Source organism: Oncorhynchus mykiss, chromosome 17 (genome assembly GCF_013265735.2).
Source record: "Oncorhynchus mykiss isolate Arlee chromosome 17, USDA_OmykA_1.1, whole genome shotgun sequence".
NCBI classification, from domain to species: Eukaryota; Metazoa; Chordata; class Actinopteri; order Salmoniformes; family Salmonidae; genus Oncorhynchus; species Oncorhynchus mykiss.
In genome coordinates, this window is record NC_048581.1 from 84,708,665 (window position 1) to 84,780,262 (window position 71,598).

General features: G+C 44.4%; 4 protein-coding genes across 9 annotated transcripts in view; 2 read left to right on the top strand and 2 right to left on the bottom strand.

Annotated features, from left to right (window-relative positions):
- The window catches only part of LOC110493281 (coiled-coil domain-containing protein 42-like), a 22,613-nt gene extending 17,880 nt beyond the window's left edge, over positions 1 to 4,733 (bottom strand). The window contains exons 1-4 of the mRNA XM_036948440.1: positions 4,654 to 4,733; positions 4,408 to 4,513; positions 3,811 to 4,011; positions 271 to 492 (exon numbers count right to left, since the gene is read on the bottom strand). Of these exons, the coding sequence (XP_036804335.1) occupies positions 271 to 492; positions 3,811 to 4,011; positions 4,408 to 4,513; positions 4,654 to 4,733 (609 nt within the window). The remainder of the gene's footprint in view (positions 1 to 270; positions 493 to 3,810; positions 4,012 to 4,407; positions 4,514 to 4,653) is intronic.
- Positions 4,734 to 6,914: 2,181 nt separating this feature from the next.
- On the top strand, positions 6,915 to 10,004 carry LOC110494759 (beta-1,3-galactosyltransferase 6). Of its 2 annotated transcripts, XM_036950822.1 has the most exons (4): positions 6,915 to 7,272; positions 7,370 to 7,428; positions 7,651 to 8,200; positions 8,555 to 10,004. In XM_036950822.1, the coding sequence occupies exons 3-4, from the start codon at positions 7,661 to 7,663 to the stop codon at positions 9,032 to 9,034; spliced, it is 1,020 nt and encodes a 339-aa protein (XP_036806717.1). In that variant the 5' UTR covers positions 6,915 to 7,272; positions 7,370 to 7,428; positions 7,651 to 7,660; the 3' UTR covers positions 9,035 to 10,004. The 2 variants fall into 2 exon arrangements, with proteins under 2 accessions (XP_036806717.1, XP_036806716.1); XM_036950821.1 differs by lacking the exon at positions 7,370 to 7,428 and having other exon boundaries at positions 6,917 to 7,272.
- Positions 10,005 to 17,845: 7,841 nt separating this feature from the next.
- LOC110494760 (protein kish-B) lies at positions 17,846 to 22,065 on the bottom strand. Its single transcript, XM_021570090.2, has 3 exons — positions 21,908 to 22,065; positions 20,505 to 20,636; positions 17,846 to 18,714 (listed from the first exon to the last, which is right to left on the bottom strand). The coding sequence occupies exons 1-3, from the start codon at positions 21,915 to 21,917 to the stop codon at positions 18,632 to 18,634; spliced, it is 225 nt and encodes a 74-aa protein (XP_021425765.1). The 5' UTR covers positions 21,918 to 22,065; the 3' UTR covers positions 17,846 to 18,631.
- Positions 22,066 to 23,570: 1,505 nt separating this feature from the next.
- LOC110494762 (mitogen-activated protein kinase 14A) lies at positions 23,571 to 57,276 on the top strand. Of its 5 annotated transcripts, XM_036950813.1 has the most exons (14): positions 23,571 to 23,651; positions 24,409 to 24,545; positions 34,300 to 34,395; positions 36,270 to 36,399; positions 42,780 to 42,838; positions 43,411 to 43,522; positions 43,726 to 43,755; positions 44,729 to 44,776; positions 45,383 to 45,497; positions 45,695 to 45,766; positions 50,557 to 50,636; positions 53,336 to 53,414; positions 53,808 to 53,981; positions 54,077 to 57,276. In XM_036950813.1, the coding sequence occupies exons 1-14, from the start codon at positions 23,592 to 23,594 to the stop codon at positions 54,142 to 54,144; spliced, it is 1,260 nt and encodes a 419-aa protein (XP_036806708.1). In that variant the 5' UTR covers positions 23,571 to 23,591; the 3' UTR covers positions 54,145 to 57,276. The 5 variants fall into 5 exon arrangements, with proteins under 5 accessions (XP_036806708.1, XP_036806710.1, XP_036806712.1 ...); XM_036950815.1 differs by lacking the exon at positions 34,300 to 34,395 and having other exon boundaries at positions 23,572 to 23,651; XM_036950814.1 differs by lacking the exon at positions 23,571 to 23,651 and having other exon boundaries at positions 23,665 to 24,545.
- Positions 57,277 to 71,598: the final 14,322 nt, after the last annotated feature.

The following is a 71,598-nucleotide window of genomic DNA, read 5'->3' on the forward strand; positions in this document are numbered from 1 at the left end:
TGTGTAGTGATGTGTGATGTGTATATTGAGGTGTGTAGTGATGTGTGTAGTGTATATTGATGTGTATATTGAGGTGTGTAGTGATGTGTGTAGTGTATATTGATGTGTAAAGTGATGTGTATAGTGATGTGTGTAGTTTATATTGATGTGTATATAGGGCTCATCTATGAAAGAGACCCAGGTCTCGAAATAAAGGCTGAATACATTTTTGGGGCACACCATGCTGATTGATCTGCACAGCCTCATGTCTGTTCACTGCTGTCCCCTCACCCATAGCATGGTCTCACTGCGTACTCTGTCCAGAATCCTCTGTAGCTTGGCCAGCCTGTTGTTGTAGTGCAGCAGGCGGTCGTCGTTCTGCTCCAGGTACTGGGTCAGCTGGGTCCGGGCCGTCTCACAACACTCCTGGTTCTGCTTGATGCTGGTCAGTAGTTCTTCCCTGGTCTGGACCAGACTGTCCACCCTGGACATCACCTGCCACGCCTCCTGGAACTGAGAGGATTCTAACACAGTTAGAATAATGTTCACAAAATGGTTACTCTAGGTTAGGGGTACTCACTCCACCCATGCCTATTAGACTGAGGGTCAGGTTAGGTCAGGGATGGCCAATCCTCCTCCTGGAGAGCTACTTGGTGTATAGGCTTTTGTTCCAGTCCTGCTCTAAAACCTCTGATTCGACCATTACACATCATGATGAGCAGTTTATTAGTTTAACCTTATGAATAGCATTGGCCACCTCTGACCTGACCTGACCTGACCTCTGACCTGACCTGACTATCTACCACATACTTCTCTCAATGGCTTAATAATGGAAGTTAGTTCCATTAAATATGTTACAAACTCATGGAGAGTCTTAGAAATCTCAGTATCGGTGTCAGTTCCACCAAGCCATCAGACCAGAGAATTAGCTCAAAAACAAGTCTCTCACCGTTGCCGCCTGCTATAGAACACCCTCTGCCCCAGCTGTGCTCTGGACACCATATGTGAACTGATTGCCCCCCATCTATCTTCAGAGCTCGTGCTGCTAGGCGACCTAAACTGGAACATGCTTAACACCCCAGCAATCCTACAATCTAAGCTTGATGCCCTCAATCTCACACAAATTATCAATGAACCTACCAGGTACCTCCCCAAAGCCTTAAACACGGGCACCCTCTTAGATATCATCCTAACCAACTTGCCCTCTAAATAGACCTCTGCTGTCTTCAACCAAGATCTCAGCGATCACTGCCTCATTGCCTGCATCCGTAATGGGTCAGCGGTCAAACAACCTCCACTCATCACTGTCAAACGCTCCCTGAAACACTTCAGCGAGCAGGCCTTTCTAATCGACCTGGCAGGGGTATCCTGGAAGGATATTGATCTCATCCCGTCAGTAGAGGATGCCTGGGTATTTTTTTTAAATGCCTTCCTAACCATCTTAAATAAGCATGCCCCATTCAAGAAATTTAGAACCAGGAACAGATATAGCCCTTGGTTCTCCCCAGACCTGACTGCCCTTAACCAACACAAAAACATCCTATGGCGTTCTGCAGCATCGAACAGCCCCCGTGATATGCAGCTGTTCAGGGAAGCTAGAAACCATTATACACAGGCAGTTAGAAAAGCCAAGGCTAGCTTTTTCAAGCAGAAATTTGCTTCCTGCAACACTAACTCAAAAAAGTTCTGGGACACTGTAAAGTCCATGGAGAATAAGAACACCTCCTCCCAGCTGCCCACTGCACTGAAGATAGGAAACACTGTCACCACTGATAAATCCAACATAATTGAGAATTTCAATAAACATTTTTCTACGGCTGGCCATGCTTTCCACCTGGCTACTCCTACCCCGGTCAACAGCACTGCACCCCCCACAGCAACTCGCCCAAGCCTTCCCCATTTCTCCTTCTCCCAAATCCATTCAGCTGATGTTCTGAAAGAGCTGCAAAATCTGGACCCCTACAAATCAGCCGGGCTAGACAATCTGGACCCTTTCTTTCTAAAAATTATCTGCCGAAATTGTTGCCACCCCTATTACTAGCCTGTTCAACCTCTCTTTCGTGTCGTCTGAGATTCCCAAAGATTGGAAAGCAGCTGCGGTCATCCCCCTCTTCAAAGGGGGGGACACCCTTGACCCAAACTGCTACAGACCTATATCGATCCTACCCTGCCCTTCTAAGGTCTTCGAAAGCCAGGTCAAAAAACAGTTTACCGACCATTTCGAATCTCACCATACCTTCTCTGCTATGCAATCTGGTTTCAGAGCTGGTCATGGGTGCACCTCAGCCACGCTCAAGGTCCTAAACTATATCTTAACTGCCATCGATAAGAAACATTACTGTGCAGCCGTATTCATTGATCTGGCCAAGGCTTTCGATTCTGTCAATCACCACACCCTCATCGGCAGACTCAACAGCTTTGGTTTCTCTAATGATTGCATCGCCTGGTTCACCAGCTACTTCTCTGATAGAGTTCAGTGTGTCAAATCGGAGGGTCTGCTGTCCGGACCTCTGGCAGTCTCTATGGGGGTGCCACAGGGTTCAATTCTTGGACCGACTCTCTTCTCTGTATACATCAATGATGTCGCTCTTGCTGCTGGTGAGTCTCTGATCCACCTTTACGCAGACGACACCATTCTGTATACTTCTGGCCCTTCTTTGGACACTGTGTTAACAACCCTCCAGGCAAGCTTCAATGCCATACAACTCTCCTTCCGTTGCCTCCAATTGCTCTTAAAAACAAGTAAAACTAAATGCATGCTCTTCAACCGATCGCTGCCTGCACCTGCCCGCCTGTCCAACATCACTACTCTGGACAGCTCTGACTTAGAATACGTGGACAACTACAAATACCTAGGTGTCTGGTTAGACTGTAAACTCTCCTTCCAGACCCACATCAAACATCTCCAATCCAAAGTTAAATCTAGAATTGGCTTTCTATTTCGCAACAAAGCATCCTTCACTCATGCTGCCAAACATACCCTTGTAAAACTGACCATCCTACCAATCCTCGACTTCGGCGATGTCATTTACAAAATAGCCTCCAATACCCTACTCAACAAATTGGATGCAGTCTATCACAGTGCAATCCGTTTTGTCACCAAAGCCCCATATACTACCCACCATTGCGACCTGTACGCTCTCGTTGGCTGGCCCTCGCTTCATACTCATCGCCAAACCCACTGGCTCCATGTCATCTACAAGACCCTGCTAGGTAAAGTCCCCCCTTATCTCAGCTCGCTGGTCACCATAGCATCTCCCACCTGTAGCACACGCTCCAGCAGGTATATCTCTCTAGTCACCCCCAAAACCAATTCTTTCTTTGGCCGCCTCTCCTTCCAGTTCTCTGCTGCCAATGACTGGAACGAACTACAAAAATCTCTGAAACTGGAAACACTTGCAGCTCACAGATTACTGCACCTGTACATAGCCCACCTATAATTTAGCCCAAACAGCTACCTCTTTCCCTAATGTTTTTATTTGATTTATTTTCCTCCTTTGCACCCCATTATTTTTATTTCTACTTTGCACATTCTCCCATTGCAAATCTACCATTCCAGTGTTTTACTTGCTATATTGTATTTACTTTGCCACCATGGCCTTTTTTTGCCTTTACCTCCCTTATCTCACCTCATTTGCTCACATTGTATATAGACTTGTTTATACTGTTTTATTGACTGTATGTTTGTTTTACTCCATGTGTAACTCTGTGTCGTTGTATGTGTCGAACTGCTTTGCTTTATCTTGGCCAGGTCGCAATTGTAAATGAGAACTTGTTCTCAACTTGCCTACCTGGTTAAATAAAGGTGAAATAAATAAATAAATAAAATACCTGCTTGCTGGCTTTGACCACTTTATCTAGAAAGCGGGGGTAGATTTCATGTTTCTCTACAAGACCGGCAATCTTTTCTCTCTCTTTAGTGAGAGCCTTGAGCTCCTGTCTCAGGATGAGTAGGTGCGCTGCTTTCTGACGAGCTAGCTCTCTCTCCTTCACTGCTGTCTTCAATGCACGGCCGTTTTTCAATTTATTCTCCTGAAAAAGGCAGGAGGGGATTGCTGAGTGGAATCAGTTTGTGTGATGTGGAACTACTGTCTCTGAGTTCAATGGAAAATATTAACTGATACACAAGCCTAAAATAAGCCAATAAAGTATGTGATTGGTTGAAAGAGTCAGAACATGCAATAGGTTGAGACGTCCTACTACTAAGGTCCTACTATCAGACCTCTCCATTTACCTGGAGAAATGTGTTGAAGTTACTGAGGTATTCCTTTAAGTTAACCTCCCTCTCCTTCAGCTCTTTATCTCTGACACGCTAGGCCATCAGGGTCATGGCAAAGTCCTGATAGACACAGACACAGGAGGAGCGGGCAAAGGGTCAGAAGTCAGTGTGTGCGCATGTGCAAGCGTGTGTGCGTGCGTGTGTATCACCTCTTGAAGGGCTTCCATGGCCTTGTGCATGTCCAGCTCCTCTCTTCTCTTCCTGATGAGGTGAGTGGTGGGAGCCAGGACATCATCAGTGGATCGGGGAGCTTTCCTGATTAACAACAACACAGAAACAACTCAATGTGATTTATTGTGTAAATGTACAGCTTCCTTCAGCATTTATTTTGGTAAGGAGCATATCCCAACGGAAAAACAAATGCTGCAGAAGTTCTATACTACTTGTGCACTTACAGTAGCTCTTTTTGAAGATTGTTCCCAGAGAATGTTTTAAAGTAATGAGTCAGATCCTCTGCTGCCTTTTTATTGTCCATGTCTGACAGTCAGCCTGACAGTCTGGCTGTGTCGGCTACTGGTAGAAACACAAGCCTGACAGTCTGGCTGTGTCGGCTACTGGTAGAAACAAGAGCCTGACAGTCTGGCTGTGTCGGCTACTGGTAGAAACAAGAGCCTGACAGTCTGGCTGTGTCGGCTACTGGTAGAAACAAGAGCCCGACAGTGGACAACACTGTCATGTCACACTACATGTTATATCTAATGGAATGCTTGATCATACCTGGTCAAGAAATATTTAACAATGGTGTCCTAGCAACCAACCAGAGTGGCTCTTCCTTTTACATAGAGATAGAACATAAAATTGGAACAGGTAGAACATAGAATGTGCCATAGAATGGAGGTAGAAATTGTATCTCTATGGTTTCTTACCCACAAAACTAACAAAGAACAAGAACAAACAGTTGGGAGGTTCCACATTCCATTCGACACAATCAGTGTTGGAAAAAGTACCCAATTGTCATACTTGAGTAAAAGTAAAGATACCTTAATAGAAAACGACTCAAGTAAAAGTGAAAGTACTGACTATCCTACCGATCCTCGACTTCGGCGATGTCATCTACAAAATAGCTTCCAACACTCTACTCAGCAAACTGGATGCAGTTTATCACAGTGCCATCCGTTTTGTCACTAAAGCACCTTATACCACCCACCACTGCGACCTGTATGCTCTAGTCGGCTGGCCCTCGCTACATATTCGTCGCCAGACCCACTGGCTCCAGGTCATCTACAAGTCTATGCTAGGTAAAGCTCCGCCTTATCTCAGTTCACTGGTCACGATGGCAACACCCACCCGTAGCACGCGCTCCAGCAGGTGTATCTCACTGATCATCCCTAAAGCCAACAGCTCATTTTGCCGCCTTTCGTTCCAGTTCTCTGCTGCCTGTGACTGGAACGAATTGCAAAAATCGCTGAGCAGCTAACCGATCGCTGCAGCTGTACATAGTCTATCGGTAAATAGCCCACCCAATTTTACCTACCTCATCCCCATACTGTTTTTATTTATTTACTTTTCTGCTCTTTTGCACACCAATATCATTTATCACTCCAGTGTTAATCTGCTAAAATTGTAACTATTCGCCGACCTCCTCATGCCTTTTGCACACAATGTATATAGACTCTCTTTTTTTTCTACTGTGTTATTGACTTGTTAATTGTTTACTCCAAGTGTAACTCTGTGTTGTTGTCTGTTCACACTGCTAAGCTTTATCTTGGCCAGGTCGCAGTTGCAAATGAGAACTTGTTCTCAACTAGCCTACCTGGTTAAATAAAGGTGAAATATATATTTTTTAAATTAAGTCACCCAGTTAAATACTACTTGAGTGAAGGTATTTGGTTCTAAACATACTTAAGTATCGAAAGTAAATGTAAATGCTAAAATATACTGAAGTATCAAAACTAAAAGTACAAGTATAAATCATTTCAAATTCCTTATATTAAGCAAAGCAGATGGACACATTTTCCAGTTCTTTTTTATTTACAAATAGCCAGGGACATGCTCCATCACTCAGACATAATTTACAAATGAAGAATGTGTTTAGTGAGTCTGTTTAGTGAGTCCACCAGATCAGAGGGAGTAGGGATGACCAGGGATGTTCTCTTGATAACTGTGTGAATTGGATCATTTTCCTGTAAAAATGTAACGACTTCTTATGGGTGTCAAGGAAAATCTATGTAGTAAAAAGTAGGAATGTAATTGAAGTAAAAGTAAAAGTTGTCAAAAATATAAATAGTAAAGTTTTGAAAAAAATACTTAAGTAGTACTTTCAAGTATTTTTACTTTAGTACTTTACATCACTGCACACAGTCCATTCCATAGGATTTAGAATCAGTGCTGTAGTTCAGATGTTTAACTCATTCTAATTGTATCCACTGGGAGGCACCAAAGGCGTGTCTTTCCAGCAGTGAAGTGTATGCGTCATCACATGCTGCCTTCAAACCAACTGGGAACTCGGGAAAAAAACAAACTAAGCCTAGGAAAAAAAACTTGTGACGGTGACGTCAGTGATGTCCAGATTGGAGAAGTTGTAGCTCTCGGATGATGCCTGAGTTTCCGATTTGTAATTCCGATTTTTATGAACGTAACAAAAATATTTTCGCAGTTTTTTTTCCGACTTTCCATTTGTGTTAAATAAACTGAAGTCTGAGGTCCAATATTTCCGATTTCCGTGTTGTCTTGAACTCACCGTCTGTCTTGTATATACTGCGTGTCACCAGTTGAGTCAAAAATAACGTCTAGCGGAGGTGTAGATCACTAGCTAGCTGTTCATCTAGCTACACAAAAGGATTGCTCTTTTTGTTTAATGATTTTATTCATTCGCGTAATTTTGTAGCCAGCGAAGTGAGCAGTAAATCAAATCCTCCTTCCTCCATAGCTATTAAGCTAGCTAGCGAGCCTGCTGACGTTTCCCCATTTGTGCTATCTCGGCTAGCTAACTAACTAGCTAGCTACAGACAGAAGCAATGTCCATGTAACTGTCATCGATGCATTAAACATCTAGCGTTGTGTGACACATTCAGGTACTGTAGTCTATATTCTCGCCTTTGTTTTGATGCAATGAGCATATCCGTTGCTTGCATGGAATGAGATTGATCGGGTAATGTTATCGTTAACCAGGTTGCAGGCAAGCTGTGGGTGGTCTGCCTAACACTGATTTGTTTGCCGAGTTCGATTAGGTAACGTTAAGTTAGCTGTCTGTTCAATTGTTGATTAACTTTAGAATGTATTTTTCTCTAGCTACCTCATTTCTCTGGGAGACATTCATTGACTGCTGTCTTTATTGTTAACTGAATGAACAGACATGCATTGTTGCTTACAGATCTCTCTTGTCTCTCTTCCCCCCCCCCCCCCCCATCTCTCCATCCCGTCTCTCTCTCCCCCATCTCTCTCCTTCTCAGTCTCAGCACCATGAGCCTGGTCCGCGTTGTGTGTCGTCACAAGACGGCCCTGGCCATTGGAGGAGTGTGCCTCTTTGCTGTTGTCCTCCTTTTCCTCGCCAAGTGTACCTCGGAGACCCTAAAACAGGGCCAGGCCGACCCTCCAGGCCTAGCCCCCCACGCTGCCCACTCCCAGCCCCGAGCAGAGCACCCTGAGCTCCCCTCACTCCCCAAAGACCTCTCGGCCTTCCTGGTGGTCCTCATCACCACAGGACCCAAGTACACAGAGCGCAGGAGCATCATCCGTAGTACCTGGCTGGCTAAGAAGGATCCGGAGGTTCTAGCTATGTTCGTGGTGGGAACCGAGGGTCTGCCCGCAGAGGATATGCAGAACATCAACACAGAGCAGGGGCGGCACAAAGACCTGCTCTTACTCCCCGCGCTGCGAGACTCGTATGAGAACCTGACCCTGAAGCTGCTGCACATGTACTCCTGGCTAGATCACAACGTAGACTTCAAGTTTGTGTTAAAAGCGGACGATGACACTTTTGCTCGTCTGGACCTGTTGAAGGTATGTGTTTGATATGGCCCAAATGGCACCCTCTTCACTATGTAGTGCACTATTTTTGACAAGGGTCCATAGGGAATAGGGTGCCATTTGGAACATAATGTGTATTGTAAACTGGATGGTTTGAGCCTTCATTGCTGATTGGCTGAAAGCTGTGGTATATCAGACTGTATACCAGGTGTATGACAAAACATGTACTTTTCCTGCTCTAATTACGTGCTTAAAAATGGCGCTTAGCGGTGGTATTTTGGCCATGTGCCACACCCCCTCGGCCCTTATTGCTTAAATATGGAGCTTGTGCTGTAACAAATGTATGTGCAAACACCCAATAACGTATAATCTCTCCTAATCTTATAGGAGGAGCTGAAGACTAAAGAACCCAGCCGGCTGTACTGGGGCTTCTTCTCAGGCCGCGGTCGCGTGAAGACAGCAGGGAAGTGGAGGGAGTCGGCCTGGGAGCTGTGTGACTACTACCTACCCTACGCCCTGGGTGGAGGCTACCTGCTCTCCTGCGACCTCGTACACTACATCCGAATCAACACGGCCTACCTCAAGGTGTGGCAGAGCGAGGACGTGTCACTGGGGGCGTGGCTAGCCCCGGTGGACGTCAAACGGACACACGACCCTCGATTCGACACGGAGTACAAGTCTCGGGGGTGTAGTAATAAGTACATGGTGACTCACAAGCAGAGCCTGGAGGATATGTTGGAGAAACAGCAGATGCTGCAGAGAGACGGGAGGCTGTGTAAGGAAGAGGTTAAACTCCGCCTGAGCTACGTGTACGACTGGAGTGTCCCGCCCTCACAGTGCTGCCAGAGGAAGGATGGAATACCCTGACCTATAACCCCTAACCTTCCTCACTTTGTCCACCCATGTAATTCTCATCAGTGTTTCCCCTACTACGGTTACCCAGGCGGTGTGGTGCTCCCCCTAAGCCTTACTCCGTTCTGTGGTGCCCCCCCCTTCCCCGTAAAATATTGTGCTGCCTTCAGTTGACCTCCATAGAAGATGTCTGTTATGGCAGCCCGCCTATGAAAAGACCTGAGGAAAACACTGATCCCCATTCCCTTTTTATATATGTTTATTTATTTATTTATTCTGGAGCCTTTGCTGACTGTCCTAAAGCACACTGGTACAGGACTGGGAGAGTGGACTGGGTGCAGCCACACAACAGGAGACCGTCATTTATTAATAACAGCACATGTATGTGGGGAGAAAGTGTACTTAAAGGAACCAGTATTCAGCTTTCTGGTTGGACAATGAAAAGACTTCGAGTCATTCCCGAATCTGTTTAAAATGTCCTGGAGACTCTAAGTGGAAGTGGCCCTATTTATGAATGCGATGGAAGTGATTCTCTTGATATGAAAATGGGGTGTATTGCTTCAGAACAATGGTAGAGAATGAGCCAGTCATGGGTTGGTGGTATTTGGCGTTGCATTGAGACCATGTGTAATATTGTAGGCCTCTCTCTCCCCTGCTTACTGAGAGTTCTGTTCAGTTGGGAGATTTACCCTACCTGCTGTCTGTGTTTGGTTGACGTATTTACTAAGTGCAGTGATGGTCAACAGAGCTGTTTGTGTTCAGCTGAGCTACTCTACAGGCAATTTTCCAGCTGATATTCGGTTACTTTTAAACCCCCCAAAAAAAAGACTGCTTCTGTTAATGTCGTTGAAGAAACCAACCGTTGTATTATTGTGACTGACTTTGACCGTGTCCTCATCACCAGTGTTGTTTTAAACCTACTGTCAAACTACTTCAAAATGAATGTTTAAAATATTTGGACCTATTAAAATGTTTTTGAAACATGTATTTTTGTGAAAAATATTTATGACTAAGAAATGGGTATAAACACAAGAAAAATACCTACTGTACACCCCCCCCCCCCAATACCCCCTACAGCAGGGTTCCTCAACCCTAATACCTCCTACAGCAGGGTTCTTCAACCCTAATACTCCTACAGCAGGGTTATTCAACCCTAATACCTCCTACAGCAGGGTTCTTCAACCCTAATACTCCTACAGCAGGGTTCTTCAACCCTAATACCCCCTACAGCAGGGTTATTCAACCCTAATACCCCCTACAGCAGGGTTCTTCAACCCTAATACTCCTACAGCAGGGTTATTCAACCCTAATACCCCCTACAGCAGGGTTCTTCAACCCTAATACTCCTACAGCAGGGTTATTCAACCCTAATACCTCCTACAGCAGGGTTATTCAACCCTAATACCCCCTACAGCAGGGTTCCTCAACCCTAATACTCTCTACAGCAGGGTTCCTCAACCCTAATACCCCAGCAGGGGTTCCTCAACCCTAATAATTCCTACAGCAGGGGTTCCTCAACCCTAATACCTCCTACAGCAGGGGTTCCTCAACCCTAATACCCCCTACAGCAGGGTTCCTCAACCCTAATACTCTCTACAGCAGGGTTCCTCAACCCTAATACCCCAGCAGGGGTTCCTCAACCCTAATACCTCCTACAGCAGGGTTATTCAACCCTAATACCCCCTACAGCAGGGTTCTTCAACCCTAATACTCCTACAGCAGGGTTATTCAACCCTAATACCTCCTACAGCAGGGTTATTCAACCCTAATACCCCCTACAGCAGGGTTCCTCAACCCTAATACCTCCTACAGCAGGGGTTCCTCAACCCTAATACCTCCTACAGCAGGGGTTCCTCAACCCTAATACCTCCTACAGCAGGGGTTCCTCAACCCTAATACCTCCTACAGCAGGGGTTCCTCAACCCTAATACCCCTTACAGCAGGGTTCCTCAACCCTAATACCTCCTACAGCAGGGGTTCCTCAACCCTAATACCTCCTACAGCAGGGGTTCCTCAACCCTAATACCCCCTACAGCAGGGTTCCTCAACCCTAATACTCTCTACAGCAGGGTTCCTCAACCCTAATACCCCAGCAGGGGTTCCTCAACCCTAATACCCCAGCAGGGGTTCCTCAACCCTAATAATTCCTACAGCAGGGTTCCTCAACCCTAATACTCTCTACAGCAGGGTTCCTCAACCCTAATACCCCAGCAGGGGTTCCTCAACCCTAATAATTCCTACAGCAGGGTTCCTCAACCCTAATAATTCCTACAGCAGGGTTCCTCAACCCTAATACCTCCTACAGCAGGGTTCCCCATCCCCACCCACAGTATCATAATAATCCCTACAGCAGGGTTCCTCAACCCTAATACTCTCTACAGCAGGGTTCCTCAACCCTAATACCCCAGCAGGGGTTCCTCAACCCTAATAATTCCTACAGCAGGGGTTCCTCAACCCTAATACCTCCTACAGCAGGGGTTCCTCAACCCTAATACCCCCTACAGCAGGGTTCCTCAACCCTAATACTCTCTACAGCAGGGTTCCTCAACCCTAATACCCCAGCAGGGGTTCCTCAACCCTAATACCTCCTACAGCAGGGTTATTCAACCCTAATACCCCCTACAGCAGGGTTCTTCAACCCTAATACTCCTACAGCAGGGTTATTCAACCCTAATACCTCCTACAGCAGGGTTATTCAACCCTAATACCCCCTACAGCAGGGTTCCTCAACCCTAATACCTCCTACAGCAGGGGTTCCTCAACCCTAATACCTCCTACAGCAGGGGTTCCTCAACCCTAATACCTCCTACAGCAGGGGTTCCTCAACCCTAATACCTCCTACAGCAGGGGTTCCTCAACCCTAATACCCCTTACAGCAGGGTTCCTCAACCCTAATACCTCCTACAGCAGGGGTTCCTCAACCCTAATACCTCCTACAGCAGGGGTTCCTCAACCCTAATACCCCCTACAGCAGGGTTCCTCAACCCTAATACTCTCTACAGCAGGGTTCCTCAACCCTAATACCCCAGCAGGGGTTCCTCAACCCTAATACCCCAGCAGGGGTTCCTCAACCCTAATAATTCCTACAGCAGGGTTCCTCAACCCTAATACTCTCTACAGCAGGGTTCCTCAACCCTAATACCCCAGCAGGGGTTCCTCAACCCTAATAATTCCTACAGCAGGGTTCCTCAACCCTAATAATTCCTACAGCAGGGTTCCTCAACCCTAATACCTCCTACAGCAGGGTTCCCCATCCCCACCCACAGTATCATAATAATCCCTACAGCAGGGTTCCCCAACCCTAATACCCCCTACAGCAGGGTTCCTCAACCCTAATAACTCCTACAGCAGGGTTCCTCAACCCTAATACCCCCTACAGCAGGGTTCCCCATCCCCACCCACAGTATCCTAATACCCCTACAGCAGGGTTCCCCAATCCTCACCCACAGTAGCCTAATACCCCTGCAGCAGGGTTCCCCAATACTCATCCACAGTACCCTAATACCCCTGCAGCAGGGTCCCCCAACAGTAGCCTAATACCCCTGCAGCAGGGTTCCCCAATCCTCACCCACAGTACCCTAATACCCCTGCAGCAGGGTTCCCCAACAGTAGCCTAATAATCCCTAAAGCAACTGTTTGACCTCAAATATGACACATTTGGCAAGCTCCTGTGTTTCCTATGGAGGTGTTGTGATGGGTCAGTAGGTCAGCCTATATGCATACAATGTGTATTCTGTGCTGCCTCTTGTGTAGTTCCTGATCCAAGTCAGAGGGTGGTCTGAGGATCCACTCTGTCTCCCAGTGCTGCTCCCTCTGTCTCTGTTCTAGAACACGCTGCCCTCAGAACAGCCTCAATTCATCAAGGCATGGACTCTACAAGGTGTCAAAAGGGGTTCCCTCAGTCAGGTATGCTGGTCCATGTTGACACCAATGCTTGCCACAGTTTGTGCTAAGTTGCCTGAATGTCCTTTGGGTGATGGCCCATTCTGGATACATACGGGAAACCGTTGAGCGTGAAAAACCCAGCAGAGTTGCGGTTCTTCACACCCGGCTTAGCACCTACTACCATACCCCCTTCAAAGGTATTTCAATCTTTTGTCTTGCCCATTCACCCTCTGAATAGCACACACACAATACATGTCTCAAGACTTAAAAATCCTTCTTTAACCTGTCTCCTCCCCTTCATCTACACTGATTGAAGTGGATTTAACAGGTGACATCAATAAGGGATCACAGCTTTCACCTGGATTCACCTGGTCAGTCTATACCATAGAAAGAGCAGGTGTTCTTAATGTTTTGTACACTCAGTTTTCGTATTGGAAGAAGGTATGGGTCATATTTAACATAATACATTTTTGTTTTACATTACTAGTCATGCTCTTTGGCAAGTTCTCCTGTTATTCCCAATATTAACGGTTTATGATCAAGAATCCAGTTCACCTCTCCTTTGGCTTCTGTAGCATCTGAGGAGCATTATGTAGAGGAGCATTATGTAGAGGAGCATTATGTAGAGGAGCATTATGTAGAGGAGCATTATGTAGAGGAGCATTATGTAGAGGAGCATTATGTAGAGGAGCATTATGTAGAGGAGCATTGTGAAGAGGAGCATTATGTAGAGGAGCATTATGTAGAGGAGCATTGTGAAGAGGAGCATTATGTAGAGGAGCATTATGTAGAGAAGCATTATGTAGAGAAGCATTATGTAGAGAAGCATTATGTAGAGGAGCATTGTGAAGAGGAGCATTATGTAGAGGAGCATTATGTTAGAGAAGCATTATGTAGAGGAGCATTATGTAGAGGAGCATTATGCAGAGGAGCATTATGTAGAGGAGCATTATGTAGAGGAGCATTATGAAGAGGAGCATTATGCAGAGGAGCATTATGTAGAGGAGCATTATGTAGAGGAGCATTATGTAGAGAAGTATTATGTAGAGGAGCATTATGTAGAGGAGCATTATGTAGAGGAGCATTATGTAGAGGAGCATTATGTAGAGGAGCATTATGTAGAGGAGCATTGTGAAGAGGAGCATTATGTAGAGGAGCATTATGTAGAGGAGCATTGTGAAGAGGAGCATTATGTAGAGGAGCATTATGTAGAGAAGCATTATGTAGAGAAGCATTATGTAGAGGAGCATTGTGAAGAGGAGCATTATGTAGAGGAGCATTATGTTAGAGAAGCATTATGTAGAGGAGCATTATGTAGAGGAGCATTGTGAAGAGGAGCATTATGTAGAGGAGCATTATGTAGAGAAGCATTGTGTAGAGGAGCATTGTGAAGAGGAGCATTATGTAGAGGAGCATTATGTAGAGGAGCATTATGTAGAGGAGCATTATGTAGAGGAGCATTATGTAGAGGAGCATTATGTTAGAGAAGCATTATGTAGAGGAGCATTATGTAGAGGAGCATTATGTAGAGGAGCATTATGTAGAGGAGCATTATGCAGAGGAGCATTATGCAGAGGAGCATTATGCAGAGGAGCATTATGCAGAGGAGCATTATGTTAGAGAAGCATTATGTAGAGGAGCATTATGTAGAGGAGCATTATGTAGAGGAGCATTATGCAGAGGAGCATTATGCAGAGGAGCATTATGTAGAGGAGCATTATGTTCACACAACAGTAATGAAGACGCAAGATTTCTCGTTCTACTCTCCTTTGAACCCACACAAAACACACTGTATCATGATCAAACCCCACACATACAGTGCATTCGGAAAGTGTTCAGAACCCTTGACAGTTTGTTACGTTACAGCCTTATTTTAAAATGAATTAAATAGTTTTTTCCCCCCTCATCAATCTACACACTATACTCCATAATGACGAAGCAAAAAAAGTATAGCTTTTTCTTGCGAATATATAAAATAATAAAATGGAAACATCACATTTACATATGTATTCAGACCCTTTATTCAGTACTTTGTTGTAGCACCTTTGACAGCTATTACAGCCTAGAATCTTCTTGGGTAGGACGCTACAAGCTTGACACACCTGGTTCTGGGTACTTCTCCCATTCTCTGCAGATCCTCTAAAGCTCTGTCAAATTGGATGGGGAGCGTCGCTGCACAGCTATTTTCAGGTCTCTCCAGAGATATTTGATCGGGTTCAAGTCTGGAGTCTGGCTGGGCCACTCAAGGACATTCAGAGACTTGTTCCGAAGCCACTCCTGCATTGTCTTGGTTGTGTGCTTAGGGTCGTTATCCTGTTGGAAGGTGAACCTTCGCACCAGTATGAAGTCCTGAGCGCTTTGGAGCAGGTTTTTATCAAGGATCTCTCTGTACTTTGCTCCCTTCATTGTTCCCTTGATCCTTACTAGTCTCCCAGTCCCTGCCGCTGAAAAACATCTCCACAGCATGATGCTGTCACCACCATGCTTTACCGTAGGGATGGTGCCAGGTTTCCTCCAGACATGACGCTTGGCATTCAGGCCAAAAAGTTAAATCTTGGTTTCATCAGATCAGAGACTCTTGTTTCTCATAGTCAGTCTTTAGGTGCCTTTTGGCAAACTCCAAGCGGGCTGTCATGTTCCTTTTACGGAGGAGTGGCTTCCGTCTGGCCACTCTACCATAAAGGCCTGATTGGTGGAGTGCTGCAGAGATGGTTGTCCTTCTGGAAGATTCTCCCATCTCCACAGAGGAACTCTGGAGCTCTGTCAGTGATCATCGGGTTCTTGGTCACTTCCCTGACCAAGGCCCTTCTCCCCCAAATGCTCAGTTTGGCCGGGCGGCCAGCTCTAGGAGGAGTCTTGGTGGTTCCAAATTTCTTCCATTTAAGAATGATTGAGGCCAGTGTGTTCTTTGGGACCTTCAGTGCTGCAGAAATGTTTTGGTACCCTTCCCCAGATATGTGCCTCGACAAAATCCTGTCTCGGAGCTCTACGGACAATTCCTTTGACCTCATGGCTTGGTTTTTGCTCTGACATGCACTGTCAACTGTGGGACCTTATATAGACACGTGTGTGCCTTTCCAAATCATGTCCAATCAATATAATTTACGACAGGTGGACTCCAATCGAGTTGTAGAAACATCTCAAGGATGATCCATGGAAACAGGATGCACCTGAGCTCAATTTCGAGTCTCATAGCAAAGGGTCTGAATACTTATGTAAATAAGGTATGTTATATTTTTTGATAAATTTGCAAACATTTCTAAAAACGTATCACTTGGTCATTATGAGGTGGTATTGTTTGTAGATTGATGAGGAACAATTTTTATTTGATCAATTTTAGAATAAGTTTGTAACGTAACAAAATGTGGAAAAAAGTCAAGGGGTCTGAATACTTTCTGAATGCACCGTACAGTACTACCAAAAAAGAACAGCCTTATCTGTGCGCAGTTTTACAGTCACATTTTAGATAGACTGCTGCTCTGAGAGAAGAAAGCATGTACTGTCTTGATAGATCTTAATTCTGGTACACGTTCTCTTTCAAACAGACATGCACACACTTCAAAGCAAAACCTTGGTATTGTCTTCAGAAGAAGCTCTCTCCTCTGAGAGTGGACTCGGCAGCAGCTTGGAGCAGCAGCTGCAGTGAATGTAGTGACATGTTGAACAGGTGCAGTTTACAGCCCTATGCAGGTCAAATGTGATTACATCTAATCATCCCTCCCTCTCTTTTCAAGGGAAACTGGTGTCGCAACTGCTCAGAGAGAGAGAGAGAGAGAGCGAGGACAAATTAATTCTTATAGGTACAGTATATTGTGAGCCTGGTAAAACATAATATCAGAATGAGAAAAAAGCCACTGACTTGACACTGTCCCTGTACAAATCATTGTTTGGGTCAGCTAATTGGCTTGACACACTGATGGCTGGCTTACGGCCACATATAACTGGTTCGTGCCATGATGGCAGAGTTAAGTTAGTTGTCATAAACCACCGACATCAGCTATCATGACTGATCATCATGCATATCCAGAGGGTCACAGTTATGTATGTTAAAAATACACACATTTATCAGTTATAAATACAGTATTGTGAACATGCATGGTAATACATAATATAAATTACAGCATAGTGGTAATACATAATATCAGAATAACAAAAAAAAGCAACACTGAACCATGCATGAGAACACCAGCTGTTCCAGACAACTGTGTGATCTCGCTCTCCGTAGCCGATGTGAGTAAGACCTTTAAACAGGTTAACATTTACAAGGTCGCGGGGCCAGACAGATTACAAGGACGCATACGCTGACCAGCTGGCCAGCTGGCAAGTGTCTTCACTGATCATTTTCAACCTCAAGTCTGTAATACCTGTAATAAGTTTCAAGCAGACCACCATAGTCCCTGTGCCCAAGAACACCAAGGTAACCTGTCTAAATTATTATCGACCCGTAGCACTCCCATCTGAAGCCATGAAATCTTCCAGCCATCTTCCAACCATCTCTGCAGCACTCCACCAATCAGCCCTTTATGGTAGAGTGGCCTGACGGAAGCCTCCTCAGTAAAAGCCTCCCAGGCCTCCCGAGTGGCGCACCGGTCTAAGTCACTGCATTGCAGTGGTAGAGACATCACTACAGACCCTGGTTCGTTCCCAGGCTGTGTCACAACCGCCTGTGAGTCCCATAGGGCAGCGCACAATTGGCCCAGTGTGGTCCGGGTTAGGGGAAGGTTTGGCCGAGGGGGTAGGCAGTCATTGTAAATAAGAATTTGTTCTTAAATGACTTACCTAGTAAAAAAAATGTTAAATATTGTTAAATCCTTTGAATGTGTCTGTCTGCATATTTCAAGATATGGCATTTGGGGGTTTAGTGAGATACCCGATGGGTTCGGCGATTCTCATCTTGAAAAACACATACTAAAAACTTGGAAATGAATCAATCCACCATCATTAACACAATGGGAACTATCTATGATTTATTATTTCAATATTGAAAGTGCCTGGGCTACAGAGAAACAAAATGGTGCAGTTTCAGGCCATGTGGCAAACAAGGCAGACACTAGGGATGGGTGTGTGAGCATGCGGGTCTGGGCAGGGGAAATGTAGTAGTTGTTTGTGTTTGTCTATAAATTGTTGTGTGTGTATTTGGTGTGGGGAAAAAAATGGAGGGAAATTATGTGTTAGTGCTGAGCTAAAACAAAAATGTGCCCCTTGAGAATAGATTGACAAACCGTGTTCTAATGGGATGTGTACAGTAAACACAGGTTAAACTGGGTGACGGTGGTATCGTGCAGGGATGGATACAACGCCTGCGTCCCTGTTGTCTCTCCTTTCTCCCCAAGAGTGCACTTGAACACTCCCCTTCATAATCTCTGAACAGAAATCACTGGTATATGGAAACTTCCTAGCCCCATGCCAACCCCAATCTAATGCTTTTACATTTGTGGGGTGTAGTGAACGAGTGCTCACTTCAGGAGAAAGGAGATGTTATTGGGATGCAAACAGGTGTAGAAGAGTGCAGAGAGTGACTGGGATCTTTATCACCACCTGGGGGCAGTATTAGCTTGTCCTTCAAACATGTCCTTTACGGTTACTGGGTGAATGAATTGGTGTTCTGGGGGCACACGGTCCTAAGTTTCCATGGGTGGCAACCCAGTGCAGCCCAATCCAGCTCTGCAAAGCACAGCCAAGCCTGCCCTGGATCAGTCCATCTCAGTCCAGTCCAGCCTGACGCTGTCACTTTAAGAAGACGAGGTACAATGCCATCGACAGACAGGTTATAGCCACAGCATGGTGGAGTCTGGTCCCAATCACTGCAGCTGAGAGGCAGAAAGACAGAGAGAGAGAGAAAGAGAGATAAGAAGATAGAGGGGGAGAGAGGAAGAGTGAGATTGAGGAGAGGGATACAGAGTGGAGAGATGGACAGAGAGAAACAGGAAGATGGAGAGAGAACATGGGAGAAAAAAAGACAGACAGTCTCTGCTTCAGACTATGGTGAAGCTGTAGTAGTGAACCTCTCTGCTTCAGACTATGGTGAAGCTGTAGTAGTGAACCTCTCTGCTTCAGACTATGGTGAAGCTGTAGTAGTGAACCTCTCTGCTTCAGACTATGGTGAAGCTGTAGTAGTGAACCTCTCTGCTTCAGACTATGGTGAAGCTGTAGTAGTGAACCTCTCTGCTTCAGACTATGGTGAAGCTGTAGTAGTGAACCTCTCTGCTTCAGACTATGGTGAAGCTGTAGTAGTGAACCTCTCTGCTTCAGACTATGGTGAAGCTGTAGTAGTGAACCTCTCTGCTTCAGACTATGGTGAAGCTGTAGTAGTGAACCTCTCTGCTTCAGACTATGGTGAAGCTGTAGTAGTGAACCTCTCTGCTTCAGACTATGGTGAAGCTGTAGTAGTGAACCTCTCTGCTTCAGACTATGGTGAAGCTGTAGTAGTGGACCTCTCTGCTTCAGACTATGGTGAAGCTGTAGTAGTGGACCTCTGCTTCACTGTGGTGAATCTGTAGTAGTGAACCTCTCTGCTTCAGACTATGGTGAAGCTGTAGTAGTGAACCTCTCTGCTTCAGACTATGGTGAAGCTGTAGTAGTGGACCTCTCTGCTTCACTGTGGTGAAGCTGTAGTAGTGAACCTCTCTGCTTCAGACTATGGTGAAGCTGTAGTAGTGAACCTCTCTGCTTCAGACTATGGTGAAGCTGTAGTAGTGGACCTCTCTGCTTCAGACTATGGTGAAGCTGTAGTAGTGGACCTCTGCTTCACTGTGGTGAATCTGTAGTAGTGAACCTCTCTGCTTCAGACTATGGTGAAGCTGTAGTAGTGAACCTCTCTGCTTCAGACTATGGTGAAGCTGTAGTAGTGAACCTCTCTGCTTCAGACTATGGTGAAGCTGTAGTAGTGAACCTCTCTGCTTCAGACTATGGTGAAGCTGTAGTAGTGAACCTCTCTGCTTCAGACTATGGTGAAGCTGTAGTAGTGAACCTCTCTGCTTCAGACTATGGTGAAGCTGTAGTAGTGAACCTCTCTGCTTCAGACTATGGTGAAGCTGTAGTAGTGAACCTCTCTGCTTCAGACTATGGTGAAGCTGTAGTAGTGGACCTCTCTGCTTCAGACTATGGTGAAGCTGTAGTAGTGGACCTCTGCTTCACTGTGGTGAATCTGTAGTAGTGAACCTCTCTGCTTCAGACTATGGTGAAGCTGTAGTAGTGAACCTCTCTGCTTCAGACTATGGTGAAGCTGTAGTAGTGGACCTCTCTGCTTCACTGTGGTGAAGCTGTAGTAGTGAACCTCTCTGCTTCAGACTATGGTGAAGCTGTAGTAGTGAACCTCTCTGCTTCAGACTATGGTGAAGCTGTAGTAGTGAACCTCTCTGCTTCAGACTATGGTGAAGCTGTAGTAGTGAACCTCTCTGCTTCAGACTATGGTGAAGCTGTAGTAGTGAACCTCTGCTTTAGAATATGGTGAAGCTGTAGTAGTGGACCTCTCTGCTTCACTGTGGTGAAGCTGTAGCATAGCTCTTTGATTGTAGTCAGAAACACATAACCAGTATTTATATTCCATTGTTCTATTACATAGATGAACCATTGACAGATTGATTGATTGATGTCTTACCTTTATAGAACACCCCCCACACTCCCTTCTTCTCAGAAAGTAGCCAACTGTTTAAGCGAGGCACCTTCTTGAGGTACGCACACGTACAGATGTACAGAAGCCCAAACACCACAATCCCATCGAACGAGTACACTGACGGGTGGAGAAGAGAAGATAATAATAATTTGGTTTGAAGATGACATCTGTAGACATGGCTGGTTATTCAATATTCAAAAGATTAACTAGCATTACTTAGGATAGTTGAATATTTCAATGACAACAATAGTTTGACAGATTGCATCTTGATGTAGCTAGCACACAATAACGTTGAGGTCTACAGCAATGGTAAAAAAAAATAAAACATTGCCAATTAAACCTGTTCGACAGGTAGGCTACACTTGATACCTGTGTGGAACCACAGCTAGATACCATTACAAACAATTGTCACTTATGTTAATATAATGTACAAAAGCAGTGTTGCATAGATGGCTGTAGGAGCCAGTAAACTGGCCACCAAACATCACATAGATAGGTAGGTAGCCAGATACTAGCCAGATACAACTAGCCCTGGATCAAATCTCTCAGTTCCATTACACAAGCGTCATTGGACAAACGAGTCTTCTGTAAAGGGTTTTGGTAAGAGCCTAAATGTTCAGTCTGAACATTAACACGCATCGCTTGCGGTAAGGTTTGGGAGCATATGGATCGTATCTATAATATGGGCGAGAAATAATTTTCAAAAAACTAAATATTGACACACAGCTTGATAGGAGTAGGGTTCCCATATGTCCATGTTATAGCGCTTGTTTACGGAGAAGACGTGAGTGGACTATTGTACCTGTGCTAATTCGTTATCTGCTTCTCCGGACACCTTTGTGTCAACGGAAGACAGACACCATAAATGTGTTGGAAATGTAAAATAGTGTTGACTGCAACTGTTAAAACAGTGTACAGTAACCACTTAATTTGTTTTTTGTTGTTGTTGATGATGTATTAACGTAGAGGGTTGTTTCTAGAATCGATTCCCGTTTAGATGGGAGTATTCGGCTGTTTAGGCTTCCAGAGCCAATTCGCCATTTAAACAGAACATGTAAGGTCCCATTAGGCTCCTTCACTCCAATACTGGCCTATAGCTAACGTTAGATAGCCACCAACTGGACGTATCCTTGCCCAGAACTAGTTTTTGGTTCCAAATTGACCATGCACTTTTTATGTTCATAAATTCGTTATCTAATTGATGTTGGCTGGCGACGGTCTGCAGCCACGTCACCAGAAATCTATGCTAGTTACAAAAGTAGCAGAAATTAAATCAGAGCTAACTAACGTCCGTCCAGCCAGACAGCCAATGTCTACTTCTTTCCTTTCAAAACAGTGCATCTCCTGCAAGATTACCTATAAAATGACACACGTCTCATCAAACTGACCATTTGTCATGTTTGCAGTTTGCTGTTATCCAAGACTGTGTCGAATTCTCAGGTATTTTCAATCATCCATGTTGTTAAATGTTGTCCTCCCTTCCCTGTGACAGGCAGCAGCCAGGATGACCAATCAAGCGACGTATCCGGATTCATCAGGACAGAGCAATGGAACTCGGATATTGTTAGGAACAGAGGCCAACTGTGTGTGTAATGTTTTTTATGAAGTATTTCAAAATTTGAATTTGTAATCGATGGTCTCCTCCACATTAAAGGGACAATTCACTCCAAAATCAAAGTTTGTCAAATGGTTTCAGACCTCAAAGGTCGTCTTATGTCCCAGCCAGTTGTGTATCAAATATAAACGAAACCTGCAACAATTTCAATGATTTTACTGAGTTCAATATAAGGAAATCAGTCAATTGAAATAAATTCATTAGATGCTAATGGATTTCACATGACAGGGTAGGGCTAGGGGAGCCATGCCCAGCCAATCAGAATTCATTTTCCCCACAAAAGGGCTTTATTACAGAAATTATAGAGAGGTGAAGAAGCCGGATGTGGAGGTCCAGGGCTTGTGTGTGTAACAGTATAACTTTAGACCGTACCCTCGCTCATACCCGGGACCCTCTGCACACATCAACAACAGCCACCCACGAAGCATCGTTACCCATCGCTCCACAAAAGCCGCGGCCCTTGCAGAGCAAGGGGAACCACTTTTTTATTATTTTATTTTTTTATTTTATTTTTTATTAATTTCAAATCAATACATAAAGCACATGAGGGAACACAAGCATACATAGATTACAAACAATAGACAATCGAGCTAGGGGGTACAATATCACATTACAATTACACAAGGACCTTAAGGGACATGCATATACTTACAATTCTAACAGCTTTTTTGTTAGTAGAGCATTTAACTGTCTTAAAATACAGTTCAATTTCTTTTTGTAGGGTACGAAAATGTGGTTTTCTGTTTGTAAATTTACATTTGTGTATATGAAATTTGGCCAAAAGAATAATGAAATTAATTACATAAAAATGATTCCGCTTATTTCTATTGTATGTAAAGAATCCAAACAGTACATCTCTCCACAATAGTGTAAAATCTTCATAAATAGCAAGGGGAACCACTACTTCAAGGTCTCAGAGCAAGTGACGTCACCGATTGAAACGCTATTTAGCATGCACCACCGCTAACTAAGCTAGCTATTTCACATCCGTTACACGTGGTAACACCTGGTCTGTGGTTGTGAGGCCGGTTGGACGTACTGCCAAATTCTCTAAAATGACATTGGAGGTGGCTTAAGTTAGAGATTTGAACGTTCAATTCGCTGGCAAGAGCTCTGTTGGACATTCCTGCAGTCAGCATGCCAATTGCACGCTCCCTCAAAAACTGTGGCATAATGTTGGGTTTTTCAGGGGCTTTTATTGTCCTCAGCACAAGGTGCATCTGTGTAATGATCATGCTGTTTAATCAGCTTCTTGATATGACACACCTGTCAGGTGTATCGATTTCCTTTTTGGATGTTTATTATCCACCTGGACACTAGGTGGCTGAATGCACATATAATTGTTGTGAACGCCATTATACCAAAGAATAAGAAGGTGGATGATTGTCTTGGCAAAGGAGAACCGCTCACTAACAGGGATGTAAACACAATGGGAGAGAAACCAGCTTTTTGTGCATATGGAACATTTCTGGGATCTTTTATTTCAGCTCGTGAAACATGGGACCAACACTTTACAGGTTGCATTTATATTTTTGTTCAGTATATATAGCAAAAGAAATAGGGTGTAATGAGTGTCTTTGATATAAACGTATAGGATACATAGGCTAATCAGTACTTGTTACCGAATTAAATGAACAGTTAATACCTACTCTTACTGCAAGTAAAAATGAATGCAGAATGCTTGTCCCAGGGCAATTCAAAATATAGGAGGACCATCACGATAGTAAGGAATCATACACTTTGAAGGGTTTGGTCATCATAAGATTTGTGCTTTAATATATATATTGTGGCAACGCGCAAATATCTATCACTCTATTTCACAGGGCTATTTAATTAATGTCAACATATTACGTAGCCTGCAGTAAAAAGAGATTAGGAATCCCCACAGCGGGATTTCCCCAGCTACTAAACTCAAATCGCGCGAGAAGTGAGAATCGGGACGGGAGCGCGCTTCGTCTTTGACGGAGCGAGAATTATGTTCAGTTTAGGTCCTCTTCAACACAAGAAACAGATTGGAATCTGCATAGAGGGAAATCTACTGTAGCTCGCTGACTGAACGTGTTGTTTTAGGAGTCTGCTGTCCTCAAAGAGACTCATATATAGTGCACGGGATAACGTTTGCACCGTTGCACTGCCCGGAATGCGCGAGATCCAATTTATGTATTGGTTGGGTCAACAATAGTTCTCGTTGTATTGAGTTTTTAGTTTTCAGAGAGGCTCTACTGCCACGCGAAGGAGGAAACCGAAGTTACCACTGGCTTGTTTGTCTCGTAGTCTCTGAATTCTGCAGGAATGTCTCACAAGGAGAGACCCACTTTCTACAGACAGGAGCTGAACAAAACGATATGGGAGGTCCCGGAGCGGTATCAATCCCTGTCCCCGGTCGGCTCTGGAGCCTATGGATCAGTCTGGTAAATACCGTGCATTATAACAATATCTCAGAGGACTATAGAGTTGACTGTTGCATAACAAATATCAGAGTTGGCTGAGGTTTAACCTAACGCCCAACCCCATAGTTATAGGGCCTGGGGAAATTCAAAGCTTGCTCAATCTACTGTGATGATCTACCAATAAACGATAGCATCAGTGTAGCAATATGCAAATGCATCAAATCACAAATCGTGCAGGGAATCTACAAAGTTTCAGCCAGTGTAACAATTTATTAGACTAATGTTACTCAAACCAGATTGTTGTCCTACTGCACGCTTCGGGGTGCCTCGGGTTTGTCTCGGATTATCTTTGTTTTTGTGCTGATCAAAACATTTTTGTTTGACGGATGTTTTTCATGGCGCACAACATCCTGTAAACAAACATAGATTGTCATTTGCGAGAAGTTAGCTGCCAGAAGAAAGGCTATTCACTATTGACTCTCAAGTAAACATTAAAGGCACAATCGAAATAGTTTTCGAGGAATTTGTTAAATGGTGCAGATTGTTATTGTTAACACAGCCTACTTATCGGTGAGAACGCAGTGTGCCAATGAGTGCACGCACGTATCGCATGTCGTTGCCAGCAGCACATAAACAACAAAGCTAATGCATCATCTGTCAAGATTGTAGAATCAGAATGTGTAGCCTACATGGTTCTGGCGTCTATCTCCAAAATGTTGGATAACAATAAGTGTGTTTTCAACTGTGACGTCTGTATCTTGCTGGTTCGAATCCCCGAGCCGACTTGATGAAAAATCTTCCGATGTGCGTGCTCTTTGAGCATGGCACTTAACCCTAATTGCTCCTGTAAATTGTTCCATATAAGAGCCTCTGCTAAATGACTAGGGTCATAAAAATGATTAGTGTTCTAAATGGAACAAAATTTTCTGCATGGTTTTTACAAGCTATACATAGGCTATTAGATTTGTCCCACATTATGTTTCTTGATCTTGGCTAATTCATTGTGCTTTGCGCCTGTATGTAAGCTTAACGTGACCGAAACTGAACTTAAGCTTCTAGTTACATCACCCCTGTGCCCAATAGCCCTTTGCCTCCTTTAACATCCATGCATGTTCGTTCTAGTACTCCACTCCAAGCCAGCAGTGTGTGTGACTGACAGTAAGTCACATGGTATTCGGGCAGAGGCTTACATTTGTATACAATCAAGTCACCCTGTTATGCGTGGGAATACTTAAAAAGATTTCCTAAATGAAAATGACTTAGCTGATTTCCTGGTGTTTTTAGTCGTTGATGTCCAATAGTAATACAAAATTTAAGAAACATTTGGCTCAGACTTTGGGGGGGATTCTAGAATGATGTCATAATTACCCATTGTGTCTACAGGGATGAGTCATAGCCTCAAGCTTAGGTAGCCTACACTCCTCAGCACTGATTTAGTTTAGTCATCCTATTCAATGTCCCTTTGACAAGAAGACCTCATTATTATGTACTATTATTACTTAATCCTCGTGCCCTTGGAGAATAGTTATTTTCTCTTCTGGACAGGATAAGTGTGTGTGTGTCACTACTGGGTTGTTTTGTACAGTAGCAGCTACAGATGTCTCATTTTGCTTTCAGTTGGAGAATGATGCTTTGACCGTCTGTCACTGGGTGGTCATTCTATAAAGGACTATGTTAAGGGTGATTTATCATCAGAAAGTGAGAAGCAACTGAACTGATTAGCAAATATATGAGATGTTTAGGGATAGTGGTAAGGGTAGCTGCAAGGCTTAATTTAATGTTAGTTTAGCTAACCTCAGAATGTCTCTCTCAGTATGATAACCACATGTTGATGACCTGCTGCATCTCTGCTCTCCTCGACACAGCATATGTATACTGAGTTAATGAAGTGGTGAGAGAGGCAGTAGTAAACAGTATAATGGGAGAGTAGTGAGGTATTAATAGACTAACTCTACCTCCTCCCAGTTGTCTTGGCTGTTCAAATCACTAAGAACTTAAAAGGATCCACGCGCACAGAAGGTGTGACCGTGCTTCTTCCCCCTCAGGATGTTGAAAAGGTTTGGCTTGGGCCCTCAAATCATCAAAAGGTTATCCAGCTACACCACTGAGAGCATCTTGACTGGCTGCATCACCCCTTGGTATGGCAATAACACCGCCCTCGATCGCATGGCACTACAGTGGGGAGTGAGGACAGCCCAGTATGTCACTGGGGACGAGCTCCCTGCCTCATCCAGGACCTCTGTATCAGGCGGTGTGAAAGGAAGGCCTGGGGAAAATCGTTAGACTCCAGCCACCCAAACCACAGACTGTTCTCTCTGCTGCCGCACGACAAGCGGTACCGGTGACACAGACTGTTCTCTCTGCTGCCGCACGACAAGCGGTACCGGTGACACAGACTGTTCTCTCTGCTTCCGCACGGCAAGCGGTACCGGTGACACAGACTGTTCTCTCTGCTTCCGCACGGCAAGCGGTACCGGTGACACAGACTGTTCTCTCTGCTTCCGCACGGCAAGCGGTACCGGTGACACCAACAGGCTCCTGAACAACTTCTATCCCCAAGCCATAAGGCTACTAAATAGCTAACAAATGACTACAGAGACTGAGTTGACAGTGGTATTTTATTAGTCTCTGTGCACACTCACACGGCCCTACACACTCACACGGCCCTACACACCTCACACGGCCCTACACACCTCACACGGCCCTACACACCTCACACGGCCCTACACACCTCACACGGCCCTACACACCTCACACACACTCTCACTCATACACACTCACACGGCCTTACACACTCACACGGCCTTACACACTCACACGGCCCTACACACACACAAACACTCACTCCATCATTTGCTCACACACATAATATGCACCAACATTTATACTGACTCTATACACCCACACCCACACCCACTCGCATACAATCATCATGGTGTTCTGTTTATCATATCCTGATTCCGAGTCACCTTTCCTCTATACATATTAACCAGTATCCCTGCACATTGTAAATACACTACTGGAACTGACCCTGTATAAAGTATGCTTACATACTTTGTGTTCTTCTTATTTCTTATTTTTAAATCTTGTGTGTTTTATTCTACCTTGTTATATTTAGTAATACGGCAAGCGGTACCAGAGCGCCAAGTCCAGGACCAAAAGGCTCCTTAACAGCTTCTACCCCCAAGCTATAATACTGCTGCTACCACAAGGCTCTGCTACCACAAGGCAAGCGGTACCAGAGTGCCAAGTCCAGGACCAAAAGGCTCCTTAACAGCTTCTTCTTTCATTTGACCCCTTTTTCTCCCCAGTTTCGTGGTATCCAATTGGTAGTTACAGTCTCGTCTCATCGCTGCAACTCCTGTATGGACTCGGGAGAGGTCGAAGGTCGAAACACAATGCTCACTTAACCAACCGCACCAATGTGTCAGAGGAAACACCGTACACCTGGCGACCGTGTCAGCGTGCACTGTGCCCGGCCCACCACAGGAGTCGCTAGCGTCCAATGGGCCAAGGACTCCCTGCCGGCCTAACCCTTCAGTAACCCGCACGGCGCTGGGCCAATTGTGCACCACCCCATGGCTCTTCCGGCTGCGACAGAGCCTGGACTCAAATCCAGAATCTCTAGTGGCACAGCTTGCAGTGCCTCACAGCTTCTACCCCCAAGCCAGAAGACTGCTGAACAATTAATCAAATGGCCACTCAGACTATTTACATAGATCCCCCCCCCAACACACACACACTTATTTTTACACTGCTGCTACTCCCTGTTTATTATCTATACATAGTCACTTTACCCCTTCCTACATGTACAAATTACCTCAACTAACCTGTACCCCCGCACATTGACTCCGTACCCATACCCCCTGTATATAGCCTGACTAACCAGTACCCCTGCACATTGACTCCGTACCCATACCCCTTGTATATAGCCTGACTAACCTGTACCCCTGCACATTGACTCCGTACCCATACCCCCTGTATATAGCCTGACTAACCTGTACCCCTGCACATTGACTCCGTACCCATACCCCCTGTATATAGCCTGACTAACCAGTACCCCTGCACATTGACTCCGTACCCATACCCCCTGTATATAGCCTGACTAACCAGTACCCCTGCACATTGACTCCGTACCCATACCCCCTGTATATAGCCTGACTAACCAGTACCCCCGCACATTGACTCCGTACCCATACCCCTTGTATATAGCCTGACTAACCAGTACCCCCGCACATTGACTCCGTACCCATACCCCCTGTATATAGCCTGACTAACCAGTACCCCCGCACATTGACTCCGTACCCATACCCCCTGTATATAGCCTGACTAACCAGTACCCCCGCACATTGACTCCGTACCCATACCCCTTGTATATAGCCTGACTAACCTGTACCCCTGCACATTGACTCCGTACCCATACCCCCTGTATATAGCCTGACTAACCTGTACCCCCGCACATTGACTCCGTACCCATACCCCCTGTATATAGCCTGACTAACCAGTACCCCCGCACATTGACTCCGTACCCATACCCCCTGTATATAGCCTGACTAACCAGTACCCCCGCACATTGACTCCGTACCCATACCCCTTGTATATAGCCTGACTAACCTGTACCCCTGCACATTGACTCCGTACCCATACCCCCTGTATATAGCCTGACTAACCTGTACCCCCGCACATTGACTCCGTACCCATACCCCCTGTATATAGCCTGACTAACCTGTACCCCTGCACATTGACTCCGTACCCATACCCCCTGTATATAGCCTGACTAACCAGTACCCCTGCACATTGACTCCATACCCATACCCCCTGTATATAGCCTGACTAACCAGTACCCCCGCACATTGACTCCGTACCCATACCCCCTGTATATAGCCTGACTAACCAGTACCCCTGCACATTGACTCCGTACCCATACCCCCTGTATATAGCCTGACTAACCTGTACCCCCGCACATTGACTCCGTACCCATACCCCCTGTATATAGCCTGACTAACCTGTACCCCTGCACATTGACTCCGTACCCATACCCCCTGTATATAGCCTGACTAACCTGTACCCCTGCACATTGACTCCGTACCCATACCCCCTGTATATAGCCTGACTAACCTGTACCCCTGCACATTGACTCCGTACCCATACCCCCTGTATATAGCCTGACTAACCTGTACCCCTGCACATTGACTCCGTACCCATACCCCCTGTATATAGCCTGACTAACCTGTACCCCTGCACATTGACTCCGTACCCATACCCCCTGTATATAGCCTGACTAACCAGTACCCCCGCACATTGACTCCGTACCCATACCCCTTGTATATAGCCTGACTAACCAGTACCCCTGCACATTGACTCCGTACCCATACCCCTTGTATATAGCCTGACTAACCTGTACCCCTGCACATTGACTCCGTACCCATACCCCCTGTATATAGCCTGACTAACCAGTACCCCCGCACATTGACTCCGTACCCATACCCCCTGTATATAGCCTGACTAACCAGTACCCCCGCACATTGACTCCGTACCCATACCCCCTGTATATAGCCTGACTAACCTGTACCCCTGCACATTGACTCCGTACCCATACCCCCTGTATATAGCCTGACTAACCTGTACCCCTGCACATTGACTCCGTACCCATACCCCCTGTATATAGCCTGACTAACCTGTACCCCTGCACATTGACTCCGTACCCATACCCCCTGTATATAGCCTGACTAACCAGTACCCCCGCACATTGACTCCGTACCCATACCCCTTGTATATAGCCTGACTAACCAGTACCCCTGCACATTGACTCCGTACCCATACCCCTTGTATATAGCCTGACTAACCTGTACCCCTGCACATTGACTCCGTACCCATACCCCCTGTATATAGCCTGACTAACCAGTACCCCCGCACATTGACTCCGTACCCATACCCCCTGTATATAGCCTGACTAACCAGTACCCCCGCACATTGACTCCGTACCCATACCCCCTGTATATAGCCTCCTTATTCTTATTTTATTGTGTTACTTTTTGTTATTTTTTACTTAAGAAAATATTTACCAAATTAACTAAACTCTTTCTTGAACTACATTGTTGGTTCAGGGCTTGTCAGTAAGCCTTTCACAAATACCTGTTGTGTTTGACGCATGTGACAAAGTTTGATTTGATTATTGCATTGTTGGGTTTGAGTTTGCAAGAAAGGCATTTTTCACTGTATGTGTGCATGTAACATTAAACTTCTTCCATGGGTCAGTTCCTGTTGTCCTGTCTCCAGTCAGTTAGTTGTCAATCAGTCGTTCGCCCAGTCAGTTGCTCGCCCTGCCAGACTGTTGGTCAGTCCAGTCAGTCGCTCGCCCTGCCAGACTGTTGGTCAGTCCAGTCAGTCGCTCGCCCTGCCAGACTGTTGGTCAGTCGCTCGCCCTGCCAGACCGTTGGTCAGTCGCTCGCCCTGCCAGACTGTTGGTCAGTCGCTCGCCCTGCCAGACTGTTGGTCAGTCGCTCGCCCTGCCAGACTGTTGGTCAGTCGCTCGCCCTGCCAGACTGTTGGTCAGTCGCTCGCCCTGCCAGACTGTTGGTCAGTCGCTCGCCCTGCCAGACTGTTGGTCAGTCGCTCGCCCTGCCAGACTGTTGGTCAGTCGCTCGCCCTGCCAGACTGTTGGTCAGTCGCTCGCCCTGCCAGACTGTTGGTCAGTCGCTCGCCCTGCCAGACTGTTGGTCAGTCGCTCGCCCTGCCAGACTGTTGGTCAGTCGCTCGCTCGCCCTGCCAGACTGTTGGTCAGTCGCTCGCTCGCCCTGCCAGACTGTTGGTCAGTCGCTCGCTCGCCCTGCCAGACTGTTGGTCAGTCCGGTCAGTCGCTCGCCCTGCCAGACTGTTGGTCAGTCCGGTCAGTCGCTCGCCCTGCCAGACTGTTGGTCAGTCCGGTCAGTCACTCGCCCTGCCAGACTGTTGGTCAGTCCGGTCAGTCGCTCGCCCTGCCAGACTGTTGGTCAGTCCGGTCGGTCGGTCGCCCTGCCAGACTGTTGGTCAGTCGCTCGCCCTGCCAGACTGTTGGTCAGTCGGTTGGTCGCCCTGCCAGACTGTTGGTCAGTCACTCTGTGGCTGTGTTCCAGGGTTTTTTGCCGTCCTGCTACTCAGATGATCAGCTCTCACGTCTCCTGGAGTGATCTAACATACCAGGAATCACTTTAACACATTGTAGTGATCTTATCATATGCGCAGCACGACTGCACAACACAACGTGGCATGCCAGCCTTTCAGCCAGTCAACCATCTCGTCAGTCATAGTTAATGTATGTACAGTGGGGCAAAAAAGTATTTAGTCAGCCACCAATTGTGCAAGTTCTCCCACTTAAAAAGATGAGGCCTGTAATTTTCATCATAGGTACACTAACTATGACAGACAAAATGACAAAAAAAAATCCAGCTACAAAACCAAGCTTCCCAAACACATGCATTCATTATGGAAACGAAACAGTGGAGACGAGACAACCCATGATAGGCCTGCTTTCTTGAACATGACCACGTGGGCGTGCAGTTGTGGTAGCAAGTTTACTCTCAGAAAAAAAAGCAACTCCTATACATGTCAGACTTCTTCGTAGGAACTTGCTTCCTTGGTATTTGAAGGGGAAACACAACAGTGTCTGTATTTGGCAACATGGTGTGTGTATATATAGAGAGGTAATTTATAGGAAAGTGTTTGTCAGGAGATATGCCATAGCTGTCACTGCCCCAATATATCACTGATACAAATCAGATGTGTGTGTGTGTGAGTGAGAGACTCGGATGGGCAGGGCAGGTTTAACACCCACTCAACCTCTGCTCTCTGTACTCTCTGTTCAGTCTCAGGGTGTGGACATGCTGAGGAATTACTGTAGCAGGGAGCACAGCCAAGCCCCGTGTGTGTGTTACAGCCAAGCCCCGTGTGTGTGTTACAGCCAAGCCCCGTGTGTGTGTTACAGCCAAGCCCCGTGTGTGTGTTACAGCCAAGCCCCGTGTGTGTGTGTTACAGCCAAGCCCCGTGTGTGTGTGTTACAGCCAAGCCCCGTGTGTGTGTGTTACAGCCAAGCCCCGTGTGTGTGTTACAGCCAAGCCCCGTGTGTGTGTTACAGCCAAGCCTGGTTACTGTTGTACATATGGACAGATGTCATGAAGAAGCGGAGTCACTATCGGTCACATCCACTTCTTAGCAGACAGTAACATAACATAGGGGCAAATCCTAAGGCATCACTGTCAATGGGAGACTAGGTGAGTGAAAAATGTGACTTAGGTGCAAGTTAGGATTGGCCCCATTGAGACCAGTAAAGTAGGAGCTTCTAGAGACTCTGACTGCCAGATGGTCAGCTCTGGCTTCCCATGGATAGTGACATCACTGTATTTCCTGTTACAGTGGTGCTGTAATCTGTTAACAGTCAGCTGCTATAGGAACCGGATGGTCAGGAGCTGATGGGGTTGTTATGAGAAGGGTGCAGCAGCTGTATTAGCTGTTAACATATACTAAAACCATGTGTTGATAGACCATGTTGTATCTCATCTGTCAGTTGGAAGGGCAAAGGTTGCCCCAAGAATCTCCCCTACAGGCGGTCAGACATGTTCTTTGAAACATAAACATGATCAGCCATCTCAGATAATCTAACATGAGGTGCGTTTGGTGTTTCACTGCATGCAGGCCCTGGCTGAGTGGCACTGCCTTCTTTAGCCTGCCTAATGGCTGAGGAGACTGCAGGACACAGACAACAATGCTGAGAGTCTGACACACACACACACACACACACACAGGACACCATCCATCTACAAAGCAGTAGGCAATCTGCAGAACTAACAGGCCGGTCTGGACGTACGATCCCATTACCCTATGATGAAACTAAGTGCAATAACGAGCCTCCATGAATATAGGCCATAAGCAGAACAGAATTAGGAAAGGGTCAATGACCAGCAACCAGCCAGAAGCATAATTCTCTCCTGGCCTACCGGAGTATGATTTCCTAAAATGTTGTTGCCTGGGTTTTGTTTGTTTGCTCTAGTGTGCGGTAGAAGTGTGTTTATGGTGTTTAAGGCACTCAATGTTACAACTACTGCCCTACTTACGACTTCCTGGAAAAAACATTGCACAGAATTCTGACCACGCCAGCTCCTGCTGCCATGGCAACCTAGTAGGGAGACCCATTATTGTTTCCAAGATCAGTTCGGGAGGTGGGTTGGGGAAGAGACTGTGTAGGTGGTAGAAGGGGGAGAAATCAGGGGAGTTTTGAGAAACTGTGTACAGCACCTCTCCAGGTCCCATGTGTACAGCACCTCTCCAGGCCCCATGTTTATTTAACCAGGTAGGCCAGTTCAGAACAAGTTCTCATTTACAACTGCGAACTGGCCAAGATTAAATCAAAGCAGTGCGACACAAACAACACATAGTTACACATGGGATAAACAAATGTACAGTCAATAACACAATAGGAACATCTATATACAGTGTGTGCAAATGAGGTAAGATTAGGGAGGTAAGGCAATAAATAGGCCATAGTGGTGAAATAATTACAATTTAGCAATTAACAGTGGAGTGATAGATGCGCAGAAGATGAATGTTCAAATAGAGACTAGGGTGTAAAGGAGCAAAAAAATAAATTACAATATGAGGATGAGGTAGTTGGGTGGACTATTTACAGATGGGCTATGTACAGGTGCAATGATCGGTAAGTTGCTCTGACAGCTGGTGCTTAATATTAGTGAGGATGATATAAGACTCCAGCTTCGGTGATTTTTTTTGCTATTCGTTCCAGTCATTGGCAGCAGAGAACTGGAAGGAAAGGCGGACAAACAAGGAGTTGGCTTTGGGGACAACCAGTGAGATATACCTGCTGGAGCGCGTGCTATGGGTGGGTATTGCTATGGTGACCAGTGAGCTGAGATAAGGCGGGGCTTTACCTAGCAAAGACTTTTATAGATGACCTGGAGCCAGTGGGTTAGGCAACAAATATGAAGCGAGGGCCAGCCAACTAGAGCATACAAGTCGCAGTGGTGGGTAGTATATGGGGCTTTGGTGACAAAACGGATGGCACTGTGATAGACTACATCCAATTTGCTGAGTAAAGTGTTGGAGGCTAGGAGAGTTTACAGTCTAACCAGACACCTAGGTATTTGTAGTTGTCCACATATTCTAAATCAGAACCGTCCAGAGTAGTGATGCTGGACTGGCGGGCAGGTGCGGGCAGCGATCGGTTGAAGAGCATGCATTTAGTTTTACTTGCATTTAAGAGCAGTTGGAGGCAGCGGAAGGAGAGTTGTATGGCATTGAAGCTCGTCTGGAGGTTTGCTAACACAGTGTCCAAAGAGGGCCAGAAGTATACAGAATGGTGTCGTCTGCGTAGAGGTGGATCAGAGAATCACCAACAGCAAGAGTAACATCATTGATGTATACAGAGAAAAGAGTCGGCCTGAGAATTTAACCCTGTGGCACCCCCATAGAGACTGCCAGAGGTCTGGACAACATGCCCTACGATTGGTCACACTGAACTTTGTCTGAGAAGTAGTTGGTGAACCAGGCGAGGCAGTCATTTGAGAAACCAAGGCTATTGAGTCTGCCGATAAGAAAGCAGTGATTGACAGAGTCGAAAGCCTTGGCCAGGTCGACGAAGACGGCTGCACAGTATGTTTTTGTGCCGTTCAAGGGCAGTCAAGTCTGGAGTGAGCCAAGAGCAATATCTGTTCTTAGTTCTACATTTTTGAATGGGGCATGCTTATGTAAGATGGTGAGGAAAGCTCTTTTATATCTATCTATGAGGGTGACTGTGTTTACGGATTTAGGGTTGCACCTGGTAGGTTCCTTGATAATTTGTGTTAGATTGAGGGTATCTAGCTTAGACTGTAGGACGGCCGGGGTGTTAAGCATATCCCAGTTTAGGTCACCTAACAGTACAAACTCTGAAGATAAATGGGGGGGCAATTAATTCACATATGGTGTCTAGGGCACAGCTGGGAGCTGAGGGGGGGTCTATAACAAGCAGCAACAGTGAGAGACTTATTTCTGGAGAGATGGGTTTTTAAAAGTAGAAGTTCGAACTGTTTGGGCACAGACCTGGATAGCCTGCATAGTTCTGTCATGCTATCTCTGCAGTAGATTGCAACTTCACCCCCTTTGGCAGTTCTATCTTGGAGGAAAATGTTGTAGTTGGGGATGGACATTTTAGAATTGTTGGTGGCCTTCCTACGCCAGGATTCAAACACTGCTAGGACATCAGGGTTGGCAGAGTGTGCTAAAGCAGTGAGTAAAACAAACTTAGGGAGGAGGCTTCTGATGTTAACATGCATGAAACCAAGGCTTTTACGGTTACAGAAGTCAACAAATGATAGCGCCTGGGGAATAGGTGTAGTACTGTGGGCTACAGGGCCTGGGTTAACCTCTACATCACCAGAGGAACAGAGTAGGATAAGGGTATGGCTAAAGGCTATACGGACTGGTCGTCTAGTGCGTTGGGGACAGAGAATAAAAGGAGCATATTTCTGGGCGTGACCTCTCCAGGTCCCATGTTTACAGCGCCTCTTCACACAATATTACATCATTGTTGAATTAAAAGTTGGGTTGAAAGTAGCATACACACACATGGAATAAAAGCAATGTTAGTGTTGAATTATTGATGTACAACATGTCATGAATGTGATAACAGGAATTTCATGTGATATCAGGAATGATATGAATGTTGTCATTACCATGTCGTAAGGTATCGTGTGTGTGTGCTCTTCAATACTGCAGCTCGTCGTATGACGTGAAGTCTGGGCAGAAGATGGCGGTGAAGAAGCTGTCCAGGCCGTTCCAGTCAATTATCCACGCTAAGAGGACCTACAGAGAACTAAGGCTCCTGAAACACATGAAACACGAGAATGTGAGTTAACCCCAACACACACAGACATATGAGTTAACCCCTCCATGACCTTTTACTGATTCATTACTGGGGTGAAGAAATTCTTGAAACTTTTCCAAAGTTCCCAGGTTTTTACGAATCCCATTTTGAGCCTTCCAAGAGTCCTCCAATCGAGATTTCGGTGGGAAAATCTGTCGTGTGCGTGTGCTTGCACGAGTGGACATGCCTTCACTCTTGAGCAAGCTGACCTGACCTCGAGTGAGAGGAGTTGTATCTGACTGTGGTACTGAATGTCTGTGTTCTATAAAAAGGCTATTGATCGCTGTCTCTTAAACTAAAGAGCAGATGGAGAAGTGTGTGTGTGCACCTGAGTGTCTGTGTGTGAAGGGGGTCAAGTGTAAGACGTCTTTGTAACAAGTTTGTTACATGATTCTCTAGCTTCTAACAGTGTAGCTTCTCTCAGAGCTGATACATGATCCTCTAGCTTCTAACAGTGTAGCTTCTCTCAGAGCTGCTACATGATCCTCTAGCTTCTAACAGTGTAGCTTCTCTCAGAGCTGATACATGATCCTCTAGCTTCTAACAGTGTAGCTTCTCTCAGAGCTGATACATGATCCTCTAGCTTCTAACAGCGTAGCTTCGCTCAGAGCTGCTACATGATCCTCTAGCTTCTAACAGTGTAGCTTCTCTCAGAGCTGCTACATGATCCTCTAGCTTCTAACAGTGTAGCTTCTCTCAGAGCTGCTACATGATCCTCTAGCTTCTAACAGTGTAGCTTCTCTCAGAGCTGATACATGATCCTCTAGCTTCTAACAGTGTAGCTTCTCTCAGCTGTCAACAGATCCGTGTCACATCCATAGAACCACAATCACTAGAACCGACAAAGCCCCCTCAGCCCTGTTAAAGCCGTGCTTCTGGTGTGAAGGGAAGTTTTCTGTAGATCAGGAGTAAACAACACCATTCTCTTCCTTCGGGGGTGTGTGGTTTCACTGAATGATTCAGGGGTGTTTACAACGGTAACACACTGGGTCAACCGCTGTGTGTTAGGGTGAAGTCGGAGTTTAACTAATAATCTGAATCTGACAATGTTGGTGGTGATTGTGCAGAAGGTCTACCCAAACTTCCAAACTTGTCTCTCTGTGAGTTGTGAGTAACTCAGCTGCAGGAAGGGAACAGGAGAATACAGTATGATCCACAGAGAGTGTGTGTGTTTGATAGTATGCTACAAAATAGTATGCTACACCTGACAGAAAGAGTGTGTGTTTAAATTTTTAAAAGTTTTAAAAAACCTCTCTCTGAGTTGAGGTAACTCTCTCTGCAGCAGGGTGAGGTAACTCTCTCTGCAGCAGGGTGAGGTAACTCTCTCTGCAGCAGGGTGAGGTAACAGTACAAAACACTGATCTACCTGACGCAGCTCTTGACCCGGTTATTCTTTGAGCTGATTTCCCCACTGTTGCCTGGTTACACGGTTGGTTATGCTTTTTTGGAAAGCCTGAGTCGGCCAATCACTGTTTGCTTTGGCTGGAGTCCACCAATCGCAGCGGTCACTGCCCTGCGTGGGCGGTGTGGAGTCGTGTTGTTATGAAACCCACCCACCGCAGTCCCTTTCTCTAGAAGGGGGCACACTGGGTCTGGCACATGTCTCCTTTTCTCCCCCCCCCCCTCTCTAGTCACCCACACACTGCCTGCATGCTACCTCTGGTCACACTCTGCCTGCATGCTAGCTCTGGTCACACTCTGCCTGCATGCTCGCTCTGGTCACACACTCTCCCCATGTCTTTTTCTCTCTCCTCGGCCTCTCTCTCTAATTGCATTCTGGATGTTTTTCCTGTTCAGAGTTCATTCATCACTTTCCCTATGTGTTAACAGCCTCACACATAATTCAAACTCATTCAAAACCTAGTTACCCTAACCTGTACTCTTAACCCTAAATAAAAACCTAACCTTAACCCAGCACCTAACCCTCACTCTAAAACTAACCATAGCTCGTAACTTTTGGTCCCCACAAGAATAGTTAAACACGTCCACACACACAGCAAACATTTGCTTCACATCTCCAACTCAATCATCAAGTTTGCTGTCAACACAACATTAGTAGGCCATATTACCAACAACGATGAGACAGCCTACAGGGAGGAGGTGAGGGCCCTGGCAAAGTGGTGCCAGGAAAATAACCTCTCCCTCAAAGTCAACAAAATAAAGGAGCTGATCGTGGACGACAGGAGACAACAGAGAGAGCACGCTCCAATCCACATCTACGGAGCTGCAGTGTAGAGGGTCAAGAGCTTCAAGTTCCTCTGTGTGCACATCATTGAGGACCTGAAATGTTGCCTCCACACTGACAGTGTGGTGAAGAAGATGCAACAGCTCCTCTACAACCTCAGGAGGCTAAAGAGGTTTGGCTCTGCCCCTAAGACCATCACAAACTTCTAGAGATCCACCATTGAGATCATCCTGTCGGGCTGTTTCGCCACCTGGTACAGCAATTGCACCGTCTGCAACCTCCAGAGGGTGGTGCGGTCAGCCCAACACATCACCGGGGGGCACACACCCGATGTCACAGGAAGGCCAAGAAGATCATCAAGGACCTCAGCCTCTCAAGCCACATCTTGTTCATCCCGCTACCACATAGATGGTGGAGACAGTACAGGTGCATCAAAGCTGGGACAGAGAGATTGATTAACAGCTTCAATCTCAAGGCCATCAGACGGTTAAACACTCCCCTCTAGCCGGCCTCCACCCAGTACCCTGCCCTGAATCTTAGTCCCTGTTACTAGCCGGCTACCACCCGGTTACTCAACCCTGAACCTTAGAGGCTGCTGCCCTATTTACATAAGACGGAATCACTGGCCACTTTAATGATGTTTACATACTGTTTTACCCACTTTATATGTGTGTATACTGTATTCTAGTCCAGACTCTTCCTATATACAGTGCCTTGCGAAAGTATCCAGCCCCCTTGAACTTTGCTACCTTTTGCCACATTTCAGGCTTCAAACATAAAGATATAAAACTGTATTTTTTTGTGAAGAATCAACAACAAGTGGGACACAATCATGAAGTGGAACGACATTTATTGGATATTTCAAACTTTTTTAACAAATCAAAAACTGAAAAATTGGGCGTGCAAAATTATTCAGCCCCCTTAAGTTAATACTTTGTAGCGCCACCTTTTGCTGCGATTACAGCTGTAAGTCGCTTGGGGTATGTCTCTATCAGTTTTGCACATCGAGAGACTGAACTTTTTTCCCATTCCTCCTTGCAAAACAGCTCGAGCTCAGTGAGGTTGGATGGAGAGCATTTGTGAACAGCAGTTTTCAGTTCTTTCCACAGATTCTCGATTGGATTCAGGTCTGGACTTTGACTTGGCCATTCTAACACCTGGATATGTTTATTTTTGAACCATTCCATTGTAGATTTTGCTTTATGTTTTGGATCATTGTCTTGTTGGAAGACAAATCTCCGTCCCAGTCTCAGGTCTTTTGCAGACTCCATCAGGTTTTCTTCCAGAATGGTCCTGTATTTGGCTCCATCCATCTTCCCATCAATTGTAACCATCTTCCCTGTCCCTGCTGAAGAAAAGCAGGCCCAAACCATGATGCTGCCACCACCATGTTTGACAGTGGGGATGGTGTGTTCAGCTGTGTTGCTTTTACGCCAAACATAACGTTTTGCATTGTTGCCAAAAAGTTCAATTTTGGTTTCATCTGACCAGAGCACCTTCTTCCACATGTCCCAGGTGGCTTGTGGCAAACTTGTGGCAAACTTTAAACAACACTTTTTATGGATATCTTTAAGAAATGGCTTTCTTCTTGCCACTCTTCCATAAAGGCCAGATTTGTGCAATATACGACTGATTGTTGTCCTATGGACAGAGTCTCCCACCTCAGCTGTAGATCTCTGCAGTTCATCCAGAGTGATCATGGGCCTCTTGACTGCATCGCTGATCAGTCTTCTCCTTGTATGAGCTGAAAGTTTAGAGGGACGGCCATGTCTTGGTAGATTTGCAGTGGTCTGATACTCCTTCCATTTCAATATTATCGCTTGCACAGTGCTCCTTGGGATGTTTAAAGCTTGGGAAATCTTTTTGTATCCAAATCCGGCTTTAAACTTCTTCACAACAGTATCTCGGACCTGCCTGGTGTGTTCCTTGTTCTTCATGATGCTCTCTGCGCTTTTAACGGACCTCTGAGACTATCACAGTGCAGGTGCATTTATACGGAGACTTGATTACACACAGGTGGATTGTATTTATCATCATTAGTCATTTAGGTCAACATTGGATCATTCAGAGATCCTCACTGAACTTCTGGAGAGAGTTTGCTGCACTGAAAGTGAAGGGGCTGAATAATTTTGTACGCCCAATTTTTCAGTTTTTGATTTGTTAAAAAAGTTTGAAATATCCAATAAATGTCGTTCCACTTCATGATTGTGTCCCACTTGTTGTTGATTCTTCACAAAAAAATACAGTTTTATATCTTTGTTTGAAGCCTGAAATGTGGCAAAAGGTCGCAAAGTTCAAGGGGGCCGAATACTTTCGCAAGGCACTGTAGATCAGAAAAGACTCATCTCTTCCTCAATAGCATGCAAGCTATGAGTATGACATCCTGGCATTTTAAATCATACTACACTTTAGAAAATACAAAACAGTCTATTTTCGCATAACCAATCAGCCTACTATTCAAATCAAACTTTATTTGTCACATGCGCCGAATACAACAAGTGTAGACTTTATCGTGAAATGTTTACTTACGAGCCCTTAACCAACAGTGCAGTTCAAGAAGAGTTAAGAAAATATTTACCAAGTAGACTAAAATAAAAAGTAATGATAAAAAGTAACACAATAAGAATAACGAGGCTACATATAGCAGGGTGCAGGGGTAAAGGTTAGGTGGGGGTGAAATGACCATGCATAGATAATAAACAGTAGTACGGGCTAGTTGTACATGTAGGTGGGGGTGAAATGACCATGCATAGATTATAAACAGTAGTACGGGCTAGTTGAGGTAATTTGTACATGTAGGTGGGGGTGAAATGACTATGCATAGATTATAAACAGCAAGTAGCAGCAGTATACTAAAGGAGGGGGGATCAATGGGTCAATGTAAATTGTCCGATGGCAATTTTTATGAATTGTTCATCAGTCTAATGACTTGGGGGTAGAAGCTGTTGAGGAGCCTTTTGGTCCTAGACTTGGCGCTCAGGTACCGCTTGCCGTGCGGTAGCAGAGAAAACAGTCTATAACTTTGGTGACTAGAGTCTCTGACAATTTTATGGGCTTTCCTCTGACACCGCCTGTTATATAGGTCCTGGATGGCAGGGAACTTGGCCCCAGTGATGTACTGGGCCGTTCGCACTATCCTCTTGTAGCGCCTTACAGTCAGATGCCGAGCAGTTTCCGTACCAGTCAGTGATGCAACCGGGCAGGATGCTCTCAATGTTGCAGCTGTAGGACCTTTTGAGGATCTGGGGACCCATGCCAAATCTTTTCAGTCTCCTGAGGGGGAAAAGGTTGTCGTGCCCTCTTCACGACTGTCTTGGTATGTTTATAGTTTGCTGGTAATGTGGACACAAAGAACTTGAAACTCTCCCCGCTCCACTGCAGCCCCGTCGATGTTAATGGGGGCCTGTTCGGCCTGCCTTTTCCAGTAGTCCACGATCAGCTCCTTTGTCTTGCTCACTTTGAGAGAGAGGTTGTTGTCCTGGCACCACACTTCTCTGACCTCCTCTCTATAGGCCGTCTCATCTTTGTCGGTGATCAGGCCTACCACAGCTGTGTCGTCAAACTTAATGATGGTGTTGGAGTCTTTTGGCCACGCAGTCGTGGGTGAACAGGGAATACAGGAGGGGACTAAGTACAGCTCCAGTGTTAAGGATCAGCGTGGCAGACGTGTTGTTGCCTACTCTTACCACCTGGGGGCGGCCCGTCAGGAAGTCCGGGATCCAGTTGCAGAGGGAGGTGTTTAGTCCCAGGGTCCTTAGCTTAGTGATGAGCTTTGAGGGCACTATGGTGTTAAGCTGAGCTGTAGTCAGTGAACAGCATTCTCACATGGGTGTTCCTTTTGTCCAGGTGAGAAAGGGCAGTGTGGAGTGCGATTGAGATTGCGTCATCTGTGGATCTGTTGGGGCGGTATGCTTATTGGAGGGGGTCTAGGGTGTCCGGGAGGATGCTGTTGATGTGAGCCATGACCAGCCTATCAAAGCATTTAATAATTTAGGCAGGTTACCTTCGCTTCTTTCGGCACAGGGACTATGGTGGTCTGCTTGAAATTTAGAACGCAAGTACGGTTATTCAGACACGGACAATATATTTTTTTTTTCTAGTGTGACCTTTTATCTGTAGTGTGAGTCGTGTCTGTTGTGTGTAGAATGTTGTGTAACCTTTTGACCTTTGCTGTTAGGTGATTGGTCTGTTGGATGTGTTCACGCCTGCCACCAGCCTAGAGGAATTCAACGACGTGTGAGTATTCACTTTCTTTCTCTCCTTCTCTTTCCTCCACTTCTACCCCCCCCCCCCCCCCCCCCTCTCTCTCTCTGGCAGTTTGTATAGCACGTGGAAATGAATTGCCTAGCAGAACGCATGCTCGGATGCGCACACACACACACACACACACACACACACACATGCATGTGGAATATAATGGTTTATTTAAACAAACCAATTTCTGCAGATCTTCATTTCGTATGGTTTGTTGTGAGGTTCGTCTCACTAAGGAACATGCAGGATTACCACGTGCACACATTATTCCTTATTTCCATGGTAACAACCATTCCACTTTCTCCATGGCTGCCAGTGTGTGTGCAGAATACTGACGCAATATCCTTCACACTCACACACACACACACACACACACACACACAACACTCTCCCTGGTTCACCCTAAAGGATATGTAAAGCTTTTAGCAGTGTTTATGGCTTGAAATTCGTAGTGCTGGCAAAGGAGACATGCTCTCTCTTTCATACTCTCTCTTGTTTTGTTGCCATGGTGACAACTTGTCTTCCTCTTTTTTTTCTTTTTTTTTGATTGGCAGGTACCTGGTGACCCACCTGATGGGGGCGGACCTCAACAACATAGTGAAGTGTCAGAAGCTGACAGACGACCATGTGCAATTCCTCATATACCAGATCCTCAGGGGACTCAAGGTCTGTCTGTCCTCCTGTCTGTCCTGTCTGTCCTGTCTGTCCTGTCTGTCTGTCTGTCTGTCTGGTCTGGGTCTGGTCTGGTCTGGGTCTGGTCTGGTCTGGGTCTGGTCTGGTCGGGTCTGTCTGGTCTGTGTTTTTCCACAGCTGCAGCAGATAAAGGTTCCGTAGGTTTGAGTGTTCTTAATTGTTGTTTTGTTTTGCAGTATATCCATTCAGCAGACATCATCCACAGAGTAAGTTACATCATATTTACATTTCATATTTAAATCAAGATGCTTGCATGGGGTGGAGGTTGGGAATATTACTCAATACCTTCCTTATTCTCCCCTCCGTCCCTCTCTCTCTCCATCTCCTCCCTCTCTCTCTCCATCTCCTCCCTCTCTCTCTCCATCTCCTCTCTCTCTCTCTCCATCTCCTCTCTCTCTCTCTCCATCTCCTCCCTCTCTCTCTCCATCTCCTCTCTCTCTCTCTCCATCTCCTCCCTCTCTCTCTCCATCTCCTCCCTCTCTCTCTCCATCTCCTCCCTCCCTCTCTCCATCTCCTCCCTCCCTCTCTCCATCTCCTCCCTCCCTCCCTCTCTCCATCTCCTCCCTCCCTCCCTCTCTCCATCTCCTCCCTCCCTCCCTCTCTCCATCTCCTCCCTCCCTCCCTCTCTCCATCTCCTCCCTCCCTCCCTCTCTCCATCTCCTCCCTCCCTCCCTCTCTCCATCTCCTCCCTCCCTCTCTCCATCTCCTCCCTCCCTCCCTCTCTCCATCTCCTCCCTCCCTCCCTCTCTCCATCTCCTCCCTCCCTCCCTCTCTCCATCTCCTCCCTCCCTCCCTCTCTCCATCTCCTCCCTCCCTCCCTCTCTCTATCTCCTCCCTCCCTCCCTCTCTCTATCTCCTCCCTCCCTCCCTCTCTCTATCTCCTCCCTCCCTCCCTCTCTCTATCTCCTCCCTCCCTCCCTCTCTCTATCTCCTCCCTCCCTCCCTCTCTCCATCTCCTCCCTCCCTCCCTCTCTCCATCTCCTCCCTCCCTCCCTCTCTCCATCTCCTCCCTCCCTCCCTCTCTCCATCTCCTCCCTCCCTCCCTCTCTCCATCTCCTCCCTCCCTCCCTCTCTCCATCTCCTCCCTCCCTCCCTCTCTCCATCTCCTCCCTCCCTCTCTCTCTTCTCCCTCCCTCTCTCTCGTCTCTCTCTCTTCTCCCTCCCTCCCTCTCTCCACAGGATTTGAAGCCCAGTAATCTGGCAGTGAATGAGGACTGTGAGCTCAAGGTAAAACATTTAAAATAAACTATTGGCCTACTGTACCCTGCTTAGTGCCTATATATCTGCTGTCTTAATCTGATCACTCTGTTGTAATGTATTAAAGGTTTAAAATGTCAGGCTTGATTATCCCGAACGAAAAATGTATCAACCTCTACAACAATGTCCATTAATTATAATCCACATAATAATTCACATTTCCTGTTGCTGCAGAATTATCTTGGTGCTGCGAGAAGCAGGGACAAATTAAGATATAGCATCTGCTCTGATCAGCTCCTCTTCTCCAGCTAGAAAGCGATATGTTACTGTAGTTGTCTTTAAAAACTATATATAATAATAATAATTAAACACCTGACAGTCGCCAACATTCAGATCAGCAACATAAAACATGTAATAACACTTTGTACCAGCAGTAATAGTTCTTGTTGGATGGTACTGTTTACAGTACTGTGTGTTCATTATTATTAGAGTGGCTTTAATACACTCCACCCACACACGAGGTTAGAAGCGTAGGATTTAATCTGGTGTGGAGTTTGTTTAAAGCTAACCCTATCTTTACATACACCCACGCATATACAACACACACACACCCCTATCTCTTAATTTATCCGTCAGATCCTGGACTTTGGTTTGGCGCGACACACTGATGATGAGATGACTGGTTATGTAGCGACCAGGTGGTACCGCGCCCCAGAGATCATGCTGAACTGGATGCATTACAACATGACAGGTAATGATATACTAACTATCACTACTACATGACAGATACAACACACACCTGGTACATACTCATCTAGTACACACACACACACACACACACACACACACACACACACACACACACACACACACACACACACACACACACACACACAAGAAAATCGACAACTACATGAATGGATGGTAACAATGTTTTTGTTGTTGTAGTGGACATCTGGTCAGTCGGCTGCATCATGGCAGAGCTGCTCACTGGGCGGACGTTATTCCCCGGCACCGACCGTATCCTTTCACTGTCGTCATGGTGACGGAGAAAAGTTCTAATGGACAAATTCAATATTGACCCCTAACCCCTACATCAAGGGTGGGTAACATATGGATCTTGCCCGCGAGCCCAATCAATATGGCCCGCGGGAGGTTTAATTGTTCTGTTTGCTTGGGAAATTATAATTTGGGGGAAAATGATATTTTTGGGGGCATTGCAGTGCTAGAGGTGTCACTACAGACCCGGGTTCGAACCGGGGCTATATCACAACCGGCCGTGATCAGGAGTCCCATAGGCGTACAATTGGCCCAGCGTGGGAGGGTTTGGCCGGGGGGGGGGGGGGGCTTTACTTGGCTCATAGCGACTCCTTGTGGTGGGCCTGGCGCCTGCAGGCTGACCCTTGATCGTCAGTTGAATGGTGTTTCCTCCGACACATTGGTGCGGCTGGTGTTTCCTCGGCTGGCTTCCGGGTTAGGCGGCTCATGTTTTGGAGGACGCATGACTCGATCTTCGCCTCCCGAGCCCATTGGAAAGTTGCAACGATGAAACAAGATCGAAAAAGGGGGTATAAAAAAAAATAGAGAGAGAGAAAAAATCAGCCCACTCTTGAACATCTAAAACAAGATAGGAAGTATGTGTACATTTTAATGGGCCTATATATACATGTTTATGGGCCTACAAAATTACTGGCACCCCTGACTGGCAATGCACAATCCTTAAAAAATATAAACAATATAATTATAGAGAGACTCACAATTCCAACATGTGAGAAATACTGCACTTTATTTATTTATGTTTCAATGGAACCAAAATCATTTATTCATTTAATTAAAAATCAATGTCCTCCAAATCAAGGTTTCACAATTAATGGCACCCTTAAAGATTATTGTAAATAACATCTACCAAAATTAAACCAGGAAGTCTTTAAGGAACTATATTGAGCCATTACATCACTTCCTGTTTCACTAGGGTATAAAAACTAGAACACACATGCAATATCCCTTTGTCGTCCAACACCATGAAGAAAACAAAAGAACCGGCAGTTGAAAAGAGAAAGATGGTCGTAGACCTTCATAAATCTGGTCATGGCTACAAGAAGATCCACAAACGATTGAATTTCCACTGAGAACTGTCAGGGGAATTATTTACAAATTCTAAAGATATGGAAAACCTCATGGGTAGAGGACGCAAATGCATTTTGCCCCCCAGGATAGGGAGGAGGATGGTGAGAGAAGCAACAAAATCCCCAAGAATCACTGAAAGATTTGCAGGCCTTGGTGGCGTCTTGGGGTCACCAGGTTTCAAGAAGCACCATCAGACACCACCTCCACATCCACAGGCTCTTTGGAAGGGCTGCTAGAAGAAACCCCTTTCTGACCCCAAGACACAGGCACTTGGAGGTTGCCAAACCTCATTTAAATTATGACTGGAAGAAGGTGCTCTGGTCAGATGAGACCAAAATGTAAAGTTTTGGTCAGATTCGGCATGTTTGGCGTCGAAACAGAGATGGATACAAGGAGAGGCACCTCATACCCACGGTGAAATATGGTGGTGGGTCAGTGATGTTTTGGGGCTGTTTTAATTCCAGAGGCCCAGGGGCACTGGTTACGATTGATGGCATAATGAATTCCACCAAGTATCAGGCAATTTTGGCTGACAATCTGGTTGCCTCTGCCAGAAGGCTGGGACTTGGTTGTAGGTGGACTTTCCAACAAGACAATGACCCAAAACATACCTCAAGATCCACACAGAAATGGTTCTGTGACAACAAAATCAATGTTCTGCCATCTCAGTCGCCGGACCTCAATCCAATGGAAAACCTGTGGGCTGAGTTGAAGAGGGCAGTTGATAAGTGCAAACCCAAGAATGGGAAGGATCTTGAAAGGATCTGCATAGAGGAATGGTCCAAAATCCCTCCAAATGTGTTCCTTAACCTTGTCAAACATTACAGGAAAAGACTCCATGCTGTTATCCTTGCCAGAGGATAATTGTATAACACTATGATTTTGGTTGGTTCCATTGAAACATGAATAAAGTACAGTGTTTCTCACATGTTGGTATTTGGAGTTTATCTCTATAATGATATTGTTTATATTTGTTTAAGTATTGTTTGTACATTGCCAGTCAGGGGTGTCAGCGATTTTGGAGCCCACTGTATGCATGCTTACATTTGCATTTTAAGGGTACCACATGAGGAAGGAGGATGTCTTCCCTGTAACGCACAGCATTGAGATTGCCTGCAATGACAACAATCTCAGTCTGATGATGCTGTGACACACCGCCCCAGACCATGACGGACCCTCCACCTCCAAGTTGATCCCGCTCCAGAGTACAGGCCTCAGTCTAACGCTCATTCCTTCAACGATCAGGACGACCACTGCAAGGACGATCAGCTCTCCTTCCTGTCTCCCTGTAGCGCTGTCTTAGTCATCTCACAGTACAGACATTGCAATTTATTGCCCTGGCTACATTTGCAGTCCTCATGCCTCCTTGCAGCATGCCTAAGGCACGTTCACGCAAATGAGTAGGGACCCTGGGCATCTTTATTTTGGTGTTTTTCAGAGATCGTAGAAAGGCCTCTTAGTGTCCTAAGTTTTCATAACTGTGACCTTAATTGCCTACCGTCTGTAAGCTGTTAGTGTCTTAACGACCGTTCCACAGGTGCATGTTCATGAATTGTTTGTGGTTCATTGAACAAGCATGGGAAACAGTGTTTAAACCCTTTACAATGAAGATCTGTGAAGTTATTTGGATTTTTACAAATTATCTTTGAAAGACAGGGTCCTGCGTTACTATGACAACCTCCTAAACTACTATACTTTCTTCCTGTCCTGCCCTTATTTAGCCACTCACTGTAACTCTAACTCAACACCACAGCTCCCTGTGTATGTCCAGCTCCCAGATACATGGGCTGCTCTCAGTCTATATTCTTGTATTCTTAAAGCCAATATTTAAGGTAACCAATTAGCAACTAAAAACTTCCATAGTGTGTCTATTAAGAGAAGCAAAGACAACCATCTAGTTCAGTTTCCCAACTCTGGTCCTCCAGGACCCCCCAACAGTACACATTTGTATTGTATCCCTGGACAAATACACCTCATTCAACTCATTGAGGCCTTGTTGATTAGTTGACAAGTTGAATGAGGTGTGTTTGTCCGGGGTTACAATACAACTGTGTACTGTTGGGGGGTACTGGATGACAGGAGTTGGGAAACACTTATCTCTGTCATTGAGTAGAGCTGCCCTGTAATGCCCTTGACTCCCTCTTGTCCATCTGAGTTCATCTGTTCCTCTGACACATGTTTCTCTGTTCCTCTGACACATGTTTCTCTGTTCCTCTGACCTCTGAAGTTTAAATACACTCAATTAGTTATTGGTAGCATTGCCTTTAAATTGTTTAACTTGGGTCAAACATTTTGGGTAGCCTTCCACAAGCTTCCCACAATAAGTTGGGTGAATTTTGGCCCATTCCTCCTGACAGAGCTGGTGTAACTGAGTCAGGTTAATAGGCCTCCTTGCTCACACACACTTTTTCAGTTCTGCCCACACATTTTCTATAGGATTGAGGTCAGGGCTTTGTTGTCCTAAGAGCCATTTTGCCACAACTTTGGAAGTACGCTTGGGGTCATTGTCCATTTGGAAGACCCATTTGCGACCAAGCTTTAACTTCCTGACGTCTTGAGATGTTGCTTCAATATATCCACGTAATTTTCCCTCCTCATGATGGCATCTATTATGTGAAGTGCACCAGTCCCTCCTGCAGAAAAGCACCCCTACGACATGATGCCTCCGCCCCCGTGCTTCACGGTTGGGATGGTGTTCTTGGGCTTGCAAGCCTCCCCCTTTTTCCTCAAAACATAACGATGGTTGTTATGGCCAAACAGTTCTGTTTTTGTTTCATCAGACCAGAGGATATTTCTCCAAAAAGTATGATCTTCGTCCCCATGTGCAGTTGCAAACCGTAGTCTGGCTTTTTTATGGAGGTTTTGGAGCAGTGGCTTCTTCCTTGCTGAGCGGCCTTTCAGGTTATGTCGATATTGGACTCATTTTACTGTGGATATAGATACTTTTGTACCTGTTTCCTCCAGCATCTGCACAAGGTCCTTTGCTGTTGTTCTGGGATTGATTTCACACCAAAGTGCATTCATCTCTAAAAGACAGAACGCATCTCCTTCCTGAGCGATATGACGGCTGCGTGGTCCCATGGTGTTTATACTTGCGTACTGTTGTTTGTACAGATGAACGTGGTACCTTCAGGCATTTGGAAATTGCTCCCAAGGATGAACCAGACTTGTGGAGGTCTACAATTTATTTTCTGAGGTCTTGGCTGATTTCTTTAGATTTTCCCATGATGTCAAGCAAAGAGGCACTGAGTTTGAAGGTAGGCCTTGAAATAATTCCACAGGTACACCTCCAATTGACTCAAATGATGTCAATTAGCCTATCAGAAGTTTCTAAAGCCATGACATCATATTCTGGAATTGTCCAAGATGTTTAAAGGCACAGTCAACTTAGTGTATGTAAACTTCTGATCCACTGGAATTGTGATACAGTGAATTAATAAGTGAAATAATCTGTCTGTAAACAATTGTTGGAAAAATGACTTGTGTCATGCACAAAGTAGATGTCCTAACCGACTTGCCAAAACTATAGTTTGTTAACAAGACATTTGTGGAGTGGTTGAAAAATTAGTTTTTTAATGACTCCAACCTAACTGTATGTGAACCTCTTGACTTCAACTGTAGTTTAGGGACACTTTGACCTGTGTGACAGAATGATGTGTGACCCTTGACCCTGAGCCTGAAAGATATAAACCAGCTGCAGCAGATCATGAGGCTGACAGGAACGCCCCCGGCCTGTCTCATTAGCCAGATGCCCAGCCACGAGGTGAGGCACTACGACATGTCCTTCCCAGGTCCCTCCACTTCATACAAGCTGCAGCAGGCCTTCCCACAAGTCCCATGTTGTTTCCTTTTTTAAAGAGATTCTCATGCCATTTTTAAAGAGATTCTCCATGCCTTTTTTAAAGAGATTCTCCATGCCTTTTTTAAAGAGATTCTCCATGCCTTTTTTAAAGAGATTCTCCATGCCTTTTTTAAAGAGATTCTCCATGCCTTTTTTAAAGAGATTCTCCATGCCTTTTTTTAAAAGTACTTTTTATACTTTTTAGCGAGTAGTTCTGAAAGCTCACGGGGCAAACGTGGTCCCCGGAAATTGCGTACTACGTCACATATGTGCCGATACAGTGCCCATAGAAAGTCTACATCCCCCTTGGATTTATTCACATTTTATTGTCTTACTTAGTGGGATGAAAATGTATTTAATTGTCATTTTTTTTGTCAACAATCTACACAAAATACTCTTGTCAAAATGGAAGAAAAATTTATTAAAAAAAAAAAAATAAAGATCAATGAAAAATTAAAATGCTATTATACCTTGATTAGAAAAGTACTCTTGGGTAAGTCTCATAAGAGCTTTGCACACCTGGATTGTGCATTATTTGCCTGTTATTCTTTTCAAAATTCTTCAAGTCTTGCCATAGATTCTCAAGCAGATTTAAGTCAAAACTGTAACTTGGCCACTCAGGAACATTCACTGTCTTCTTGGTAAGCAACTCCAGTGTAGAGTTGGCTTTGTGTTGTAGGTTAATGTCCTGGTAAATTAATCTCCCAGTGTCTGGTGTAAAGCAGACTAAAGATTTGCTGTAGGATTTTGCTGTTTATTTTCTTCTTGAAAAACTTGCCTAAACAAAACTATATTTTAGTTATTTAATTTGTAAAAGTGTGTAGCATTTTCTTTCACTTTGACTTGGAGTATTTTGTGTACTGTAGATCAATGACAAAATAATTGCCAACAAAATGTGAAAAAAATTCAAGGGGGTGTAGATTTTCTATAGACACTGTATGTGCACCGCGTCAATGCCCTCTAACTCTGCTGTGTGTGCGTCTTGCTAGCTGTCGCTCAGATGGCGAGCGGCTGAAGCTTCTTGGTTGAAACTAATTGCTAGGGGGCTGGCCCATGTGGGGGGAAATGACACCGCACAGATTCCAGAAAACACTCTCTTTCAAACTAGGGATTTCGTGGCTAATTGAGGTAAGACAGTAATTCTGCTCATAGATTATGCATGTGTGACCTACACATTGACACATCCAGACCAAAGTGGGATGTTTAAGAAAAAAAATACTCCGTAGCGTCTTACAATTAATTTTTTCTCACCTTTTTGATCTCAAACTCTTTATTGTTGAGGAAGGGCTTGTACGTAAACATTTCACTGTATGGTTTACACCTGTTGTATTCTGTCATGTGACAAACTCTGATTTGATATTGCTCTCTGTCCACGGAACCCAGGCAGAGACAGAATTGGAGTCACAACATCAAGCCCTTTTCCCTCTGAAAGCCAATCAACCTTGCTATTTTTTTTTGTTTGATGACAATATTGGCCCTAGAATTTTGTTACACTCTGCAGAGCTCTTCCCACCCTCTCTCTGCACAAGTCTGCCTTTTGTCTCTGGTGTAATCTCACCACTTCCCAGAGTGCTTTGAAAGCCCTAATTCCTGGTAACTGTCAAAAATAAAGGAAACACCAACATAAAGTGTCTTAATAGGGTGTTGGGCCACCACGAACCGCCAGAACAGCTTCAATGCACCTTGGCATATATTCTACAAGTGTCTGGAACTCTATTGGAGGGATGTGACACCATTCTTCCACAAGAAATTCCATAATTGGGTGTTTTGTTGATGGTGGTGGAAAACACTGTCTCAGGCGCTGCTTCCAGAATCTTCCATTAGTGTTCAATTGGGTTGAGATCTGGTGACTGAGACGCACGCACACACACACATAAACGCGCACGCACACACACACACACACCCTTTAAACCCCCTGTGCTCCTTTGAGACCCCTGTTTTAAAGTCACTGAGATCTCAGTTTGTTTGTTTTTTATCAGTAAAGCTATTTAAGGTTGAGTTGATACTTCAATATGCATACCAGCCCAGATAAATTATAGTCCATGCATATATTATTGGATTCCAAGCATGCCCAAAGAGAAGATGCACTTGTCATTTTGCGCAGTGAGTGTTTTGAGGCAGCAGTCAGGCAAAAAAAAAGTTGTTGACATGATCTCCTAAAAAGTTTGGAAATGTGGTATAAGAATTTTCAAAGTAGGTAAACATTTCATTAAATGTGATTAGGTGATTTATTTTTTAATAGATGACCCTAAGCATGATTGGATGTTAATTGCTTAATTAACTCAGGAACCACACCTGTGTGGAAGCACCTGCTTTCAACATACTTTTTATCCCTTTATTTACTCAAGTGTTTCCTTTATTTTGGCAGTTACCCATACATCCACTGTGCCCGTAACTGACATGTCCTCCTCCCATTGGCATCAATGCATGATTTACGCATTCTGATCAAGTTTTGGCCCTAAGTGTACAGAAAGCTATCTTCACAGCCGTCCTGTGGGATCACTTGATTTCAGAAACAGAGTGGGAAGTGTTGAAGTCAATTCTGTGTTTTCTACCCAGTGTGTTTTTGAGCTGTGTTGAGTGGAATGTGTGTTGAGCCGCTATGTGTGTATCTTTGACAGGCCAGAAACTACATCAACTCCCTTCCCCAGATGCTCAAGAGGAACTTTGCTGATGTGTTTGTTGGCGCTAACCCACAAGGTAATAATGGGCTAGTCTGTGTAGTGTAATATACGTACACACACACACACACACTGTTTAACACACACACACACACTGTTTAACACACACACACACACACACTGTTTAACACACACACACACACACACTGTTTAACACACACACACACACACTGTTTAACACACACACACACACACTGTTTAACACACACACACACTGTTTAACACACACACACACACACACACTGTTTAACACACAGCATTTCATTTATACTCTCTGTCTTTTGATACTACCCAGTAAGAAAGAAGGTTTATGTCTGTCTAGTGGAATGTTCACACTCACTCACACTGTCTAATCAGACACACTCTGTTTACAATCCCTTTCCCTTTCTCCCACCCCCTTCTCTGCCACTAGCGGTGGATCTGTTAGAGAAGATGCTGGTTCTGGACACTGATAAGCGAATCACAGCGTCCGAGGCCCTGGCCCACCCCTACTTCTCCCAGTACCACGACCCTGACGATGAGCCAGAGTCCGAGCCATACGACCAGAGCTTCGAGAGCAGAGAGCTGGAGATAGAGGAGTGGAAAAGTAGGTGGACATAGCAAAATACTCTTATTTAACTAGGTGCTGAACAAGTCTACTGACCTCTGATTCTCTTGTTTTCCCACCTCCCTCTCTCCCAGGGTTGACATATGAGGAGGTTTGCAGTTTCGAGCCCCTGCCATTCGATGGAGACGAGATGGAGTCCTGAGGGGACGAGGGTGAAGTCATTGCTAATCCCGCCTCCTTCTCTTACTGAACTGTGAGGAAGAAGTTGCATGTAGACATTGATCTAGGGACAGTTTTGTGTTTCATCCCCTAATGGTTTAGATTAGGATCTGGGGGTAAGCTGATCCTAGATCTGTACTTAGATACAACTTACATCCGGAGCACGCAACCTTGTGTGAGGACTATCAACTCACCAGACTAGTTCAAACAAACAAACAGGAAGCCACGACATTCAAGTGCCTGCCGTCATTCATTTCTGGGGTTAGAGGTCAAGGGTCAAAGGTGACTCCCCTCTACACCCTCCTCCTGCTTTCTGTATTATATCGTCTTTGATTGGGTCCCTGGGAAGAATTGGGGAAATTACTTTGTAATATATTATCTAGTGTTTGTGTGTTTTAGAGTTTATTAAGTCACATTATTTGCCAAAAACTACCTAAATTCTTGGAAAAGGTGCTCAGATTTTTAACGTTCAATATCGCAAAAACAATCACATGGTTTAACCAACAAACCACTGCATTTATGGAGCTGTTATTTATGGTCTGTAGTTTATAGCCTTTTGGATAGAAGCCTGTAGGAAATACAACAGTGGTCATGACCTGCTCGTCTACGACAAACCTTGTCTCCGTTGTCAAACTGTACGCTGTTGTTATGCCCGGCAGGGTTTTAGATGTGTAAATAAGGCTGCCCTCTTGTAAATAAATGATACTGTGCACCAATAGTAATACTGCCTAGAAGTCCCTATTATCATAGAACACATAGAACCCTCAAGGCTTAGAATGTTGCCCCTTTGCATTCCTTTAGGAGAGACTGGCAGGTTCCATACTCAGAGGGATCGTTATTAAATAGTATTCCATTAGAATGTACACCAGTTTTAACTTTTAATCATAGTGAAGTTTTGACATCCATCTTTTCAAGTCAATCACCCAGAAAGAGGGAGGGGGGAGGGGCTTGGTAGTTTATTCGCTCATCCTGCCTCTTAACTTATCGATTTTTCTACCTGTCTCGGTCTGTTTCTTTCTTCACTCCGTTGTTGTATCATTGCCTCCTTGAGCACTGTCCTGTCCTCTGTGTAGTCTGATTAAAAATGAGTGGAGAGGTAATGTGACTGTCACAAAATGTTATTTAATAGAATGTATTTAAAGTCCTCCATCCCCGTATCACAAGACTGATGCTGAAATCAGAATGGGGTTTTTCCCAAGTATCCATAGTGTCTGCTTGCTCTGTGGAGTGCTTTGAGGTTCAGAGTTGGAGCTTCCATTTAGATAGCTATAGGCATAGAGATCCAATTAATAACATAACATTCTAGGAATCTATAGTCTTCAGAAATCACTGGATTCTCACTCCTGGTTGTTGACAATGTGATTTCAATCATTTTCAAATGTATTCTTAAATAACTGAATGTCCCTAGATGTATCTTGTTATTCTGTTTTATTAAATGTGTGGGATGCTAGCACCCCCTACTGTATTTAACCCCTTTTATCTTTTCATTTGTCTCTTGAGTGCATGCCAAAATAGCACATTTATTCCTTATATAGTGCACTATTTTGGACCAGATCTCATAGGGCCCTGTTGAAAAGTAGTGCACTAAACAGGGAATATGCTGCCATATAGGATGCACTGTGATTATTCCCATGGAGCGATCAACATATTTATCTCTTCTAATTTATACAGTACAGCGCTCAAACCAGACAATATTCAGAATCTCTTCTAATTTATACAGTACAGCGCTCAAACCAGACAATATTCAGAATCTCTTCTAATTTATACAGTACAGCGCTCAAACCAGACAATATTCAGAATCTCTTCTAATTTATACAGTACAGCGCTCAAACCAGACAATATTCAGAATCTCTTCTAATTTATACAGTACAGCGCTCAAACCAGACAATATTCAGAATCTCTTCTAATTTATACAGTACAGCGCTCAAACCAGACAATATTCAGAATCTCTTCCTGAATCTTAACACAGTAACTACTTTTTATTTCATATAGTTTTATGACTGCTCATGGTGGGGATTTTTCTGGCTCTGAAGCAGTAGACTACCTCTCAAAATCAGTGTTGGTGTCAAAGTCATTCCATTTATTTCAAATGGGACTTGAACCTGTCGCTAGCTCTTCCCACAGCTGTCTCTCTGTGTTCATTAGGCATAAAACAGGAGAAAACGTTTTTGAAACAAATGGGCTTTCTAATTGCATGTTTCAAAATGAGTTTTTTTACCATTTGCTGCATTCTGAACATAGACTTGTGACATACAGGGCTGTGGTCTTTCTGTGTAAATCAGTGAGTGTCCACTCGAGGGCTGTATCATAGCAGGATCACTAACAGATAGGCCTACAGCTGGGGCGTATTCATTACGCCGGTTCGGTTTAAAAAATAAAAATAAAAAACTTTAACGGAAGCAAAGGAAACGGGGCGGGACCTACCTGAATTTGTCTAATAGAAATTCTTGTTTTCGTTGCAAAACGCAACTGTTTGGATTAATGATTAGACCGCAGCTCTTGATTGTCTGGCTCGATTAAAAAGCTAAGAGTTGTTGGGACTGTCAAGTCAGTTATAGCACGCCCATTTCTAGTCTTAATGTTGGAAAGGTATTTCTGATTGTGTAGGAACGTTTGTTGCCTGACCCATTGATCCTGCTTTCTGATACAGCCTTGTGTTTTCATGTTTACAGCAGCAGGATGCTGGAGGGTAACACAGAGGGGTAACACAGAAACCTCAAACATTGTATTGACACAGTAACATAGTTAGGTTACTGTCCTCCAGCCAGCTCTCTGTCTCTCTCTCTGTCTCTCTCTCTGTCTCTCTCTCTCTCTGTCTCTGTCTCTGTCTCTCTCTCTCTCTCTGTCTCTCGGTCTCTCTCTCTGTCTCTGTCGCAGCAATTATCCTGCAGGATGAAGATAAAATGACTATTTATAATCTGGCTGATCATGCAATGAGTATTGATTACCTTATTTTGCTATTGTTATGGTTGTTTATTTGATGTATATGTTTTTAACAGACAGACCATGTTTACTTTGTACTTTAATGATTCCCCACATGCAGAACCATGAGAGCAGGTAATGTCACCTGTTAATACCACTGTCAGAAAATAAAGGCTATTATTTTTCAGAACTGGCCTGTCTGCTCTGTCATCCTTCCTTGCTGTATTCATCCAGGGCCTGCGGTGATCCATTTCCCTCAGGTTTAGTTTGTGCTGTAACGTCATGATAGACATAGCATACATTACTTTAACGTTTTCTACGGCATCTATTTTATTCATTTATCAATATTTGAGATAAAACCATAGACTTGAAGATGAAATGTTTTTATTTTGACTGCGTTTTGGTTTAGTTTATATTTTGCACGTTTAAAAAAATGCTTATTCATAAAAAGGTACAATGTGAATGTGGAGGAGCCAAAAGGCCTGACATGGATTTATCAGGTGGCTCCCTCTGGTGGACACACAGGACCAATTTAAGAACAAAAGGCTGGAAGGAGTAAAGATGACTAGAATGACTGGATTAATTGTAGGAGTAGAGGACCTTGTGCATTTCAGGTAAAATAACAACTCAATGTTTATATCCCAGGATAAATTAGCTAGCATCAGCAAGCTAGCTAAATAGGACAAATTAGCTAGGAAGTGCATGCTAACAAGCTAAATTGCCATACGTGTTTAATGCTTTTCGACCTGTCCCCAAATCAATGTTATTTGTTCAGAGTTTGTTTTGATATTTTAACCTGCGTTACGGCAAGAACAGCTCAAATAAGCAAAGAGAAAGGACAGTCCATCATTACTTTAAGACATGAAGGTCAGTCAATGCAGAACATTCAATAACTTTCAAAGTTTTCAAGTGAAGTCGCAAAAACCATCAAGCACAATGATGAAACTAGCACTCATGAGGACCGCCACAGGAAAGGAAGACCCAGAGCTACCTCTGCTGCAGAGGATAAGTTCACTAGTTAACTACACCTCAGATTGCAGCCCAAATAAATGCTTCACAGAGTTCAAGTAACAGACACTTCTCAACATCAACTGTTCAGAGGAGACTGTGAATCAGGCCTTCATGGTCAAATTGCTGCAAAGAAACCACTACTAAAGGACACCAACAATAAGAAGAGACTTGTTAGGGCCAAGAAACACGAGCACTGGACATTAGATTTGTAGAAATCTGTCCTTTGGTCTGGAGTCCAAATTGGAGATTTTTGGTTCCAACCGCCGTGTCTTTGTGAGATGCAGAGTACGTGAACGGATGATCTACGTGTAGCAGTATGTTGTTCACCCTAGATTATGTACCAACACAAAGGACCAGTTCAAATAGACCAGGTCAAGAGGGGATCTTAATAATAATAATTCAGTGTGTTTTTTAAATTGAATTACAGCTGCATAGCTAATGTTATTTTTTGTGTGAAACCGGTACAAAAGTATCTATATCCACAGTAAAACGAGTCCTATATCGACATAACCTGAAAGGACGCTCAGCAAGGAAGATACCACTGCTCCAAAACCGCCATTAAAAAGCCAGTCTACAGTTTGCAACTGCACATGGGGACAAATATCATACTTTTTGGAGAAATGTCCTCTGGTCTGATTAAATAAAAATAGAACTGTTTGGCCATAATGACCATTGTTATGTTTGGAGGGAATAGGGGGGGGCTTGCAAGCTGAAGAACACCATCCCAACTGTGAAGCATGGGGTGGCAGCATCATGTTGTGGCGTTGCTTTGCTGCAGGAGGGACTGGTGCACGTCACATAATAGATGGAACCATGAGGAAGGAAAATTACGTGGATATATTGAAACATCTCAAGACATCAGTCTTGAAGTTAAATCTTGGTCGCAAATGTGTCTTCCAAATGGATATAATGACCCCAAGCATACTTCCAAAGTTGTGGCAAAATGGCTTAAGGACAACAAAGTCAGGGTATTGGAGTGGTAATCACAAAGCCCTGACCTCAATCCTATATAACATTTGTGGGCAGAACTGAAAAAGCGTGTGCGAGCAAGGAGACCTAGAAACCTGACTCAGTTACACCAGCTCTGTCAGGAGGAATGGGTCAAAATTCACCCAACTTATTGTGGGAAGCTTGTGGACAGCTACCTGAAACGTTTGACCCAAGTTAAACTATTTGAAGGCAATGCTACCAAATACTGATTGAGTGTATGTAAACGTCTAACCCACTGGGAATGTGATGAACAAAATAAAAGCTGAAATAGATAATTCTCTCTACTATTATTCTGACATTTCACATTCTTAAAATGAAGTGGTGATCCTAACTGACCTAAAACAGGGAATTTTTACTAGGATTAAATGTCAGGAATTGTGAAAAACTGAGTTTAAATGTATTTGGCTAAGGTGTATGTAAACTTCCAACTTCAACTGTGTGTATGTATGTATGTATGTATGTGTATATATACAGTAGGGCAAAAAAGTATTTAGTCAGCCACCAATTGTGCAAGTTCTCCCACTTAAAAAGATGAGAGGCCTGTAATTTTCATCATAGGTACACTTCAACTATGACAGACAAAATGAGAAAACAAATCCAGAAAATCACATTGTAGGATTTTTTATGAATTTATTTACCAAAGAGCTGTCAAAGGACACCAGAAACAAAATTGTAGACCTGCACCAGGCTGGGAAGACTGAATCTGCAATAGGTAAGCAGCTTGGTTTGAAGAAATCAACTGTGGGAGCAATCATTAGGAAATGGAAGACATATAAGACCACTGATAATCTCCCTCGATCTGGGGCTCCACGCAAGATCTCACCCCGTGGGGTCAAAATGATGACAAGAACGGTGAGCATAAATCCCAGAACCACACGGGGGGACCTAGTGAATGACCTGCAGAGAGCTGGGACCAAAGTAACAAAGCCTACCATCAGTAACACACTACGCCGCCAGGGACTCAAATCCTGCAGTGCCAGACGTGTCCCCCTGCTTAAGCCAGTACATGTCCAGGCCCGTCTGAAGTTTGCTAGAGAGCATTTGGATGATCCAGAAGAAGATTGGAGAATGTCATATGGTCAGATGAAATCAAAATATAACTTTTTGGTAAAAACTCAACTCGTCGTGTTTGGAGGACAAAGAATGCTGAGTTGCATCCAAAGAGCACCATACCTACTGTGAAGCATGGGGGTGGAAACATCATGCTTTGGGGCTGTTTTTCTGCAAAGGGACCAGGACGACTGATCCGTGTAAAGGAAAGAATGAATGGGGCCATGTATCGTGAGATTTTGAGTGAAAACCTCCTTCCATCAGCAAGGGCATTGAAGATGAAACGTGGCTGGGTCTTTCAGCATGACAATGATCCCAAACACACCACCCAGGCAACGAAGGAGTGGCTTCGTAAGAAGCATTTCAAGGTCCTGGAGTGGCCTAGCCAGTCTCCAGATCTCAACCCCATAGAAAATCTTTGGAGGGAGTTGAAATTCCGTGTTGCCCAACAACAGCCCCAAAACATCACTGCTCTAGAGGAGATCTGCATGGAGGAATGGGCCAAAATACCAGCAACAGTGTGTGAAAACCTTGTGAAGACTTACAGAAAACATTTGACCTCTGTCATTGCCAACAAAGGTGTTACGTTCCCCAGTTTATGTGTTGTAGTTTGTGTATTTGCATGTGTTTTATTTCAGAAAATGGCTTCCTGAAATCCCTCAAGCAGCTGATTGGTCGACTCCAGGGCTAATTGGAGAGCTGACCCTGCCCCCTCGTCAAGACACAGCTGTCTCCAGTTACACATTCATTCAGAAGCTATATAAAAGCCAGTGTTCTGTTCAGGAGAGAGAGATTTTGGAGGTAGGGATTGCTGAGAGAGATTTTGCTAGAGATTTGCTGGGAGGTCTTTGCAGAGCGATTGTTTGTGATAGAGAGATTTGCTTGGAGGTCATTGCAGAGAGATTTTGCTAGAGGTTGATTTTGATGGGAGTTCATTGCTGGGAAGTTGGTATGTTTTGTGAGTTTGTTGCTCAGATAGAGCTTATTTGATGTACTTTGTTTCTTAGTTTGTTTGTGAAATTGTTTAATATTCTGTTTCATTTGTTCCCAGGGGGAAAGGGGAAGGCACCTTGGGAGTGTTTAGGCAAGAGGCCCGCGGGCATACATATACCCGTAGTATATTCACTGTCTAGGCACACTAGGTAAGACCTGGGCGGACCACCCCCTGTATTTTGGTTAGGGCACCAGGTGGTGCTAAATTAGGTAAAATGTGGTTAGGCAGGTAAGATGGGGGGGGGGGGGGGGCTTTGAGATTTACTTTCTTTGCTTTGGTTCCATCCAGCCCCTTTTCCCCATATTACCGTGTAAAGGAATAAAGTCCTTGTAAACGGTACCACATTCTGTCTGTCATTCTTACTCGCACCTACAGTCCATACCTTTTTCGCTTCACGGAGAGTTTAGTTGTAGCAGGGTGTTGCGTTCCCTCTTTATAGAGGCGTATATAACAAAGTATTGAGATAAACTTTTGTTATTGACCAAATACTTATTTTCCACCATAATTTGCAAATAAATTCATAAAAAATCCTACAATGCGATAGTTGAAGTGTACCTATGATGAGAATTACAGGCCTCTCATCTTTTTAAGTGGTAGAACTTGCACAATTGGTGGTTGACTAAATACTTTTTTGCCCCACTGTGTGTATATATATATATATACACCTAAAAATGTCATTGTTTTTGAAAGATAAGCACATTTTTTGTCCATTAAAATAACAGCAAATTGATCAGAAATACAGTGTAGACATTGTTAATGTTGTAAATGACTATTGTAGCTGGAAACGGCAGATTTTTTATGGAATATCTACAGAGGCCCATTATCAGCAACCATCACTCCTGTGTTCCAATGGCACGTTGTGTTAGCTAATCCAAGGCTTATCATTTTAAAAGGTCAATCGATCATTAGAAAACTCTTTTGCAATTATGTTAGCACAGCTGAAAACTGTTGTCCTGATTAAAAAAGCAATACAATTGACCTTCTTTAGACTAGTTGAGTATCAGGAGCATCAGCATTTGTGGGTTTGATTACAGGCTCAAAATGGCCAGAAACAAATAACTTTCTTCTGAAACTCGTCTATTCTTGTTCTGAGAAATCAAGGCTGTAGACCATTTTAAATATTTGTATGTACTGTTTATTTGTGAAAATGTGAATAATATTTAATTATTTGATGTGCTGTTCATACGTATTTCATATTGCCTATATGCTTCCTAACACAAATACACTTCTAAATCTATCACTCACAGAATTAGATTGAAGAAAAATACCAACTAAATGAGACAAACATTTTACGTATTCATTTAGTACACAACAAATTGATCAATGCACTTAAATATGTAACGTTATTTACCATTTTTATATACGTTAACAATGAAAATGCATAAACATACACTCATTGACCTTTAGTGTATCATTACTTTCCCGTCCACACATGCTACAAAAATAGGTCCTTTTTCTAGATTAGAATTCTACATCCTGTCACCCTCAATCTACTATATTTCAATGATTTACAGGTAACTGCCAACATAAAGGAAATACTTGATACAAAGCAGATGCTTCCACACAGGTGTGTTTTCTGAGTTAATTAAGCAATTAACATTCCAAAGGCACACAGGTTGTTTAAAAAAGTGTGTGTGTGTGTGTGTGTGTGTCATGAACTGTCTGCAGCCACCGCATGGTGAGATGAATTGGTCGATTAAGTCACTGCAGATATTATAGATACAAGACATTTTACAATACAGTCGATGAAAATAAAATGAATATCCTTGGCACACTGCACTATGCCACTCTTACACAGTTGTTTGAGAACGCTCGACTGTTATCAAGATGTTATAGCACGTTCCTGACACTAGGGGTCAGCCTTAGAGCGGTGAAAAAATGAAGAGATTTGAGACGTTAAACTAGAACAGTTCCAAGAGCACCCACTACATGAACTTTACCTGGCGATAGCGATGGCCTTGAAGCTCCTGTAACCCTCTGACCCTGCTTTACAGATGGTGTTCCTCTCTGCACACACCCCCAGGTTGTAACACGCAACAGTCAGGTAGAGCAGGCAGAGCTGAAGAGAAGTCTCACCTGTCCCCTCTAATGAGCTTGATGAATTGATCAATCATTTGATTAGATTTTTTTTTCATAGATTTTTTAAATTGTACGGAATATAACACATGAAATCATCTCTGACTTTTTGCAGCACTCATTTCCATGTCGTCAGCATCGGTGGTGTAAAGTACTTATGTAAAAATACTTTGAAGTACTACTTAAGTCGTTTTTTTTTGTGGTATATGTACGTTACTATTTATATTTTTGCCATCTTTTACTTCTACTTCACTACATTACTAAAGAAAATAATGTACTTTTTATTCCATACATTTTCCCTGACACACAAAAGTACTCGTTACATTTTGAATGCTTAGCAGAACAGGAAAATAGTCAAATTCATACACTTATCAAGAGAACATCCCTGGTCATCTACTGCCTTTCATCTGGCAGACTCGCTAAACAGAGAACATCCCTGGTCATCTACTGCCTTTCATCTGGCAGACTCACTAAACAGAGAACATCCCTGGTCATCTACTGCCTTTCATCTGGCAGACTCACTAAACAGAGAACATCCCTGGTCATCTACTGCCTTTCATCTGGCAGACTCACTAAACAGAGAACATCCCTGGTCATCTACTGCCTTTCATCTGGCAGACTCACTAAACAGAGAACATCCCTGGTCATCTACTGCCTTTCATCTGGCAGACTCACTAAACAGAGAACATCCCTGGTCATCTACTGCCTTTCATCTGGCAGACTCACTAAACAGAGAACATCCCTGGTCATCTACTGCCTTTCATCTGGCAGACTCACTAAACAGAGAACATCCCTGGTCATCTACTGCCTTTCATCTGGCAGACTCACTAAACAGAGAACATCCCTGGTCATCTACTGCCTTTCATCTAGCAGACTCACTAAACACAAATGCTTTGTTTGTAAATGATGTCTGAGTGTAGGAGAGTTGGAGTGTCGGAGTGTGCCCCTGGCTATCCATCAATAAAAATAATAAATATGGCTGTCTGCTTTGCTTTGTATAAGGAATTTGAAATGATTTATACTTTGACTTTTAATACTTAAGTATATTTTAGCAATTCCATTTACTCTTGATACTAAAGTATAATTAAAACCAAATGTTATACTAAAGTATATTTAAAACCAAATGCTTTCAGACTTTTAATCAAGTAGTATTTTACTGGGTGACTTTTACTGAAGTCGTGTTCTATTAAGGTATCTTTACTTTTACTCAAGTATGACAATTTAGTCGTTTTTCCACGCTGGTCAGCCAGCATGCTTCAGTTCGGCTGATGGCTAGCCGAAGTCGGTTAGCGAACCGAACGAGTGTACTCCCATACTCCCTTAAAAGACCTTCGCTTGAAAAAGGTTAATTGTACTGTTTGTCATATTTGAGATGCCGTAGCCAGTATACATTTCCTCAAAATAGTCAGAATTAACCTAAAATAACTCAAGAAATCTGTCATTAATTCGGACGTTTTTGCAGAGAAAGATCTAAGTCGCGCAAACATGTTTGGTGCAGTATTTCTCAATTAAAAAATGTGTAGGAAAACGTGTTGTTTCTCGTTTAATGACAACAATTACTTTATAGAAGAGTCCCTACAGGTGACCAATCACGGACGAAGGTGCTGAGATTTCGGCTCCTAGAACTTCGGCTGGTTTCGAGAAAAAATATTGTGCCCGAACAGCCAAAACAAATAACCTTACCGAAGTCCCAAAACGTCACACAATGTCATCATAATGTATACACAAAAAGTATGCCTCTAAGGAACTTCCAACAGTTGATGATTGACAGAGTAGTTGACCAACAATGACAAAACGGCAATCCTTTTGGTGACTATAAGGGCGTTTGTCCTTTAAATACATTTGTCCCTGAGAGGATTACAAATATGAGCCTTTTGAATAACAGACAGAAGGCTATGGGCTCGCTAGACAAACTCTAATATTACTTTGATCAAGCTTGTTGTTGACCAACTTGTTTGCCACCTCTCTTAGCCTGACTTGTTGACACTACATTTTATACTGAAGTTCAAGGCTAAATCAAAGGATGAATTGACCATTACTAACGGGCCAATATGCTAATTGCTCTGTTTGGCTAAAAGCATGTCTTTATGCCACGGACATAACTTAGTTTAGATGGTCTCCCCTCCGATCATCATTAACAACATTATTGAAACTCTGATTTACTGACTGTTAGTTAAACTTGTGCACAAAAAGGCTTCTTGCCCACTTTAACTGACTGACGGAATGACTAAATTCTGACTGAATGACTAAATTCTGACTGAATGACTAAATTCTGACTGAATGACTAAATTCTGACGGAATGACTAAATTCTGACAGAATGACTAAATTCTGGCTGAATGACTAAATTCTGACTGAATGACTAAATTCTGAATGACTAAATTCCAAGGCTGACTGAGGAAATAATCTACAGAAGTGTAGACCTTGGACAGACAGAACTACATCATACTGTATGTACATCGCAGGCTTGCTTCACTATAATGCTTAGTCAGATGGACTCATGAAACAATTCCTTATGATGGGTAGTCAGAAATTGCAAAACAGATATGAACCTTGAAACATTGGATTTGACACCCTTGCACGCCCCTGCTCCAGATTGAAACCAAGCTTTAAGTGTACACTACCACCTTTAACACTTTACAGTGTAAAAAGGATGACATTGTTATGTGATGAAATACTCACTCCGAACTGGAGAGTTATTGATTAGAATTAAGAAATAGAGAATAAGTAAATTGAAATTGAGCTCAGGTGCATCCTGTTTCCATTGATCATCCTTGAGATGTCTCTACAACTTGATTGGATTCCACCTGTGGTAAATTCATAGGAATATATAAATATATATATGAGCAATTTAGAGCGGCATAGACTAAGAAGTATAGAATAGAATACAGTATGTACATATGAGAGTAGGTGATGACGTCCACGGTTTGGGTCACAGGGACAGGTTGTAGCTGAAGATGTTAGTGACCCCCCCAGTCGCTCACCATACAGGTTGTTCCCTGCTGCAACGGGGACGTGTCCACACTGGGCTGAACGTTGGCGTTGAGGGTGTCCGGCCTCTCCAGATGATGATAGAGGGATGGAGGGGGCGGGGAGAGAGGGAGAGAGGAGGAGAGGTAATACGATAGAGTGAGATCAAATTAAGCACACTACTATGTAACTTTATGGCATGTGAGGTAATACAATATAACATATGCCCTTTAACCCTGACCTTAAGGTCAGTAGGTCATCAAGATAGTGATAAATACATTAAATTAAAACCACCATATCCCTCAGTAGAAAGAGGAGGAAGGGAAGCGCTACTAAGGTACACAATAGTACATTTTGGTAGACAGAAGGTGCTCTTTGGTAAAAGGGGTAAATTGGTCATCAAAAAGAAAGGAGGACCAAGGCACCCTTCATATAATTAATTAAAATGCCTTTATTAGTATGGCATGTTCAATAGAAACAAAGTTTTTTTTTAACCGACGCGTATCCCTTACTTTGATCAGCATGATGTCGTTGTTGCAGGTCATGTAATTGTACATGTAGTGGAGCAGCACCTTGGAAACGTTCAATTCCGTCCCAAAGCCCCCCACCCTGGAGAAACTGTGCTCACTCAGAACCACTTTGATCAGGTTGGCGCTGTAGAGAGACGGAGGAGGGCAGGTTAGGTCTCCGATCTGGCAACCCGGTATTTTGGAACTTAAATGGTAACAAGCATGAATCAGTGTACCTATTGATTTTTGAAGAATATAACTTATGCTGAAAGTCATGGAAAATAACCGTCTAGGAGAGCAGCTGAGGGAGAGGTGTTGCTAGCACAAATGACATCCCCGAAGTCAAGGATCGGTACGATAGTCAGTTTTACGAGGGTATGTATGGCAGCATGAGTGAAGGATGCTTTGTTGCGAAATAGGAAGCCGATTCTAGATTTAATTTTGGATTGGAGATGCTTAATGTGAGTCTGGAAGGAGAGTTTACAGTCTAACCAGACACCTAGGTATTTGTAGATGTCCACATATTCTAAGTCAGAACCGTCCAGAGTAGTGATGTTGGACGGGCGGGCAGGTGCTGGTAGCGATCGGTTGAAGAGCATGCATTTAGTTTTACTTGCATTTAAGAGCAGTTGGAGGCCACGGAAGGAGAGTTGTATGGCATTGAAGCTCGTCTGGAGGTTAGTTTAACACAGTGTCCAAAGAAGGGCTAGACGTATACAGAATGGTGTCGTCTGCGTAGAAGTGGATTAGAGAATCACCAGCAGCAAGAGCAACATCATTGATGTATACAGAGAATCGGAGAAGAGAATATACAGAAGAGTCGGACAGAGAATTGAACCCTGTGGCACCCCCATAGAGACTGCCAGAGGTCCGGACAACAGGTCCTCCGATTTGACACACTGAACTCTATCAGAGAAGTAGTTGGTGAACCAGGCGAGTCAATCATTTGAGAAACCAAGGAGAACAACCTGAAGAACAACCTGCGCAAGTCCCTTAACAAAATTACCAGTCGTCTATGTAGATAGTTCTAATGTTGCAAACTTGCTACAGTGATTTCATATTCAATACCTAAAATAAGATATCAAAATCTGATGCTGGATGTGTATGTATAAATTACCTTTTGGGATTCTTTTAATGAAGTTGATGCCAAAGAACAATTTCCATCCTGGATGGACAATGAAGTTCGTATTGGGATAACCAATATTATTGATATTATTAGTAATTGCGTGCTTCATATTTACTGAAAACTTTGTCTGCCTTATTTCGTCTCAATTAAATGTAATGACAGAATAGCTCTGACCGAAGCTGTCACGTTCTGACGTTAGTTCCTTTGTTTTGTCTTTGTTTTAGAATGGTCAGGGCGTGAGTTGGGGTGGGCAGTCTATGTTCCTTTTTCTATAATTTGGGATTTCTGTGTTTGGCCTGGTATGGTTCTCAATCAGAGGCAGCTGTCAATCGTTGTCCCTGATTGAGAACCATACTTAGGCAGCCTGGTTTCACTTTTGAGTGGTGGGTGATTTATTTTCCGTGTCAGTGTTTGTTCCACACGGGACTGTTTCGTTTGTTTCATTTATTCCTGTTGTTATTTTGTACTTTTCAGTGGTCTATTAAAAGTAAGCAATATGAACACGTACCACGCAGCGCATTGGTCCTCCGATCCTTCCTACTACCCCTCCTCGTCAGAGGACAAGCGTTACAGAAGCTCTAAGTGTAGTGTGTGGTGGGACATGCCAAGGCTTAATTAAAGTTGCCAAAGTAAACAAAACATTTAATTTTATTAGATGTTATTATGGCAGCCTAGCGGTTAAGAGCGTTGGGGCCAGTCACCTAAAGGTAGCTGGTTCGAATCCCGGAGCTGACTAAGTGAAAAATCTGCCGATGTGTCCTTGAGCAAGTCACTGAACATTTAATTACTCCTGTAAGTCTCAAAGAGTGTCTGTTAAATGATTTAAAACATTTTATATCAAATTGAATTAGTTAAAAATAAGGAATAGTAAAAAACAATAACGACTACTCACAAGATGAATAAAATACACAGTAATGAAGCTACATACAGGGAGTACTAGTACCATTAGAAATGCCTAACTCTATCCCATGACGGTGTCATAACCTATCAACGTCGTACTATTGGTAGCCTCAATTGCCAGACCGAAGAAGGTTCGGAGAGAGAGCCAGCTGGTGGTCGAGATTAGCCAGACTCAATGCACTCCAGACACCGTGGCTGTTGAAAGAGACTGTAGACGCGTTCCTCTGCCCAGTTGTGTCTGACGCATGCCACATCTTAAAATATACCTTGATAGGTATTTCAAGTATCAGCTAATCACATTATATGATATAGCAATCTGTCAGTGGATGACACGGTCGATGATGTGGCACGCAACCATTGGTTGATGCATGCAACATCTGAGCAGGTCAACGCGACCTTTACAAAATGAATTTGAAGTTGCACTACTCATGGTTACCAACAGTGGGCAGCAGACACCACCCACTGAGGCTGTATGAGGGTGCCTCTACAGTAGTGATATTTGTTGTACTGGACGGAGGCTTGGTATTTTATAGAGTAGGGCATCACCTCCTGGGGGATGTGGAATGGGATGTTTAAGGTGTCAAAGATGATAGTTTACCTTTGATGGTGAAGAGGACCAGTAGGATCAGTGATTATGCCACAGTGGTCTGGTCTGGACTGGTCTGGTCTGGACTGGTCTGGACTGGTCTGGTCTAGACTGGTCTGGTCTGGACTGGTCTGGTCTGGTCTGGTCTAGACTGGTCTGGTCTGGACTGGTCTGGTCTGGTCTGGACTGGTCTGGTCTGGACTGGTCTGGACCAGTCTGGTCTGGTCTGGACCGGTCTGGTCTTTTCTAACGCAGACATGAATGATTCGTTAGAATCACACAATAATTCTTAATTGATCTATCAATTTACTCATATCCCTAAAATCTCCCAGATCATCCAAGCTGACAACTCTGTGCATTCTCAAACCCCTGTGTATAAACACATTCACCAATTGTGCTCTATCTAATGCACTTAATATTTCCCCCCCAAAAAAAGGTATTCAATATGTATGTTACAAGTGTGATGTGTTACCAAAAACCAAAACACCACTTATGTCTTCTTCAATGTCTTACATTTAAATTTTTACCAAAAACTTCAAATAGAAAATGTACATCCAAAGCATCATTAACCTGCTCACCCTTCTGACAGTCACCTAAACACTGTCTGCAGACACGTCGTCACCCACTCCCCCTCCTCTCACACCCAGATAACAGTGTTCCTGTTATTGTGGTTATTGTCCATCCTACTGTGTCTCTGCGTAACAGGGTCTTATTCATTAGCGCACACCAAACCAAAACACATTCAGGTAGTCTCTCTCTGTTTTCAGTGTGTTTTCTTCTGTTTGATGACCTAATGAACATGACCGTGGCTGTGAGATGGTGATGTGACAGATGCAACGGATGTGAAACGGCTAGCTTAGTTAGCGGTGCGCGCTAAATAGCGTTTCAATCGGTGACTTCACTTGCTCTGAGACCTTGAAGTAGTAGTTCCCCTTTGCTCTGCAAGGGCCGTGGCTTTTGTGGAGCGATGGGTAAAGATGCTTCGTGGTGTGACTGTTGTTGATGTGTGCAGAGGGTCCCTGGTTCGCGCCCGGGTATGAGCGAGGGGACGGTCTAAAGTTATACTGTTACACAGACACAAAGCTGAGACTGACCAAGTACATCCCAAAGACAGCCACTCCTTTTATTATCCCTTCCTGTTCTCTCTAGGGACCCTTGATTATTTGTGTTTTGACATTCATTGTCTGCTAATAGTGGGGGAAGAAAAGAGATCGTTTAGGGAGGTGGAACTGAATATGTTGTCTGGTCACAGAAGGGTCTCCAGGCATGTTGGTTATTGTGTCGTTTGGCTGGATGCTATGATAGTGTCAGTCTGAGAGAGAGGGAGGGGGAAAAGACAATGGCCGTTATATGATTATCGCTGTGCTTAAAGGTCCAATGCAACCATTTTTTATCTCACTATCAAATAATTTATGGGTAACAATTAAGTATCTTACTGTTATTGTTTTCAATTAAAATTGTCATGTACTGTCATGTTGTGTCTTGTCTCTGTCCTTTCCCTTCACCCTGTCTCCCTCTGCTGGTCGTTGTTAGGTTACCTTTTCTCCCCCTCTTTCCCCCAGCTGTGTCTTGTCTCCTCCTAACCACCTCGTCACCCCTTTTCCCACCTGTTCCCTTTTTCCCTCTGATTAGGTCCCTATATCTCTCTCTGTTTCTGCTCCTGTCCTTGTCGGATTCTTGTTTGTTGTGTTTCATGCCTGAACCAGACTGTCGTCATGTTTGCTGTAACCTTGTCTTGTCCTGTCGGAATCTGCCGGTCCGTCTGAGCCTACCTATGTTTGGTAATTAAAGAAGCTCTGTTTAAGTTAATTCGCTTTTGGGTCCTCATTCACGCACCGTAACAGAAGAATCCGACCAAGAATGGACCCAGCGACTTCGGATCCTCTCCACTCAGCCGTCGGGATCCAGGGAGCGATGCTAGGCAGACACGAGCAGGAATTGTCTGCTGCTCGACATGCCGTTGAGACCCTGGCCACCCAAGTCTCCAACCTCACAGAACAGGTTCACCATCTCCGCCTCGATCCACCGGCCACTTCCAGGGCTTTCGAATCTCCGGAGCCCAGAATCAATAACCCGCCGTGTTACTCTGGGGAGCCCACTGAATGCCGCTCGTTCCTCACCCAGTGTGATATTGTGTTTTCTCTCCAGCCCTACACTTTCTCCAGGAGCACTGCTCGTGTCGCCTACGTCATATCTCTCCTTATTGGACGGGCTCGTGAGTGGGGCACGGCAATCTGGGAGGCAAGGGCTGAGTGTACTAACCAGTATCAGGACTTTAAGGAGGAGATGATACGGGTTTTTGATC

Bases quoted from the DNA above. Each gene is read 5' to 3' on its own strand.
- LOC110494759 (XM_036950822.1), top strand. From the start codon at position 7,661: ATGAGCCTGGTCCGCGTTGTGTGTCGTCACAAGACGGCCCTGGCCATT. The intron at 8,201-8,554 runs GTATGTGTTTGA...CTAATCTTATAG, and splicing joins CTCGTCTGGACCTGTTGAAG to GAGGAGCTGAAGACTAAAGA.
- LOC110494760 (XM_021570090.2), bottom strand. The intron at 18,715-20,504 runs GTAAGACATCAA...TCTGCCTCTCAG, and splicing joins GTGGGGGGTGTTCTATAAAG to CTGCAGTGATTGGGACCAGA.
- LOC110494762 (XM_036950813.1), top strand. From the start codon at position 23,592: ATGGAACATTTCTGGGATCTTTTATTTCAGCTCGTGAAACATGGGACC. The intron at 45,767-50,556 runs GTATCCTTTCAC...TGAGCCTGAAAG, and splicing joins GTTATTCCCCGGCACCGACC to ATATAAACCAGCTGCAGCAG. The intron at 53,415-53,807 runs GTAATAATGGGC...CTCTGCCACTAG, and splicing joins TGTTGGCGCTAACCCACAAG to CGGTGGATCTGTTAGAGAAG.